Raw genomic sequence first — 69,945 nt, forward strand, 5'->3', positions numbered from 1 at the left:
GAGGGCAGGCAGGAAACAGTGTGGTGGGGGGGGGCATAAAATAATGTTGCAGCCCCTGGGTCGCAGGTTAGGCAACCTGTGCTATGCACCGGTGGTTATTCTCAGCAAATATGCATGGGACTGAGTGGTCTGTATAGATGTGGCCTTGCAAAACCTGTTTCTCTGGAGAGGACAGTGGGGCAAAAGATGCAATAGCTTTGTGAAATATACTCGGAGTCGAGAGTGGATTTCATGCTCTTTATTCAGCTCATAGTGGTGAGGAGGAATGAATGTTTCCCCAAAATATCTGCTTTATATTCATTATTTACACAATGGGCCCCACGTGATTGGCTAATTCCGGGATTCTCCTGTAGGCCAATCAGGTTTCGGATTCACTTCACCTGGAGATGGATTGGGTGGCTCCTGCGGACCAATCATACTGCTGCATTGTTCTAGGACCTTGTTCATAACTGTATATATAAACCACATGTCTGAAACCCCACCGATTAAGTCCTGAACAAAGTGACCTCAAATATTTCTCTGCAAGGTCAAAGTGGGAAACCTCCCCATTCTCTCTTTCCTCACAAATCCTGTCCTCACAAATCCTGTCTTAAGGGCACATTCAGGATATGAACAGGGTGTGAGCCTGTGACCTGTGACCTAGATTCAGGAATTAAGTAGTTATAGTAACAAAAGAGTGGCCAAAACCCAGATAATGCAATCAGATAACTTGCCGGACAGGATATAAACAACGCACTCAGATTTCTGTTGTAGACCGCCTTTTCTGTGGTGTGTGTATGATGTTTCTGGGGGTGGTCTTGGACTCCAGGGCGGGCAATTTAAAATGTCTATATAAGGGCGGGAACACCTTGGTTCTGGGTTGTCCTCCTCTCTCCTGTGTGTGGGGGAGCACCCTGTTGCAACCATTACTAAAGATCAGGCTTACAAACTGCTTTGCTTCTCAATATTCTCTGGTTGGCCTCTGTTATTTTCTCCTACCGATAGAGAACCTACAAAAGGACTCTATATGGGCTCTTGGGTACCCCATAAGGGAAAAGGAGCAGTTTCTTTACTTATATCAACGTCAAATAAGCATAAGGTAGCCTTGCACGCATTCTCATTCCTTGCACCGCACATCCCGCCTGAGATTTGCAGGATGGGCTGGGGAGACTGCGGAGGCTTAGCTGGATCCAACCAACCAGAAATGGGATTTTCCCTGTTGAAGTGGGTTGGGTGGAGGAGAGGACCTTTTCCTTTGCCCTCTCTGCTGACCAGCTTCTGCGTTGCCTAGGGTTTCTAAGCAGGAAAAAGTCAGAGCATACCTTAGATCCTATCTTGCATGCACTCACGTGCATATCTGCCACGGCCCAGCTGGAAAAGTTATTTAAAGACAACTCAGGAGTTTCTTTCTTTTTTTCTTTTTTTGAATTTGCATTTTATTTACCATATTTTTCGCTCTATAGGACGCACTTTTCCCCCTTCAAAAATGAAGGGGAAATGTTTGTGCGTCCTATGGAGCAAAGACGCCATAGCCCCGCGACCCTCTCCCGGCTGGGGAGGTGACGCGCGGCTATGGCAGGAGCCTCTCCGCTGCTCCCTGACCTGCTCTTTGGGGCTGGTGGTGGGCTTCCCCCCGCCAGCCCCAAAGAGCAGGTCGAAAGGAACCTGAAGCCTGGAGAGCGAGAGGGGTCAGTGCACACCGACCCCTCTCGCTCTCCAGGCTTCCAAGGTAGCCGCCTGAACGCACCTTAAACGGCACCTTGTTTTAGAGCGGGAAAACAAGAGGGGGAAAGTTCTCCCCCTCTCTGTGCAGCGCCTCCTGCCACTTCGCTGAAGGGGCGCTGGGCAGAGAGGGGGAGAATTTTTTTTTCTTCTTCTCCCCCCTCTAAAACAAAGTGCGTCCTATTGTCCGGTGCGTCCTATGGTGCGAAAAATACGGTATTTGTTAACATTCTTATATTACATCGGTAAACGTTGTCATATTACATTACAGGACTTACTATAATATAATTTCTAACATGTATACAAAAATTATATACAAATTTTATATACCTAGAAAGAAAATGAAACAAAAAAAAGAACAAAGAGAAAAAAACAAAAAGAATTTCCCCCCAAAATCATATACATACCAACACACTAGACTTCCTGTCTTTCCCATTGTATATTCCTTTTTTACAAATGAATGTCCTCTTATTATTGTATTTTTCTTTACATATTATCTAATGCATTCCTATATCAATATGTGCTCTTAGTCTTATTTCTCAACTCAGTCTCACTCAAATGCTCAGTCAATCAAATGCTAGCGTAGATAGCGAACCTTTATTGTATTTTTGAACATACGTTTTATATCTATCCCACTTTTCCATATTTTTTTGTTTTGAATTGCCTCTCAGGGTATTTGTTAACTGCGCCATTTCAGCAAATTCTTGTAGCTTGTTATGCCAATCCGTTATTGTCGGGGATTCTTGTTCCTTCCACCCCTTTGCCACCAAAGTCCGAGCTGCAACCGTTGCATATAAGAACAGCTCCCGAAAGGCCTTTGGGATGTCCCTGCCAACAAAGCTTAACAGAAATGCCTCTGGTCTTTTTAAAAAAGTTATTTCAAACTTTTTTTTGAACTCGGGAGTTTCCAAAGGCAGAGCAACTTGGACCTTCTTCATAATAACAGCACTGCAGGCACCCACAAAGAGAAAAAATGGCATCCGACCTCGCTGACTTGGAGCATTTGAGAGCGTCAGACTGGCAGTCCACCATCGCCCTACGGCCAACATCCTTTGTTTGAGGCTTAGGGGACACAGAGTTGGCCATTGACACAGCTCTGTCCTCCAACACTTCGGCCTGTTGCTCCGTTTCCCCCCCCACACACACCCGAGTCGGTGGTGCCTTGACAGTTGCTTGCCTCTGCCTAAGGACAGGGTCGTCCCATTCAACGTTTCTGAGCTGGAATCTGAACCCTATACAGTGGTACCTTGGTTCTCAAACGCCTTGATGCTCAAACAACTTGGAACCCAAACACTGCAAACCCGGAAGTAGATGCAGTGGCGTAGCGTGGGGGGTGCAGGGGGGGTTGGACGCACCGGGTGCAACATCTGGGGGGGCGTGCTCGCACTCGCAGCTCTCTACCCGAGTGCTAAAATCCATGGGTTGGGGGTGCAAATTACTTGCCTTGCCCCGGGTGCTGACAACCCATGCTACGCCACTGAGTAGATGTTCTGGTTTGCAAACTTTTTTCAGAAGCCGAACGTGCTCCGTTTTGAGTGCCACATTTCCGATCTGAGTGCCACACTTCCGTTTTGAGCATTACGCTGAGGTCTGTCTGTTTTTGCTATTTGTTTCGTGTTTTTGTGGCTCTTTTTTGTTTTGTTTTTGTGACTGTGGGGAACCCAGTTCAGCTACTGATTGATTGATTGTGTGACTGCAGTACATTGTTTATTGCTTTCATCTTATGGATCAATGGTCTTGTTAGATAGTCAAATTCATGTTAAATTGCTGTTTTAAGGGTTGTGCTGTGGGTTAAACGTGGTGAGCTCCTGTTGCTCAGTCCCTGCTCCTGCCAACCTAGCAGGTCAAAAGCACATCAAAGTGCAAGTAGATAAATAGGTACCGCTCTGGCGGGAAGGTAAACGGTGTTTCCGTGCGCTGCTCTGGTTCGCCAGAAGCGGCTTAGTCATGCTGGCCACATGACCTGGAAGCTGTACACTGGCTGCCTCAGCCAATAAAGTGAGATGAGCGCCACAACTCCAGAGTCAGCCACGACTGGACCTAATGGTCAGGGGTCCTTTATAAAAGTCTGGAACGAGGTAATCCGTTTTGCATCACTTTCTACGGGAAAGCGTGCCTTGGTTTTTGGAAAGCTTTGGTTTTGGAACGGACTTCCAGAACAGATTAAGGTTGAGAACCGAGGTACCACTGTATCGGGACAGCTTCCGAATGTGCTCCCAGGCTGCATGTAGAATCACAGAACTGTAGAGATGGAAGGGACGAGGGTCATCGATTCCAACTCTCTGAAATGCAGGAATCTTCTTGCCCGAAGTGGGATTCAAACTCATGCCCCGGAGATTAATAGCCAGTCGTGCTCTACTGTCTGAGCTAGGCTGGTGAACCCACAGCCCCTTTTGTTGTCTCACTGTCCTTTCCCCCTCCCGCTCCCAGCCGTTCCTCCCGCTGATCAGCCTCAATTAAACTCGGGCTTCAGCAAATGTACATTAGCAAGCTGTACCCGAGTGTAACGTACAGGCTGCACATAGCTTATCAATGAATCACTTTTTCCTGATGTACGTTTCCAAGGAAGCCACTTGGGAGAGGGTGAACGGGGAAGGAGCGGGGCTGTGTGTGTGTGTGTGTGTGTGTGTGTGTGTAGTGCAGGGACTGCCTTGGCCCAAGTCCAGCGAGCTTGCGAATGACGGCAAGAGGCGGCACGGTTTGTCCCGTCCACGCAACAGGTTGTTAAATAACAGTAATAATAAAGGTGAAATGCCTCCTTTTTGTCCCAATGCGGAGAGGGACTGGTTCCAGCTGGCAGAGCTGCAAACCCAGGATTGAACAAGATGTATCTACACAAACACACACACACAGACAGACAGACACACTTGCTTTCCTCCTGCCCTCTTCCTCGCTCTTGTTATCTCTGTTTGGAAATCACACACACACTGTTACCCCAGAAGCTTATTTGCAATGGAAACTTTAAAAGGGATTGAGAGGACAAGGGGAAACCCTTTATGAGAAAGGGGGGCTGTCTCAGGTTGCCACTATTTAGGGGTGGCAGTGGCGTAGCGTGGGTTGTCAGCACCCGGGGCAAGGCAAGTAATTTGCGCCCCCTAACCCGTGGATTTGCGCCCCCTAACCCTAACCACCCTAACCCCCAGATGTTGCGCCCAGTGCGGCCAGCCCCCCCTGCACCCCCCACGCTACGCCACTGAGGGGTGGCACAATTGTAGTCCGTTGGCAGGTCTAATGCAGCAAACCCGTTTCCCCAAAGATCATATTTTTTTCTTTTTGTGTGTGTGTGATAAGGAAACTGATATAACTGTCACCTCACCTCCCTGAAAACAATCCCCCATCTGCACTGTAGGTTTAAAGCAGTATCATACCACTTTAAGATCACTGCAGATGGTGACAGCAGTCACGAAATGAAAAGACGCCTGCTTCTTGGGTGAAAAGCAATGACAAACCTAGACAGCATCTTAAAAAGCAGAGACATCACCTTGCCAACAAAGGTCCGTATAATTAAAGCTATTGTTTTCCCAGTAGTGATGTATGGAAGTGAAAGCTGGACCATCAAGAAGGCTGATCGCCGAAGAATTGATGCTTTTGAATTATGGTGCTGGAGGAGACTCTTGAGAGTCCCGTGGACTGCAAGAAGATCAAACCTTTCCATTCTGAAGGAAATCAGCCCTGAGTGCTCACTGGAAGGACAGATCCTGAAGCTGGGGCTCCAATACTTTGGCCACCTCATGAGAAGAGAAGACTCCCTGGAAAAGACCCTGATGTTGGGAAAGATGGAGGGCACAAGGAGAAGGGGACGACAGAGGACGAGATGTTTGGATACTGTTCTCGAAGGTACCAGCATGAGTTTGACCAAACTGGAGGAGGCAGTGGAAGACAGAAGTGCCTGGCATGCTCTGGTCCAGGGGGTCACAAAGAGTCGAACATGACTAAACAACTAAACAACAACAACCACTTTAAACACCTGTGGCTTACCCCAAAGAATCCTGGGATCTGTAGTTCGTTAAGAGTGCTGAGATCTGTTAGGAGACCCTCTGTCCCCCACAGAGCTACAGTTCTCACAGTGGTTTAGCAATAAATCCCTCCTCCCAGGGAACTCTGGGAATTGTGGCTCTGTGAAGGGAGCGGGGGTCTCCTAACAACTGTCGGCACCCCTCACAAACTACATTTCCCAGGATTCTTTGGGGGGAAATTGATTGCTTAAAGTGGTATGACACTACTTTTAAAAAGTACAGTGGTACCTCAGGTTAAGTACTTAATTCGTTCCAAAGGTCTGTTCTTAACCTGAAACTGTTCTTAACCTGAAGCACCACTTTAGCTAATGGGGCCTCCTGCTGCCACCGCGCCACCAGAGCACAATTTCTGTTCTCATCCTGAAGCAAAGTTCTTAACCCGAGGCAATATTTCTGGGTTAGCGGAGTCTGTAACCTGAAGCGTATGTAACCTGAAGCGTATGTAACCCGAGGTACCACTGTATAGTGCGGGTGAGGCCTGTGTGAATTCTCATTCAATCGCCAGCACGGTCTGAACTCCCTGAAAAAGAAATCGGGATGAATAGTCAATATACACCTCCCACCTCCAAGCCCTGGAGATGGAGGTTAATTGGGAGGAGGGAAGCAGAGAACAAACCCCTACAGAGTCTATGGAGTAATTTGCAACTGGCTTGTGCCAGGCTGAAGCTTGCAAGCTGCAAGCACAGTCTTCAGAATAATGTTATTAAGATTATTATCATTACTGCCGGCACTCCAGCCCCCCGGGAAATTCAAGCTCTCCCCCTGCCACCTGGGGGGAGCCAGGCAAACCTGGGGCTTCAGGTCAGCCCTGGAGGTCTGGCAATCCCTCAGGGAATCTACCAGGAGTGGATTCTGTTGCACGGAAAAGCTCTGTCAGAAACACTGCTCAGAGATTGTGCCCATGACACAACACACACAGCTGCGCTGGAGGCTGGAACTGGTGAAAACCACAGTTCCCTTTTCCAAAGGAAACTGAGAAATTTTCGGAGAGGCTGAAACTAGGGACTTTTAACCAGAACTTCTCAGCATCTCGGGTGATGCTTCTTACTGGCATGGAGTTGAAGTTGCAGGGTCTCCTTCGTGCCTGTTTGTCAGGCTTCTGTTAAATGCATAGGCACAGAGAGATGAAAAATAGTTGGCAGTTTTAATCCTGTAAAGGAACAGCTTTAATTGAGAGAGTTCTCGTCAAACTGTCCCCGGCCTCTCCAGACAATTTATTTTATCTACTGTACTGTTTTTCCCCTCTTGTAAGTTTACTCCAAATCCTGTAGCGTTGAAGGTAGTTCAGAACATAAAAGTTGTAATCCGGCTGAAATAGCTAGTTACAGATTCCTGATCAAAGAACTTGAGATAGCTTTATAGCTTGAAAGTTATGCCTGTTTACTTAGAAGGGTGCTTCCAGACAAGGGCTCCACATTGCTAACAGCTTTTTCAGATATTGCACGTTTTTTGGTGTTTCTTTTAAAACTTTTTGGATTTTCTGCAAAAAGTGTAAATCAGATTAAATGTGCAAAAAAAGATGGGCTGGTATTTTGATGCCAGTGATGTCAGATGCTGCAAAAACAAACAAACAAACAAGAACAAAACAAACCAATTTATGTGCATGAGAAGCATTGAACCTAGGGTAAACACGGAGTTCATTACGCCAAGTAGGAATGTGTACATACCCACATTTTCTCTGCATCCTATGTGCTCCTCTTGATGGTTTAGGTAACTGTGTACTCACAAGACGTTAGACACAATCCAGAACTATCCTGCAGCTTCTTGTGAAATGCTGCGTTTTGATACATCCTCCGCCCCCAAACCAGCTTTGATCTGAATTGGTAAAGGTAGAAGGGACCCCTGACCATTAGGTCCAGTCGTGGCCGACTCTGGGGTTGCGGTGCTCATCTTGCTTTATTGGCCAAGGGAGCTGGTGTACAGCTTCTGGGTCATGTGGCCAGCATGACTAAGCTGCTTCTGGCGAACCAGAGCAGCGCACGGAAACGCCGTTTACCTTCCCGCCAGAGCGGTACCTATTTATCTACTTGCACTTTGACGTGCTTTCGAACTGCTAGGTTGGCAAGAGCAGGGACTGAGCAATGGAAGCTCACCCCGTGGCGGGGATTCGAACCACCAACCTTCTGATCGGCAAGTCCTAAGACACTGTTGTGGACAAACGGCAGGGGACTTAGATACACATCCGACAGTGCTGATGTATACAACATCGTTGATGTCCTGTTTTCATTGATTTAAGCAGTAAAATGTACATTTTTAAAAACGTGTATGGCAACTTGCAAAACACAGCAAAAACAACCACCACCTCATGGTGTTTTAAGCCCGTAATGTTTGCAAGCCTAAGCGCAGAGAGTATCTTAGTGAGGTCAGACAGTTGGCAAGTTAACCAGGGTGGCCTTTGGATAAAGGTGCGCACTCTAACCCTATGAAGCATCCTTCTGGCACTATTCAGATGTTTAGGACTACAAGGGAGTTGCCATCCACAACATCTGGAAGGTGGCAGACTAGGGAAGGGCCCTGTGAAGTTTCACGTTCCATTTCAAGCAGAGTAACTCCTTTGGTAAGGGACGCGGGTGGCACTCTGGGTTAAACCACAGAGCCTAGGGCTGCCGATCAGGTTGGCTGTTCGAATCCCCGTCACGGGGTGAGCTCCCGTTGCTTGGTCCCTGCTCCTGCCAACCTAGCAGTTTGAAAGCATGTCAAAGTGCAAGTAGATAAATAGGTACCGCTCCGGCGGGAAGGTAAACACCGTTTCCATGTGCTGCTCTGGTTCGCCAGAAGCGGCTTAGTCATACTAGCCACATGACTCGGAAGCTGTACGCCAGCTCCCTCGGCCAATAAAGCGAGATGAGCGCCACAACCCCAGAGTCAGTCACGACTGGACCTAATGGTCAGGGGTCCCTTTACCTTTAATTCCTTTGGTAGTGGGGTTCTCTGCCAATGTGCATAGTCCCCTTGATAAAAAGAAAACTGTCATTCCCAGTTCTGTGTTTGAACACTGCATGTTTGTGCTGCGCAAGCATGATTAACCTTCCCTCCTCGCACAGGTTCCTCGATGCAAATTGCCCCCCCGAGCTGCAATTAGCCACGGAAGGGGAAAACATATCGGCACCATACAGGAAGGAGCCTGTACGTTTCTCTCTCCTCGCTTTATAGGAACTGGTGTGTGTGGTTTGAATCACGAGAGTCAGCACTGGGAGAGAGAGATTTCTGGTTTGTTAATTTTTAAGCTGCGCTAAGGCGGCCTGGCCGGATCCAATCCGCAGGGCCTGAGGCTGCTGTTGACGCAGGCATCTCCAACAACACATCCAGTTCCGTCCTCCTTGGTACTGGGGCCAGATTCAGAATCCAGAGATTCACATTGAAAGAAAAAGGTTTATGTCCATGCAGCGAAACCTGAAAATGTATGCTGGTATAATCTTGAAAGGCTGAATTGGCCAGGTCTTCCATGTGCTATGTGTGTAAATGGGTGCAAGAGAAGACCTCTGCTTGTATCCCTAGAGATGAAATTATGCAGGGTAAACTGAAATACAGATATATATATATACATGCTTAAAAATATTTTATGCAGGCCCCAGATATGTGGGCTACCTCAAAGCAGGTGTCTGTTTGTTTTTAAGCACAAAAGAGACAACAGGTTTGCCTTAAGCTTTTGAGGTAAGGTAAAGGTAAAGGGACCCCTGACCATTAGATCCAGTCATGACCAACTCTGGGGTTGCGATGCTCATCTCACTTTATTGGCCGAGGGAGCCGGTGTACAGCTTCCGGGTCATGTGGCCAGCATGACTAAGCCGCTTCTGGCGAACCAGAGCAGTGCACGGAAACGCCATTCACCTTCCCGCCGGAGTGGTACCTATTTATCTACTTGCACTTTGACGTGCTTTCGAACTGCTAGGTTGGCAGGAGCAGGGACCGAGCAACGGGAGCTCACCCCGTCACGAGGATTCGAACCGCCAACCTTCTGATCGGCAAGCCCTAGGCTCAGTGGTTTAACCCACAGCACCACCCGCGGTGATCTTTATTTCCTGCTATACGGAATCATAGAAGGGGCCACTAGGGTCATTTAGTCCAACCCCTGCAATGCAGGAATCTTTTGCCCAATGTGAGGCTTGAACCCACGACACTGAGATTATGAGACTCCTGATCGACCAACAGAGCTACCAACATAGCCTGGCTCAGCCTGGGCAAAAGGCAGGTAAAGTCAGCCACCAAAAAAACCCAGCTTTCTAGTTAACTGGTCCCTGGTTAACTGGCCAATGCTGTGCGTATTTTCCTAGGAAGAAGCCCCCGTGTTTGGGCTTCTGTTCCTAGTAAACGGGCCTAGGCAAAGGCCTATCACTCTGAGGCTTATGTGTGCTTGGTAGGAAAAGCCCCATCACAGAAGGGGTAGATGATATCAACTACAACTCCCAGGACAGTGCCAGCAGGGACTGATGGGAATCATAGTCCAAAAATACCCGGAGGGCAGCAGGTTGGCTCAATTCAGCAAACTGTGAAAAAAACCCCAATGATTTTGTTAAAAACAACAAATTTGTGTTTTTAATCCTTTTTTAAAAAATGAATAAAAATTATATAAGCATAACCACGGGGGAAAAACCAAAGCACTACCCTATGCCTGTTTACACAGAAGCAAGTCCCACCAAGTTATATGACACTTGCTCTCAAGTAAAATCCGTATATGGGCTCATGAACAAGAATTACCATCTACCCAAAATGCTTGTTAACTCTCTGATAGGCTCTCCACTTGGATGCTGGCTCTGGCTGAAACCAGTAAAACTTACTCCCGAGTAAACTCGATGCAACTCAGCAGAAAATGGTGGTGGTGGTGGTGGTGGGATTTTGTAGGTACATCTACTTATAACTCTCCCCGCCCCCTCCAACTCCCCTTCTGCGATCCCGTGCAAACGCTGCGTTTTACTCGAAAGTAAACCCCGCGAGAGCTGAGCACACCCAACCCGCGCGCAGCTTTGCAGCCACTCAGCAACTCCGGCCGAGGCGCGCACGTGCAGCCACACGCACACGCAGCGGGCGCCTTTCCCCAGTTCACGTGTGAATCCGCACACGGCAGCAGCAGCAGCGAGCAGCAGAAGCAGGCGCCGCTCCACCAATCCGGGCGCTTTTTTCCCGGGGAAAAAAAGGGAGGGAGGCGACTGGGCAGCTCGTCTCCTCCTCCTCCCTGGCGCTGGGTTAGACCTGGGAAGGAAGGAAGGAGGGCGGGCGGGCAGGCCGGGAGGAAGCGGCGTGTGGGCTGGGAGCGGGCCGGGCTCCGGCTCGCTGTCTCTGGCTGAGGCTCCCTTGTCACCGCCTGCGTCAGAGCGCAGGAGTTTTCCACTGACGAAAAAGGGCAGCGCAGCAGCTGAGCCGGGAAGGAGGAGGAGCGACGGCGGCGGCGGCAGAGCAGTCCAGCGCCAGGCGCAGCCAGCCAGCCAGTCTCTCCGCAGCCTCGGACGCAGCAGCAGCCGCCAGTCTCGACGGCGATGCAAGCCTGAGCGGCGCCGTCTCGCCCTCCTCCTCCTCCAGCCGAGCCTCCTTCCTCCCAAGCCGGCTTGCCTGCCTTCCCCGCCGCCGTCCGAGGAGCCCCCAGCGGCGCCGGTGAGTGTCTGCGCCCGCTCGGCTCGCCGTCGGGGCCCGCGCTGCGCTGCGCTCTCGGGGCTTAAAGCGCTGGCGGTGGGGTGCGGGGGACGCGGCGCCCTGAAGAAGGGTTGGGGGGGCGTGTTCCCGCGGGGTACTAACTTAGGGTACGAGGGGCCATAGCGAGACCGGCCACTGCCCCCACCCCGGCGGCTGCAGTTGTTGGATAAAGGGAGAGGGGGCGCTAGAGAGGCGGGAGTTGGGGATGGTCCGGGTTGGATTGCGGGCGCGGAGGGCTTCGGTTCAGAGAGCCCGGCAGGGGGCGCCCTGGAGACGGGGGGTAAGAGAGGGGCAGATTCATAACGCGACGGCCGGGACTTTCCGTTGGGGCTGGCTCGGGACCTCTGACTGTGATGTATGGGAGCAGTTCACGGCCCGGGTAGAAAATGAGGTTGATTCGAAGTGAAACGGAGTTAAGTCGGGGTTGGAAAAGCGGAGCGGGCGGAGGAGCGAGGGTCGTGGGGGAGGCGATTGCCCACCCTCTAGGGGGCGCTGTAGAGCGGACAAAAGAGGCAGCTGGAGGAGTTCCGACGGTCGGAAGGGGGCGCGCAGTGTCCAAATGGTGCGCCGAGGCGCGGAGCTGGGTCTGGGGGACGGGAAAGTGGCTCGTTTCTGGCTGTCACACTTCTGATCGTGTTAAGTGGGCTCTTCCGGAGGCATTTTGACTCCTTAGGAGTGGAAACATTGAGAAGATTCCGGACTCCTGCCGTGCTCACGTCGAGGGTCCTCGCCGTCGAGGCGCTGACTTCCCCCGGCTGGGGATCTGGGGAGCGCCTCTCCTTCCTTTCCCTTGTTGTCTAGCGGCAGCCTGGATCGTATCCTGATTCCCACCCCCACCCCCGCCACAATCTTACTCCTCGCTTTCTCGTTTCCCTCCTTGCACCTGATCTCTGCCGAGGCGCCTGCGGTTTCGATTCCCGCCGCTCACGTTGATCTGGCCACCGTGTGTTTATTATAACCTGGATTCTTGCGAGCATCTGTTTAGGGAGCCAACCCCGCGCTTTCTTCCTACCATTCGCCCCCCCCCCCCGCCCTTTAAGGTCCTGGAGTGATGGGTTGTAAAACAGTTCAAAAGAAGTTAATTGAGTTGCCCAAATTCTCCAGCCCTGGGAGATAATGATATTTGGCTCCTCGCTGGGCTATCTCTTAAGGGACTGGCAAGATCTCTCCCTGGGGCGATCTTAGCAAAGAATGTGAGGCAAATTGTGTTCAGCAGCAACAACCCAAAACAAGAATGCCGGATACTATATTATAAAATGTGTTGTTTCTTGGTCTCAGCCTTCCTGGAACCAGAGAGAGAGACTCCACCATTGTGGGGAAAAAACACCCCACTTTTGGAAAATGTAACTAGTTTTGGAATTTTTGTTTTCCATGTTCTCAGGATTTTCTTTCTTACAGTTCCCCCCCACCCCACCCAGGTTTGTTGTCATCAGTCCTTCCTCCTCCTCCTCATGTGTCATAGTTACGCTGGGGAAATACTGTGCTTTAGAAGGAGTTTGATGGCAGGGATGTGAGTCACACACAAGGCAGCTTAAATATAGGTTCTTCGGGTTTTCTTTGAAACATCACAGTTGCTTGTCAATGGCATTGCATCAACGGCAGCCTGTCTGGTTTGCATCACTGAATAACGTCGTTGGAATTCAAAGCCGTGTCATAGCAGCGTTGTCCAAATGTCTCGCAATGGAGGCATGCACTCCCCCACCTCCCTCAAAGTAAAACTGGACGCTCTGTGCCCATGAACACACTCGGAAGCTGAATCTTGTTCCCATGTAACCCCCACCCCCCTTGCTGTTCAGCACAAGCCGCTCCAGGGAATGTCTCTTGGCTCCAGGGCAAGCTCAGAACAGGCACTCCTCCAGAGACACAGCAGGCAGCCTCCTTCTGGGGACTTGTGGCCAATTCTACTACGCCTCTGTGTTGGGAGTGATTGAACGGTGTGAATGCACACAGTGCAGAGCCACAGTAGCATTTCTCCCCACCCCCATCAGAGGCAAGGTCAGAACAGGGCATCATTCAGCGATGCGGCGGGCAGACTCTTTTTTTGTGGGTGGCAAACCATATCCCTGCATTGCGGGGGGTTGGACTAGATGACCCCGGGGTCCCTTCCAATTCTACAATCATGTGAAAATTAACATTTCTTTTGCAGTGTATTAGTACGGTTCAGCAGATAGTAGGATTACGTGCATCGGGTTCATATCCCCTGGCCAGAGTTGTTTCTTATGCATTTGTGACAAAAGGGTAATTAACTTCATATTTGTTGTTGCAGCAAGGGAAAAAACTCGCACTTGAGCTGCGCATGGTTGCTTTTCAGCTTCTAAGCAGATCATGCAGAAGTTAAAATATAGTTGCAAATGCACGATCTTAGTTTTGCCGTTGGTGCTGCTGCGACGGGGGCTGTTTTCCTTCGCTCTTCTCCTTTTGTGGTCGCTTGCAGAGTTTAGAGTTTGAGGCTGCGTACTTGCAAGGGCCCAAGTCCATTGCACTTGGAATAATAATGTCATGATATGCATTGGGCTGGGCTGCCCAGCTGTCCTGAGGTATGCACTCCTTTTCTACTACAGTACAGCCTTTTGTGATGTGCTGAGTGACTCATTTATGACACCCGTAAAGCTTTCCTGCATCTCTTGAGGACACGTGACTCTTCCTGCCTGTCAGGTCTCTGCTCAGCCTGGAAGTTTGCACCCTTGGATGGGAGCAGAACCAGACAAAGAAGGCTGCCTTTCCTTCTTTTTGCATTTCTCGCTCTCCTAGACCAAGAAAGCAATAGCAGTTTCTGTTCCGGTTGCTGTTTGATGAAGGAGCCACAGGGAAGCTGCTTTTGCATTCTCTTGCAGCCACAGCAACACCTACTGGTGCAATGGCAGGACTGATCAGGAGGAGTTTTCTTGGTGAAACTCCTGTGGGTGGGAGAGAGAGACTTGAGACCAGAGAAGGATGCAGGCTCGTGTTTTTACTTGCCTTCTCAAAGCCTTTAATAATAATAAAAAAGCCGTTCTGACAGTCCTGGAGGCCAAAAGTTGATATGGATGGCATTTCGTGGTTTCTCTTGCAGGGATGTGGGGAGGGGGGGGGCTTACCTGTGGAAGCCCCTGCTTCTGCCCCACTGCCAATTTTGCTGCACTGTAACTCTCAAAATCCCTAACCATGGTTAAAGGTAAAGGACACCTGGATGGTTAAGTGCAGTTAAAGGTAACTGTGGGGTGCAGTGCTCATCTTGCTTTCAGGCCGAGGGAGCTGGCGTTTGTCCGCAGACAGCTTTCCAGGTCATGTGGCCAGCATGACTAAGCCGCTTCTGGCGAACCAGAGCAGCGCACGGAAACGCCGTTTGCCTTCCCGCCTGAGTGGTACCTATTTATCTACTTGCACTGGTGTGCTTTCGAACTACTAGGTTGGCAGGAGCTGGGACAGAGCAGCGGGAGCTCACCCTGTTTGCATGGATTCGAACTGCCGACTTTCCGATCGGTAAGCCCAAGAGGCTCAGTGGTTTAGACCATGAACAACATTTGGAGTGTCTATAGGCTCCTGTTTCTCTTTCTCAGTCTTTTTATTTTTGCATGTATACCCCGCCTGTCGTCCAAGGCCCTCAAGGTTAGCTTGCACAGTTCTTCTGCCCATTTTATCCTCATAGCAACCCTGTGAGGTAGCCTAGTCTTAAGAGACCGTGACTGGTCTCACCCAGTGAGCTTTGTGGCTGAGTGGAGATTCGAACCCTGGTGATCTCCAACACTCTAACTCAGTGGTTCCCAAACTTTTCCCCCTCTGGGTCGCAGTTTCAGATTAACTATTTGCTTGCACCACACCAGATATTTTTATTGATAAGGCATTGGAAAACAAAGTAGGATTGTCCTGGATATCACTTGATTCTTTTGCTCACCACACCCTTTGAGAACCACTGCTCTAACTGCTACACCACACTGTCTTTGTATTCTGAAACAACAGGAGCAGCCTGTGCAATGACTTGGTCTCCATCAGCTCTGCCTCTTTTGCTTGTTTTCAGTCCTAGTCATTGCTTTAGTGTGGAAGCATTAATGGAAGCATTAATTTGCAATTATAAGGGGGGATTATTATTATTATTATTTTAAAGCAAGCTTTTTTTCCCCAAGTGCCCTCATCGCCCTCCCTATCGAGGAATATAATACGCTGGAGGGAAGAACGGTTAACACGGTTCCCTCTCGAGTTACGAACGGACACCCTTTTGGCATCTGTTGCTGCAGAAAACAGATGTCTGTGTCGGGACGAAGCCATTGTCCGTTTGGCTGAGGGTTCCCCAATGGTGCCTACAGAGGGGGGGCAGGGGGGACTTAAGTTGGAGCAGCAAGCAGGAGATATTGATTATGTCTATCAGGGAACGAATCATCTGTTGTCGTGTAGCTGAGTCAATTTGCAAAGCCGTTCACAAGTGTCTGCCCCTCACCGCTCTGCCCTGTGAGGTCTGTCCCCATTTTACAGGGAGCAAAATAGAGGCTGAGATTGGATGGTAAAAGTCTTGTAGACTGTCCACAGCGGAGGAGTGGACTCTCAAACCCAAGTCTGTCTCTGATCCAAGTTGCCCCCCTTCCCTGCAATCTTAGGGGACTCGCTATTTCTCTTGACGTGGTTGTTGGTGTGGTGGTTTAGAGCACGATTGGAATGTTGCTATTCCAGATCTCAACCCAGCAATCAGAAGGGACCTTGAGGGTCATCTAGGAACCTCAGCTAAAGCATCCGTGTCAGATGGCCACCCGACCTCTACTTAAAAACCCTCCAGGGTCCACAACCACCTGAGGGAGCCTGTTCCATTGTCAGATAGCTCTTACTGTCACAAAATTCTTCCTGATGTTTAGTTGGAATCTCCTTTAAACCACTGGTTCGAGTCCTATCCTCCAGAGCAGGAGAAAACAAGCTTTCTCCATCTTCCATGTGACAACCCTTGAGATATTTGAAGATGGCCATTAATTCTCCTCTCAGTCACCTCTTTTCCAGGCTAAAGATGCCCAGATTCCTCAACAGTTCCTCATAAGGCTTGGTTTCCAGACCCTTGGATCATTTTGGTTGCCCTCCTCTGCACACATTCCATCTTGTCAACACCCTTCTTAAATTGGGGTGCCCAGAACTGGACACAGTAGTCCAGGTGTGGTCTGTCCAAGGCAGAATAGAGCGAAACTATTACTTCCCTTGATCTGGACGCTATACTTCTGTTGATGCAGCCCAGAAGAGCATTAGTGTTTTTGCTGCCGCATCACACTGTTGTCTCATGTTAAGCTTGTGGTCCACCAAGACCCCTAGATCCTTTTCACCTGTAATACTTGCAAGCCAGGTGACTCCCAGGTGACTTTCTTACTTACAACCAATCAGGGGGTGGTTCTGCCTGCCTTTGGCTCTGGTTCCACCTCCTGTGGGTCTCTGTGCATTCTGCCCTACCAGGCCCAAATGGGCTAGCATTGGCATTGAAGTATTCAAAGCACCTCATTTGTGTTATCTCGCCAACACAACAACCCTGTGAGTTGGGCCAGTAGTAAGTGACATACCCCCTCAAGTGAATTCGTTGTTGTTTCACTGCTATACCGCTTTATATTTTAAAGAACAAATCTCAAAGCGGTTTACAACCCATTGAACACCAAATAAAACAGTCCAGAACAAAACATATTCAAGCTTCAAGGAAAATCTTTCAGATCCTTCTCCAAGTCACCTGACACCCAGAGATCATCATGTGGTCACAACTGGACCCGTGGCTGGTGCCTGGCTGATGTTTAACACTGCTTCCCGGGTTCTTGACTCAATTTCTTCAGCACGCCCCCGTTGTAGCTTTCCTGTTCTACTTCGTGCATAAAAGTGTAGCTCACCAGAAAAGAAATTCAGACCCAGTAGAAATGTCCATTGCCTTTTTCTGTAAATCTGCAGGGATTGCTTGCATGTATCTTCTGATGCATGTATCTTCCTTGCATGTATCTTGCATGCTTGCATGTATCTTCCAACGCAGATTCTCTTCCTTATATTCCACCTGCCCGATTTCTTTTCAGATCTCTTTTTCTGGAAGGAAAGTAGCGAATCTCATTCACATTCAGGGACTTCATTGTGGCATGCAGCAAGTAGACTGTTAGACCCCCCCCCCAGTCCTTCCTGCATTATTAAGAGCAGGAGACCGACGCGTCAGAGGTAAAACAGAGTGTACCCACCAGAGGACAAACAAGGTAACCGGCTTTGCATTATTCATCAGGTGTAATCAAATAGAGGATTTGCCTAGACACTGAGGGCAGTTTGTATCTTTTGTCTTCCGTCCCCACTTGAATTTGATTTAAAAGAATTAACAACCAAGTCACTTGCTTCTGCTGCCGGCATCTTTTAACACGGCCGTTCGCCTTTACCAATAATGTTGAGGGTTGAATCGGGCAGGAGCCTGCAAACCACCGCCACGCCTTTCTCTGTGTAAACAGAAGCCTCTGGGTGACTGTAGTGGCTCACGGGAGTTGCTGCAGCCACGCACCTTGCTTCATAAATCCAGTGCAGGTGGAGAGATGAGTAGACGCTGGGGAAACTGCAGAGAGGGGTGGAGGGAGCCTGTCAGGTTAGAACCAGGGGCTGTTCTAGGTGTGAGCACCCTGGGGTGCCCGCGGACCGGCTCAGGAAATGGAAAGAGTGATTCCTGCTAAAATGCGGGCAGATCAAACTGTAGCCTGGGGGCTTTGCAGCAAGGTAAAGACACAAGCAGGCACTCACTAGGTTTTGCAAAACATCTAGCTCTGTGTCGCCTGAAGGGCTTCATTTGGGAACTTATGGTCCCGTCCCCCCTGCAGGGAAAACGGAGGTGTCTCCATTGCTGCAGCCATGAGTACCTGTTGCAGGTGGCGGTTCTGCTGTTAAGCTGGATGCCTCTTAAGTCCTGCAGCAAGAAAAGCTGGATCCTGTGACCTGAATGAATTATGGAAATGAAAGCAAATTAGCATCGACACTCTTTGCATAATGCATTCTGCTCCAGTGATTCAAGAGGAGGGGTGGAGTGTTAAAGAGAGTGAACCCTGCCGGCCAGAAATTCCTGAATAAAAACCCTTTCCTTTCTGAGATTTCACCAGGTATTGCTAGAAACTTCATTTCCTGTTTCGATGAGAGCTGGGGTTCCCAGGAACTTGAATTCTGATAAACCAAAACCCCAGGCTTCCTTGCATAGGTCTATAGGGCCCCGAAGTGTGTTCTCAGGTTTGTTTGTTTTTGCCGGATTTGGAAAGAGGGAGATTTAGCCTAGTGCCTGCGGCTGGTTGCAGAGAAAGCTTTGAGGTCTTGTAGAAAGTTGTGCTGAGTGTGCCCGATGCAGAGAGCAAGTTTTAAAATGGCATTTATGGCATCTTAAGCTTGTTCTATGGTTGTACGAACGTTTCAGGGGCCCTCCCTCCTTATTTTTGCATTGGCACAGCCTTCATCCAAGGTGCAGGAGTTCCAAGAGAAAGAAGCAGTACGTTCCTTTGCTACGTTGCAAATCTTGTTTACTGGTCACCTGGAAGTTTTCCATCCTCGCCACAGGCAACCAGAAGTCCAGTTTGTTGCTTCCACCTTTTTCTCTTTTTTGCAAAACTAGATAAGCAATTCCTGCCTTTTAAAAAACGACAGCAAATTTGTGCACCCATACAGCGTAATATTTATACGCCACCCTTCCTGCAATGAGAGCATGATGGGTATATGTCTAAGGCAGGGGTAGGCAACCTAAGGTCCGGATGCGGCCCAATCGCCTTCTCCATCAGGCCCGTGGACTGTGGGAATCAGTGTGGTTTTTATATGAGTAGAATGTGTCCTTTTATTTAAACTGCATCTCTTCCTATGTGGGGCATAGGAATTCGTCCATTCCCCCCCCCCAAAAAAAAATAGTCCAGCCCACCACATGGTCTAAGGGACGGTGGACCGGCCCATGGCTGAAAAAGGTTGCTGACCCCTGGTCTAAGGGCTACTTCAGGTTACTTCCTCAAGAGCCCTGAGAGTAAGGTGGATGAGCTGAGTGTGTAACTGGTGAGGATTTGAACTTAACTCTTATTTGTTAAATTTATACCCCACTTTTTCTCCTGGGGGGTCAAAGTGGCCTACAACTCTTCCCACTCCCCAGTCTAACCTGACAATAATCCCGTGGCGTAGGCTTAAGCTAAGAGCGAGTGACTGGCTCAAGGCGACCCAGTGACTTTCATGGCCGAGTGGGAATACGGACCCTGCTCTCTCAGGTCCTACTCTGGCACTCTAACCACTACACCACACTGCTTCTCCTGCGCCTAAACAGTGAGAGCTGTTCAGTGATGGAACGGACTCCCTTGGAATGTGGTGGACTTTTCTTCCTTGGGGGTTTTTAAGCAGAGGTTGGGTGGCCATCCGTCATGGATGCTTTGGCTGAGATTCCTGCCTTGCAGGGGGTTGGACTGGATGACCCCTGGGGGTCCCTTCCAACTCTACAATTCTTTGATTCTGTGAAATCTAGCACCTGGACCGCAACAGCACTCTGTCTCCCTTGCCTAGCCCTAACTGGGCACTTGCCATCTTTATTTGTTCTAACGATGCTCAGATGATCGTCGCGCCCCTTCCAAGTCGCCTGGCCTGGCCGTGTGACTCCCATTCGTCTCTGCGAGGATTGCGCCCTGTGTGACTGGGGCATGCGGCTGAATTACGCGCATGAGCTGTTTTCTCTCGTGGTGCGTGTTCCCATCGTGGCTTCCTCAGCGCTCAGTCAGTCTCCTCGGACAAAACGCTGCCTGCATTTTCTGGCGGGTGGAGTTTGGTTGCCTCACCAGTCTCTGCTTGCAACTGATTCATGCTTTTTTATTCTGGGATGTGAAACGTACGTGTGCTTTCTAGCCTTTGCTGTCCCGACTCTATTTTTAGCAGCAGGGAGAGATTATGAAACCTTATAGTCGGCTTAAGTTAACCAAAAAAAAAAAGGAACTGCTTGAAGGAGCGGGAATCCCAATTTACTGTTCCTTGAAATAAGGTTGCCGAGTCCCTTTCTGTACGCAAAGGGGACTTCTTGAATCTAGCCTCTTCTGTGCGGTCGTTTCTGGTGGTTTCCCAATGTGGTATCTACATGGGAAATCGCAGGGTGAAGGTAGGAAAAAACTTTACTGCTGTGGAAATCCCCCCCCCCTTTCCACTTTTCCCAGCACACACACATATATGCAAACTATTGTATGAAGTAGCTTGGAATATTTTTAAAGGAAAGCACCAGAATTATTCCGTCTCTCTCTCCTTTTCATGTGTGGCTCCAGTGTGTATTTCAGGCCTGGAAAGAATATCTTAACATTCACGGTCACCAGCGTCACATTTCTAGGTGTGCAAGCAGTCGGAGAACGTTAAAAAAAACCCAAATACTAACATGACACACACACTGAATCATTGGTCTGTAAATGTGACAAGAGAAGCTTTTTAGTATACAGTGGTGCCCCGCAAGACGGAAAACTCGCTAGACGAAAGAGTTTTCCGTTTTGGAGGTGCTTCGCAAAACGAATCTCCTATGGGCTTGCTTCGCAAGACGAAAATGTCTTGCAAGTTCCTGCGGGGGTTTTTTTCCTCCTCCCCCCTTTTCTAAGCCGCTAAGCCGCTTATCAGCTGATCCGATAAGCCGATAAACTGCTAAAAGCCGCTAATAGCGCTAATCCGTCAATGGGCTTGCTTCGCAAGACGAAAAAACCGCTAGACGAAGAGAATCACAGAATGGATTCTTTTCGTCTTGCGAGGCACCACTGTCACCTCCCCCCTGCTCACCTATGGTGAGTCGGTAGTACCTCCAGGTAACCAGGAAGGGAACTTGTTTCTTTCTTTCTAATTGGAAAAAGGTGGCCTTTTTTGTGTGGGATAAATTGCAAGGTTGGCAAAGATGGTTGCTGGAAGCTTTCCAGTGCCTGCCTAGTTTGGTTTTGGAAAATGAGATTTGGGGAACCAGCACCCTAACTTCCCTCCCCATAGAGGCCCAGATGTACAGCTTTGCATGTAGGGTTGCCTCAGGTGCTACCTCAACTTGGACTGCCAGGGCTCTCCAGTGGCCAATCCCCAACGCCTAGTATATTTCCAGAGCCAGTTGACCAGAGCGGGCGGGTTGAATTCTGTCCTGACCCCAAAGGGAACATATGAGGCCAGACTATTGCTTCAGCTCCCCCAGTGCTGTCTAGAACTGGCATGTAGAGAGAGGTCTGCCCCATCCTGTGTCCACATCCAGGGTTTGAACTTTTTGCATGCATGGTCTGGCCTCTCGTACACAGACCTCACAAGCCAGGGCCCGGTGTTTGAAATCAGCCAGGAGCATTTTTGCATCCGACTACCGACGCAGGTGGCGCTGCGGGTTAAACCACTGAGCCTAGGACTTGCTGATCAGAAGGTTGGTGGTTCGAATCCCCGCGACGGGGTGAGCTCCCGTTGCTCGGTCCCTGCTCCTGCCAACCTAGCAGTTCGAAAGCACGTCAAAGTGCAAGTAGATAAATAGGTACCGCTCCAGCGGGAAGGTAAATGGCGTTTCCGTGCACTGCTCTGGTTTGCCAGAAGCGGCTTAGTCATGCTGGCCACATGACCCGGAAAAACTGTCTGCGGACAAACACCGGCTCCCTTGGCCAGTAAAGCGAGATGAGCACCGCAACCCCAGAGTCGTTCGCAACTGGACTTAACTGTCAGGGGTCCTTTACCTTTACCTACCCAAAGATGGCAACTAGGAATTCTGTTTTGGCAACTGCAACCTCGGTTTAACCATTTGGTTCCTAGCTTATATACAGTGGTACCTCGGGTTACATACGCTTCAGGTTACAGACTCCGCTAACCCAGAAATAGTACCTCGGGTTAAGAACTTTGCTTCAGGAGGAGAACAGAAATCGTGCTCCGGTGGCGCAGCAGCAGCGGGAGGCCCCATTAGCTAAAGTGGTGCTTCAGGTTAAGAACAGACCTCCGGAACGAATTAAGTACGTAACCAGAGGTACCACTGTATCAGCTTCTACCATTGCAAGCCGTCCGCCCTCGAGAGAAAATTCTCTTAATCCTCTGAACGCTTTCTTCGAGTGTGTTCTTGAAAGTGGTTCTCCCCCCGCCCCACTTCAGGAAACTGAGTGCTGTTATTTATGGCACCAGGCTCTGAAAATAACTCCCATGTAGGTGGGTGTTAACAGCCCAGAAGACTGGGGAGATGCGGGCGGTTGTTTTGGTGCCATCGACTCTGAGATCGCTTGTTTTCTCAGAGTAGCACTCCACTGTAAATCATCTCTCTCTCTCTCTCTCTCTCTCTCTCTCTCTGTGCCCAATCTAAGCACCCACACACTTGGCACCAGCTCTGCAGACGTGAAGCCAGCTTTTTGGAGAAGGCTGCAGCAGTCTTGGCGGCTTGGTTGCAAAGGTTGCTCTGTAGTGTTTTGGCTCTCCTTTGTAAACACCGGTGCCCAGAGTCCCCTGGCCAAATGTCCTTGGCTTCACTTTTGGCAAACAATGACCTTTACCAAATCCAGGCTGCCAGGCCTGGCAGGAGCTGACCTCGAGAGGTGGGCAAGCAGTAACCTGGAGCGCAGGTGTTCTCTGGGGAGGGAGGTGGGCTGTGGTTGCCCTATGGTGAGGGGAAAGGCACTCTGCACGTGCCTCAGAGGCACCATTTTCCAGCGTGCTGCGGAAGCCGAGCCCTTTCGTGTTGAAAAGGGTTTGGGGTTACGTGAGCTTAAAACTGATCTCCGTTGACGAAGCGCTCTTTAGAACGGTGTTAGAAACTCAAATAAATGAGCTAATTGCCAGGTGGCACCTTAAAGCGGGGTTGCAGTCGCCACAATGGAAAGTCTAGATGTTGTGTTTCTTTTTGCAATGGAAGTTGTTGTTGTTTCTGTAGCACTTTATATTTAAAGGGGGGAAATCTCAAAGTGGTGTGCAGTACATTAAAACAAATCCAGAATAAAATGTGTTCAAGGAAGATAGTTCAGATCCTTCTCTATGTTGCCTTCTCCATATTTATTTACCTACTTAATTTATATAGCTGCCCCATAGGAAGCCAATGTGGGGTAGTGGCCAGAGTGTCAGACTAGGACCTGGGAGGTCGGGGTTCAAATCCCCACTCAGTCAGGAAACCCAAGGCCTCTTAGCCTATTTCACAGGGTCAAGCTGGACCTTTGGCCTGATCCAGTGTGCAATGGGTTTACGTTCGTCCCCCACCCCACAAGAAGCAACCTGAGCACAAGCTTCTTTACAGCTTTTCTCAGCCTGGTTGCTTGGAGAAGGCCATAACTCGCCATAGGCGAACAGCTGCTGATGCGGTTTGTTCTGCAAGCTGCAGGATTCTGCTCCTCTCTGACAGAATTGGAATTCACCTCTGGGGAAGCTTTCTGTTCCCTAATCCTGCAGAAGGTGGCTTTGCTGAAATATTCTTGAGAACCGAGGGGCAAGGTGTGTGTTCAGGCAGGTGGTATTGTTGTGTTTTTGTGGCCTCAGGCTCCCCTGTGAAACTTTTATATCCTGTGTTCTAGGGTACCTCTGCCTTCTGAGTGGCTTAAATGAATCAGAATCTTCCTTAGAGCTATCTTACTCCAAAGTAACGTTGTTGTCACCCCTCGGAGGAGGTTAGAAAGCTTGCCTCTCCCCTTTTAGCCCCATCTCTCCCCCCCCCCCATTCCTTCCTGCACGCTTCAGAGATTTCCAGGAGAGCTGGCGGTTTCTGCTCAGTGCCTCCCCCCCCCCCCAAAAAAAACTTTCCTTTTGTGCTCCACGACCTCCACCCCTCTTTTTTGAAAGCTGGATGTTCAGATCGGAGTGGAATGCACATCTGGGCTGAATATTTGTTAGAAAGTATTCCCAGGATAACGCCAAGTTGGCTGTGCCAAAGAGGAATTCCTGCGGGTTTGATCCGCTCCATGATGTACTTTTTGTTAACGGGAAGGAAAAAAATGGGTTGTGGAGTGTCTCTTTTTGGTCAAAGAGATGAGTAGTGGAGCTGGAGCCCAGAACAAAATGTCAGTTTTGGCAATTTAGCAAGGGGAAATGAAATGCAAAAATCTGTTTCTATACAATACCATGCTCAGCCTTTTCCACCCCAGCCCTACCCTTTTCTACATGTTTTTTTTTTAAAAAAAGACCAATTTTTTAATAACTGAAGAAACTTTTAGTTTGCTCTGAATTAAGATTGAAGGTCCTCGTGCGGTGATATCAAGCCGCATCCTGCTCCTAGGTGGCCCATTGAAATTGATGGACAGGCACATCTGTTTGTGGGTCTTCTCTGAATAACGATTAATGTTGCGCATCACTGTTAGGCTCCCAAATTTTAGAGTACCTAAAAAAGGGCCAGTAGTTTGTTTTGGTATGAGCAGCTGTTCTAGGTGTTTCTTCGGGTCCAATAGGGTCATACTCTCACCTGTTGCAGTTGGAGGGAGGCAGAATCGCTGCCCCCACTCCGAGCCGAGGCTGATATGAAGGCCAGAGTAGTGGATCACGCAGAGTGGCGACGGGCCACCTCCCCTAGAGATGTGGTGCTTGTATAAAAACCCATTTCTGATCTCCTTTCTGAGAGCGGAAAGTAGGAAATCCTAGATTTGGAAGGGATACCTCGGGTCATCTAGTCCAACCCCCTGGAATGAAGGAATCTGAGAGACCCTGAGAGAGTAGTAGCAGCTGTTGTTACATGGTTTTATTCTTAAACCTACCTTCATGGCCTGCGTAGAAATCTGGATCTTAGGCATTAGCTGCAGTGCCCTTTTTGGGTAATAATAATAATAATAATAATAATAATAATAATAATAATATATATTATTTGTACCCCGCCCATCTGGCTGGGTTTCCCCAGCCACTCTGGGCGGCTTCCATAGAAACCAAAAAACACTAAAATATCATACATTAAAAACTTCCCTGAACAGGGCTGCCTTAAGATGTCTTCTGAATGTCGGGTAGTTGTTTATCGTTTTGACATCTGATGGGAGGGTGTTCCACAGGGCGGGCGCCACTACCGAAAAGGCCCTCTGCCTGGTTCCCTGTAGCTTTGCTTCTCGCAGTGAGGGAACCGCCAGAAGGCCCTTGGCGCTGGACCTCGGTGCCAGGGCAGAACGATGGGGGTGGAGACGCTCCTTCAGGTATACTGGGCCGAGGCCGTTTAGGGCTTTAAAGGTCAGCACCAACACTTTGAATTGTGCTCGGAAACGTACTGGGAGCCAATGTAGGTCTTTCAAGACCGGTGTTATGTGGTCTCGGCGGCCGCCCCCAGTCACCAGTCTAGCTGCCGCATTCTGGATTAGTTGTAGTTTCCGAGTCACCTTCAAAGGTAGCCCCACGTAGAGCGCATTGCAGTAGTCCAAGCGGGTATCAGTTGCCTCACACGTTTTGGTGCCCAAATGATTCAGGAGCCCTCGAAGCTTTCAGGAGGGAATTTGGTTTGCTCCGATCTGGTTATTCCGGTTCAAATCTGACGCAACTGGTGCCTCGGGCCGATACATGCTCTGTTGTTTGCCCTCCTCTGGATTCTGCACCTGGTAGTCCTTTCTCCTTTCCCTGAACGTCCAAAGCAATTCATATGTGCTTTGCTGTGAGCGCTACCTGGTGAACTCCTCCTGGCTGAGGGGAGTCCGCTCCTATTTTAGCCCTGGACTAGGAATAGTCTTGTTGGACTTCAGCTCCCCCCACTGGCCCTTCTGGCTGAGATTAATAGGGGTTGTGTGGCCCAGGAAGATCTGGAAGGGGCCCAGGGACCAAGGATGGGGAGGGGGCAGCTAAACTGCACATCCTTTCACGTAATGTGTGAAGTTGCCCTCTGGAAACTTTACCTGGGCACCGTTCCAGTTCAAACTAATAAAAGCAGGGGCTGGCGGGTGGGGGGGAGAGACAATGGGATTGATGTCTTTGGGGGGGGGGAGCAGGGGAGAAAAATCTCCCTAAAAGCCTTTTCCACATTAATTACGAATAAAGCATTGCCTGATCTGCGCATACTGTATCGACGGTGCAATAAAATTGTGGAGATCGCTTTTGGCCCTGCTGTAGGGGCTCCTTTCCCTCTTAATCTACTCATTCCCTTTGGAGAGGGGGTGTTTAAAAACTCTTCTCTCCATCTGTTTTAAAAAAGCAATATTTCTAGCCTGGGCTCACGTACAGATGGCCCTGGGCCGCCTGGAGGGATCTGTCTGACCATGTGCAGAGTGCCCGTCCCCGTAGCCTTAGTTCAGCATCATAGTTCTGAATTAATAATAATAATAATAATAATAATAATAATAATTTATTTATATCCTGCCCTCCCCAGCCGAAGCTGGGCTCAGAGCAGCTAACAACAGTAAAATAATACAGCATTCTAAAATCAATTCATTATCAAATCAGAATGAAAGGGCATAGATTGTAAGTATGGCTTGAGTAAAATAAACTATTGTATTCTTAAAGCCTGCCTTTATATGAGGAAAGCCGGGCAAAGCAATTGACAGCCTGCTTCCCCATCTAGGATTCGCACAATTGATCTGCCCAAGTAACTCTTTCTGGTAGCCCAATCGGGCCTTTGGTGAAACAGGGATAGCTAATATATTTAACCCTTTAAATGCTATGGGTACCCAAGGCCAGTGCCCTTTGGTTGAGGGCTTTTGAAGGCTTGAGTGGAGCAGTTCTCCCTCGGGAGGTTGTGGACTCCCCTTCCTTGGATGTTTTTAAGCAGAGGTTGGGTGGCCATCTGTCATGGAGTTTTCCTGCTTGGCAGGGGGTTGGACTAGATGACCCTGCGGGCCCCTTCCAACTCTAAGGTCCTCTGATTCTATGTATTGCATTGGTGTGTGTGTGTGTGTGTGTGTGTGTGTGTGTGTGATGTTTCTGCAGGGCTCGACTGCAGGTGGGTTTGGGAGGCATCTTTCCCCTATACAACACACACACGCAATTCCTTGCAAGTAGAAAAGCAAGCAAGGATTCGAACCCGCCTCCTTGCTCTGCCAGATCTTCATTTCCACACACCCCGATAAATTTAAATAAAATGTTAGCACCTTCTCACCCTCCTGCTTTTGCAATTTGTTGTTATCTACTTGTGGTTTTATTTTGGTGCCTGGTGTGGACGAACCGGTGCGTTCAGCAGCCCTGCTTCTGATTCACCGGGTGAGTAATATACCCTAGCTGTGATGCCTCGTTTTGCTCTCCCGTCTGGGCTCAGGGTAAACAAGCGGGTTCAGCGGAGTTTGGGTGTTTTGAAGGGCTTGCGTGAAGAGGAGGGACGCTGGGGGAAGTCTTGTTAAGGCTCGAGGGCTTGCTCACCCAGAAATCCTCACCCAAAATGTGCCTGGGTTCCTCTGCACACACCAGCAGGCGGCCAAGGCTTGTCGAGTGGCATTCCTGCAGCCATCGAAGGAAGCACTTCCGCTCAAGGCTAGCCAGAGGCGTTCGGTGTTTTGTAAGGTGCTCAGTTAGAGCTGTGAGGTTGCGTGAGGTCCGGCTGATAATGGCCACCAAGCAAATGCAAAATAGGTCTCAGCCGTAATGCTGCTCAGTGCGCCGAATACTCAAAAGTTGTGAAGTGTCATTCGTGGGTGGAGCTTGCCCTCAAAGTGGGTGGGGGCAAACTGCGGCATGGAGACAGGCTGCCCCACCTTCCTGGTGAACATTGGCCTCTTGTCTTGCCTTTCAACTAGTTTAGTGGACTTCAACTCCCATCATCCATGACCATCAGGCTGTGGGTGATGGGAGTTGTAGTTCAGCAGTATCAAAGGAAAGCCAAGGTTGAAGAAACTCTGGGAAATAAAGTGGGGGAAATAAAATGAGGGTTTCTATTTAATATCCTGCCTGTTTAGGGTTCAAACCTTTGCGGCCAAAATTCACCAGGCACATTTTGCATTTGGTGGTGCTGTGGGTTAAACCACAGAGCGTAGGACTTGCTGATCAGAAGGTCGGCGGTTCAAATCCCTGCTACGGGGTGAGCTCCCTTCTCCTGTCAACCTAGCAGTTTGAAAGCATGTCAAAGTGCAAGTAGATAAATAGGTACCACTCTGGTGTGAAGGAAAACAGCGTTTCCGTGCGCTGCTCTGGTTCGCCAGAAGCAATTTAGACATGCTGGCCACATGACCCGGAAGCTGTAAGCCGGCTCCCTCGGCCAATAAAGCGAGATGAGCGCCGCAACCCCAGAGTCGGCCACGACTGGACCTAATGGTCAGGGGTACCTTTACCTTTATCAACCATTTGCGACCAAGTGAAGATGCCCTGGTGCCAGGATGGGGCTTAATGTCTCCTCCATCTGCATGCCTGGGGGTTCTTGGGTCTTGGACCGTTTTCACACACCAGCAACACACCCTGTAGAATTCTATCTGTTATATTTTATTTGCACAATCGGAACGAATTTCAAGAACCAAAAAGTTGTAACGAAACTAGGCATTCCATTTTGGTGACTGTTTAGGTGACCCTGGTTTAAGGAGCCATTTAGCTTTATATACCTGACTTACTAACATTGGCCTGCGCAATTGGGTGGCACGTTCCATTGCCCAGAAGTAAGGCTTTCATAGGTGTGGGGTGAATAGGCCTGGCTTCAGAAGGTGCCCACTTTGGACGTAAAATAGGGCTAAGTCAACGTGGTGCCCCCTATCCAGATGGATAGCCAACCTTGCAGATGGATAGCACCTTGCAGATGGATGATAAACAGGTTTCTTTTCCTTTCCTGACTCTAACGGATAGCAGTACCAGTGACATGTCTAGGAAATGCAGTTGCAAACTTTGCTCATTTACCTTGTGAACCGTGAAAGATTAGAGAAAAGTGTGTGCCGCAAGGGGCCGGGTCAGAGCACTCTGGGGGCCGGATGTCACCTGTGGGCTGCGCCTGCAGCAGACACCTTTGCGGAGGTGGCTGGAGATTACATGCTTGCAAATTGCACGGGGAGCTGGGGAGGGGATGTTTTGAGCCAGAGATTGGGGCTGGGCTTTTGCTTTGGGTGACAAATAAGCATTGATTCCTTGTGCGAGTCGTCCCCCCTCCCCCTTTCCCTTTCCCTTTCCCCTGTTTCTGTTGAGCTGGTGAGATTTGCACAGGAACACTCTGTCTCCTCGGTTGGCGGAACTTGTTCCAAAGGAGCTACAGGCCAGAAATCTCCAAAGGGGTTGTGGGTTTTTGTTTGTTTGGACAGTTGGGAAAGAACGAAGAAAATGCAGCAATCCAAACACCGCCGGCGGTTGACTTTCGGGGGCATTCGCCCTGTTGTTCCAACGCTGCTTTTCCCCAACCGGGCGCCCTTCAGATGCTCTGCGCTACGGCGCCCGTTGTATGGGAGTTGTAGTCCAGCGGATATGAAGGGCGCCCGGTTGGGGAAAACTGTTCTGATGGGAAGTAAATAGGGTTTATAATCCAGAGTGGATCCGTGGCAAACGTTCCCACCCCCTGCATTTTCTGCCGTGGTCTGTTGCCGCGCCTGGGTGTTTTGTGTTTTTCCAGCGCACGAGAAGGCTGCGTTTTCCCACCAGGGACCTGCTCCTGGCTGCCTTCCCTGCAGAGTGGCTTTGTTTAATTAGCATGAGCTAATGCAGCGAGGGGCTTGCATTAAAGGCACAGGCCCCCCTTGCAGGCGAGGTGTCGGGCTCCCTTACGGAGGAGGAACATGTTGTGCTCTGGCTTTGTTCACCCCCCCCCTCCTCTCGACTTTTGCAAGCCTCATCTTCGGCTACAGGAACACTCAGCTTGTCGACAGCAATTAGATGGGAGCCAGTTTGGCTGGTTCCATGCGCTACAAGGGGGGGGGGTGCTTTCTGCTTTATTGAACGTCTGTTTCCCCCCCCCCCTCCGTACCCTAGTCGCGTGGCCATTTTGAAACCATAGTCCAGGCCTCAAAATTAACTTAGAAGGTGTGTCCTTTGGGCCACACACAAACCTAGCGGACCAGCCCTCTGGATCCTGGCTCCCACTGGTGCCTTCCACGCAGAACGGCTATGTTTTTGTAGAATCGCAGTCGCAAGGGACCCCAAAGGTCATCCAGTCCAACCCCAGCACTTACCTCCACAGGGAAAGGGGTCCAGCAATCTGCATTAGGCAGCCTATCCCTAAAGCATGTTGTGGACATGGTTCGCCACCCCAAGGGTAGAAATGGCTTCTGTTCACTTGGGCTGGGCCATATCTGGTTTTCAACATTGCGATGTGTCACCGGATAAACATCACGATATACCAACATATCACAATGTCTGGAGGAAAGATGGAGCTTGGTAGAGGCGTTGGCTGGCTTCACGGTTTTCCCCGCGTCGTGATTTTTGCCGGCGCCTGCTCTTGGGATTCCCAACCCGCCGGCAGGAGGCCTGGAGGGGAGAGCTGAGCTGGTAGAGTTAACAGGGTTTTCAGGAATCGAGAGATTCCAGCCACTGGTATACTGTACAGTGGTACCTCGGGTTACAGACGCTTCAGGTTACAGACTCCGCTAACCCAGAAATAGTACCTCAGGTTAAGAACTTTACCTTAGGATCGGAACAGAAATTGCGCGGCGGCAGCGGGAGGCCCCATTAGCTAAAGTGGTACCTCAGGTTAAGAGCAGTTTCAGGTTAAGAACGGACCTCTGGAACGAATTAAGTTCTTAACCCGAGGTACCACTGCATGCTGCCTCCCGACAGTGGAGTGACCACCTAGCCATCGTGGCTAGTAGCCACACAGAGCCTAATTCTCAACTAGGTTTGTCTAATCCTCTTTCAAAGCCGCCTAGGTTGGTGGCCATCACTTCATGGGATGATGATGATGAAAGTTGGGAGTCCAGCCACGTTTGGCAGGCAGTACAGTCATACCTCGGGTTACAGGCACTTCAGGTTGTGTTTTTTTGGGTTGCGGACCGCCGAAACCCGGAAGTACCGGAACGGGTTACTTCCGGGTTTCGGCGGTCGCACATGCGCAGAAGCACTAAATCGCAACCCGCGCATGCGCAGACGCGGGTTGCAAACGTGCATCCTGCACAGATCACGTTCGCAACCTGCACCTCCACTGTTGTTGAAGGAAGTTGTTCTGATTAGCTGTAGCGCCGTTTAAAAGGCTGCGTGGCTCGCAGCAAACAGCAAGGCAGATTTCTGTCTGTCTCTCCTTTTCACGCCGGGTTTTATTGCAAAGCCTCACCCCCAGTGTGACCCAAAAGATTGCTCAGTCATTTTCCCTTTCTTCCTCTGCTTTCTCTTCAGTTATATGAAAACCTCTCGCTAACCATGACGGGGGTGCTAAAAAGAAAATACAATGAACTGGAAGACGACGCCCCCTACTTCTCCTCATCTTCCTGCTCGCCTTTCTCTTCCTCCTCGTCGGCGTCTTCAGGCTGGGACTCGGACGAGGAAAACTCACGAGGAGGAGGAGGAGGCATCAAGCCCAGCTTGGCCTTGAGCTCCGATTTCACCCGTAAGTATATTCACTTCTTACGTTACGCCTTCTCCTCCAAGGAGGTCGCGGCAGCCAAACGCAGTTCTGCTGCCCCGTTTTTGGCCGCACAACGATGCTGCGAGGTAGGTTAGGCTGTGCGAATGAATCGTAGAGCTCAAAGGGGACCACAAGGGTCATCTAGTCCAACCCCCTTGGCAATGCGGGAATCTTTCGTCCAACGTGGGACTCGAACACACGCCTCTTGAGGTTAAGATGGAGTGTGCGAACGTCTGAGCTGCCCAAAGCCATCCACTGAGCTTTGTGGCTAAAGTGGGGTTTGAACGTGGGGTCTCCGTGTTTCTTACTGATCACTCTACCCACTACTCCACACTGCCTCTCTCTAATGTGGACTTTGCATTGGCCCAAAGTTTTTTGCTTCTCTTCTGGAGTCTGCCTATTCTTGCCGGTTTGGGAGCTCGCAATATGTTTGCAGAAACCTTCTTCGTGATAGACATGGGAATTACCTTACGAGTTGCCTGTTTACATGCGTGAAACGGAAATAGTTGAAGTGATGGTGTCAGGCAGGTATGGAGGAGGAGGGGAGGGGGCAGAAAGTCAGCGTGAGAAGTCCTGGAAGAGCTTTGGAAGTATTTGTCTGCCGCTCTTCATAGCAACACATTGCAGGGCAGTTCCCTACCCAAAGGGAAGGAAAATTGAGTTTGCAGTGGGTGAGAAGAATCCTGCATTTTGAGAAATGCTTCTCATGCTTCTCAAAGCATGTTAATTCAAGTTAAGTGATTATTTTTTTTAATGTTAAAACGAGCAATTAAATGTTGACAAATTAGCTTTGGGCGTACACTTAAAAAAAAAAATAAAGAATTAACTAGCTCATTGAATACAAGTGGAATTCAGTTACGGGCATTCCAGTTTATTCAGCAAAATATCCAGTGTGCTAAATTAACATTTTCTGGCTGTCCTCGGCGGAGGCTTGCAGCATCCTTCCCCCTCCTGACATTAATAATGGCTTCCAGTTTTGCATTTTTCACTCAACCTCTCCACGGACTGCACCTAACATCCTGCAGAGATGCTCTCCGCTGCCCTTCCAGTGAAACGCAATAGTTTTAATCGGTAAATCTTGTACCAGACTGCTGGGACTGTTTTGCTTCTGAGGTCCACTTAGGCGACGCTTGCGAACCGGCTGCCGTCTCCAAATGCCTTGGAAGTCTTGTAACAACAAAGAGGCTTTCTTTTTGTGTTCTGGCTTTTGTGCGGCAACAATGAACTTTCTGTGTTCTCCTCCTGGCTTGTTTGGAGGGTGGGGAAGTGGGGGGGGGGGAAGCATTGCAAACCATTCGAGGGATGACTGCAAATGCTGAAGTCTGATATTAACAAATATTTAACTTTATTTCTCTCTCTCGGTAATATGTGTTTATATATTTTGACATTGCTGAGCAGAACCGAGAGAGACGTGCCAACTGGCTGGCAGGGGGAGAAACCTTTGGATAGTCTTGCAGAAATCAAAGCGAGCTCTCTGGTGCATCACTCCCAACGGCTGGCTCATATGTTTTGACTCTTAATGGGCCACTAGATGTGCAGATGCTTCAGTGTGCCTGTGTTGGTCACTGTCTGTAACAGCTATCACCGGTATCTGCAATGGAGAGCCCTCTTCTGGCTTTCATTCTTGCTCACCATTGTTGGACAAGAAGTGCTTAGAGCAAAAGAAAAATCGTCCACGTCTGAACTGAGTCCCAAAGCCATTTTCTTGAACATTTTGGGTGTGGTTTTTTTTGTAACTTTTCACAGGACTTGTGAAAGTATCTTGCTTGCAGTGTTTAAATGCATGCATACATAAAAAGGTAAAGGGACCCCTGACCATTAAGTCCAGTCGCAGAGAACTCTGGGGTTGTGGCGCTCATCTCGCTTTATTGGCCGAGGGAGCCGGCGTACAGCTTCCGGGTCATGTGGCCAGCATGACTAAGCCGCTTCTGGCGAACCAGAGCAGCGCACGGAAACGCCGTTTACCTTCCCACCAGAGCGGTACTTATTTATCTACTCGCACTTTGACGTGCTTTCGAACTGCTAGGTTGGCAGCAGCAGGGACCGAGCAACGGAAACTCACCCAGTCGCAGGGATTCAAACCGCCGACCTTGTGATCGGCAAGCCCCAAGCTCTGTGATTTAGACTGCCGCGCCACCCACGTCCCTACATGCATACATACATTTAAAAAACCATCTTGGTTTTAAGTTGCATTTTAAAAAAATACATTTGGGGGTTGCAAAACTAGACGTAGTTTAAATCGTGCAGGCATTGCGCATCATCTCAGCTTCAGGAAGATCGCGGACACCTTGACTTTTTTTGCAAGTAGGATCAAGGTTACAGTACCTTAAATGATGACCAGCATGCTTTCTCTCCCTAGCAAAGCACGCTTGGTGGGGAGGGAGCAGGCGAGCTGAAAACTGGTCACTATAGATACTACATTTTTAATCCTCTGCCTGCAGATTCCTGAGCAGCTGTTGAGCTTCATTCCTCTCCCCCGAGAGGCCTGGGAGCCTCATTATTTAATATAAGGAAGAGTTGTGCCAGTTTTTAAGTAAATGGATTCCAGATCGATCTGGCTAAGCCAGCACAGACGTGTCTCACAGATGCACTTAGATTGGTTTGACCCCTGCGTATCTCCATTTAATTGAATTCAGTAAATTGCCATCTTAAGCTAAACTGCTCCAAGCTAAGCATTGCGACATTATTCATAGCGGACGGAGAGCCATGTTTGCGTGTGTTTTATTTATAGCAAAAAAAAAAAACCCGCAAAAAAGCGAGCGAGCCTCTTTCTCTGCGATTGGAGACGGAGTCCACCTGGAGAAATCAGTGCAGGGTATTCCTTCAAGTTGGCTGTGTTGGAAAGGAGTAGCTCAAAACCGGGACAGGAGTGTGAAGTTGTTGAATCTGCAGCCCATCTGCATAATTTGGCATCGCTGGGTGGATTTGCATGCTATTTGTGGAGCCACAGCAGGTGCCAGGCCACAGCTGGTGGCGACGCAGGGCTTCCTTTGCGATTGTCCTGGAATTCGCAGCCCCGGAGATCCCAAAATGGCCAGCATGAGGTCTTACAGATGACGGGTGATGGAGTTGGCAGCCCCTTCCCACGTGGTTTTTGAGTCTAGGATAATGTGGGGTGCGGGTCGTATCCTGCCGTGGCATTTGGGGGGTGGGAGGGCAGGATGGGACATGGCAAAGACGATGTAAAACTTGCGGTTCCCAAACTTTGTATTAAATTTTTACAGGTTATTTTTTTAAAAAAAAATAATCATTTAAAACAGCGAGAGGGCGAACTGAGGCATATGCTAGCAGTTCGCCGAAAGGGTGATCCCACATTTAGTTTTTAACTTTATTAAATATATATCCCGCCTTTCCTCCAGGAAGCTCAAGGCAGAATACAGTGGTACCTCAGGTTAAGTACTTAATTCGTAACCTGAAACTGTTCTTAACCCGAAGCACCACTTTAGCTAATGGGGCCTCCTGCTGCCGCCGCGCCGCCGAAACACGATTTCTGTTCTCATCCTGAAGCAAAGCTCTTAACCCGAGGTAATATTGCTGGGTTAGCGGAGTCTGTAACCTGAAGCGTATGTAACCCGAGGTACTACTGCTTCCTATTTAATCCCCACAAAAACCCTGTGAAGGAGGTTAGGCTGAGAGACAGCAACCGGTCCGAGGTCACTCAGCGAACTTTGCGGCTGAGTGGGGATTCAAACCCTGGGATCCCAGCTCCTAGGCCGACACGCTAACCACTACACCACACTGATTTTCAAGCACTGGCTCTGTGGTGCTCTTACCCAGAAGAGGGGTGTGTGTGTTTGTGTGTGTGTGGCTCAGTGGCTTGCTGAGTGCAAGTTTAAGGGGGAGGTGAGATTTGAACCCAGGACACACAGCTGGTGGCAGCGCTTTCTTTATTTCTGCAAGAGCCTCTGACTCGGTTGAGCTTTGCAACCGCTTGCCACCCCCTGTGAGATTCTGCAGGCTGCAATTCTGCATTTCCTGCGGGGTTTTCCTCGCTGCTGACACACTTACGTGTTTGTGTGTCTTGGTGGCATAGCTGTCAATGTTTTCCTTTTTTTAAGGGAAATTCCCTTATTCCGAATAGCAAGAAAAGGGAAAATTTGACAGCTATGCTTGGTGGGTTTTTTGTTTTGCTTTAAGCCTCTTTTTCATTTGAATTTGCATTAGGCAGAAGTACCTGATTGCACCGGTAAGGTTAAACATTAAAAAAAGCCTCCCCCCAAAATATATATATATATATATATATATATATATATATATATATATATATATATATATAAAATATATATATATAAAACGCATCGTGCAGGTGCTTTAAGATAAACCAGGCACTTGAGCTAGCCATGTTTACATTGGGATCACCTGCCTGTGAAGAGAAATGGCATTGCAGCTGCTTTTAAATTAGCCCCTGGAGATTAGGCTTGTAGATTTACAGTTCCTCCCAGAGGGCGGCGAAGGAAATGTCCTCAAAGCAGCTGTTTTGATGATCTTGTGTTCTCTCTCTCTCTCTCCGCCCCTCGCAAGAAGCTTCACCAACAAAACTGTTTGGGTGTCTGTTTCCTTTTTAAGTAAAGTGGGCGGGAGGGTGGGGGGGGAGAAATCTGGTCTGCAAAAAAAAAAAGCCCCCCCCCCGACTCCCTTGGCTTGACAGCGCGCAGATGGTGCGCTTAGACGGCCGGAGTAACGTGCAGTGAATATTTCATGTCCCTGGTTGCTGTCGGGGAAAACACGTTTCCTTGAGAAAACTGTCACGAGCCCAGGAACGCGGCTGCGTCTTGCGGAATCTGCTGGCTGGCAGGACGGCATCTGGGGTGTGTGTGTGTGTGTGTGTGTGTGTGTGTGTGGTGTGATGGCGCAAGTCTCTCCGCCGAAATGAGAGCCAGCACAAACGTGCAGCAGCGTATAGTACAGACTGTGGGGTGGGGGGAGAGGGACACATGTAATATTTCCACATGTGCCTGGGTCGGAGGCAAAAATTGGTCCAGATTGCATTTAAAAGCTGAACCTGCCGGATTTTGCACTTTCTGAAATATTATTATTATTATTATTATTATTATTATTATTATTATTATTTATTAATAATTAATAATTAATAATTATAATTAATAACAATATTTATACCCCACACTCCCCAGCCAAAGCCTGGCTCTGGGCAGCTAACACCAATAAAATTTCAGTAAAAACATAGTTACAGATAGGTAGCCATGTTGGTCTGCCATAGTCAAAATAAAAAAATTCCTTCCAGTAGCACCTTAAAGACCAACTAAGTTAGTTCTTGGTATGAGCTTTCGTGTGCATGCACACTTCTTCAGATACACTGAAACAGAAGTTGCCAGATCCTTCTATATAGTGAGAAGGTGGGGAGGGGTATTACTCAGAAGGGTGGTGGGAATGGGAGATTGGCAGATAGCTGAGATGAGCCTGTTGACGACTCTTAACGACTGCAATAGGTCTTACAGGAAAAGGCAAGGGGTGAGAAGGTGAGAAATGGCTTAGTCATGTATAATGAGATAAGAATCCAATGTCTTTGTTCAGGCCAGGTCTCTCCATGGTTTTAAGTTTGGTAATGAGTTGCAATTCAGCAGCTTCTCTTTCCAGTCTATTTCTGAAATTCCTTTGTAGTAAAACAGCTACTTTGAGATCTTGTATGGAATGTCCTGGGAGACTGAAGTGTTCTCCTACTGGTTTCTCTGTTTTGTGATTTGTAAAAACATAATAAAAGAAAAAGAAAAAAAATTAAAATACAGTGGTACCTCAGGTTAAGAACTCAATTCGTTCTGGAGGTCTGTTCTTAACCTGAAACTGTTCTTAACTTGAAGACCACTTTAGCTAATGAGGAAAATGCACACCTTCATAAATTTACATATATCACACGGGATAGCAAAACAAAAAGGCACTGTGCTTTTGCAAAAATGTGTGTGCAAGTTGGGATGATAAAATACGGGTGGGTTTTCATGAGAACTTGTTCGTTTTGAGGAAAAACTGTAAGTGTGAGTGTGGAGAACTGAGCTTGAGGTGGGAAAACGAGAAAGTGATTGATAGCTCTGCCCTTCCTTGCCTAGTTGCAGTGGGGGCTGCTGCCCCTAGAGGTGGGTAGAGGAATTGCAGTCCAGACTCTCTGCAGAGATGCCTTCTTTGTGTGACTTGCAGACCCGGTGATGGTAACGCTGATCTATCTTGCAAGGTTGTTGTCAGGGAGATGGAGAGCAGGCATATGAAAGGCATCGGACCCTCAAAAGGCCGAGTAAGGGCGTCAAGAGGATGAAAAAATAACATCATGAATGCCTGCTCTAGATGAGCTGTCTTTTCCCCTGTTTTACTTTTATGCATGGGTCTTTCAAGGTGGTTGGTTAGCTCTCTTTAAAAAAGCCGCTTTGAGAAATTTAGAAAAAAAAAAAAAGGAAAGCAAAAAACCCAGCACTTCCATTTTTAATAAGAGGCAGTATGGTTTAGTGGTTAGAGTTTTGGACTAACCGCAGCCAAACCTAGGTTTGAATCCTTATTGTAAGGAAAACAGTCCCCTCCCCTTCTGTTATCGCCATCAGAAACTCTTTACCTTCAACCCTCAACACTTGCACCACTGTGTCTAATTGCAGTGATAATATAATATTCCTGAGCAGCTAGATTTCTGCTTGTGGGAAAATGGTTCCTTCTCGCACCCCCAATCTGTCTGTTTTTGGAGTCTTGTATTCATATTTATTATTCATATTTATTGGATTTATATACCGCCTTATGCTCAGAGGTCTCAGGGCAGTTCACAGAATGATTTCAAAATAAAAAACCAAAAAAATACATAATCAAAATAAAAACAACAACCGATACCCCCCCCCAAAAAAAACATTTTAAAAGGGCGTAGGATGTCAATCAAATCAACCAAAGGCCTGGTTAAAAAGGAACGCTTTTGCCTGGTGCCTAAAGGTGTATAATGAAGGCACCAAGCGAACTTTCCTGGGGAGAGCATTCCACAGATGGGGAGCCACTGCAGAAAAGGCCCCGTTCTCGTGTTGCCACCCTCTGGACCTCTCAAGGAAGAGGCACACAAAGAGGCCTCAGAAGATGATTGTGTCAATTAGTACTTTTACTATGTAAATAACTTGGTCTTTTTTATTATTATTTCTTTGTTACTTCTTTATTTTTCCTTTTTTCCTTTATAAATTTTCTATTTTATATAATTTTCTTTTTTCTACCTGTTAAGAGATAGTACATAATGTTTGTATAGACATGCAAATTTTTTAATGAATAAAGAAATATTTTTTTAGAAAAAAAAGATGATTTCAGGGTCCGGGTAGGTTCATATGGAAAGAGGCAGTCCTTGAGGTATTGCGGTCATGGTGACCTTTTGTTAAAAGACACTTCAGTGTTGTAAACTGTTTTCCCCTCTTGGTTTTCGAAAAAGCAGGTTTCTAGCCCTCAATGGTACAGATAGGAGATGGAAACAGTAAAGACTCCTTCACTTTCAATACCCTATTCTCAGCCATTGATTATGCACTTTAAATGACCCACTGCAGCAAGCGCTCACCTCGCTTCTCCTCTCTCTCTCTCCCAGCAACCTCCATCCTGAAGAAAAGCAAGCGGTTGAAGCGCAACAATGTGGAGTTTGACCGGGTCACCGTCTTCTACTTCCCGCGCTGCCAGGGCTTCACCAGCGTGCCCAGCCGCGGGGGCTGCACCCTGGGCATGGTCAGCCATCACGACTTCTCCCGGGAGTTCACGCTGGCCGAGTTTTCCAAGGAACAAGAGGCCGTCCGGCGGGAGAAGCTCAAGGAGCGGTTGAAAGAGGAGAAGCTGGAAGCCCTGAAGTGGAAAGTAAGTGGTGGGACACCGGGTGGGCGTGCAGAAGGCTGCTTTGGGTTTAGCACACAGAGGGCGCCTCTAGGTGTAAAAGACAGCTTATATCCAATCCTTTATCTTAAGAAATAGAACTTGAAGCGCTCACAGAGACAGCGTCCAGGAGATCCAAACTCCCTCAAGGGCTATTCCATCCAGTGCCCCCACCCCCTCCTTCTTTTCGAAATCAGGGGTGGTTTGTGGGCAGCTGCGGATGAGACTGCATCTTCCCTTCCACCGGGAAGAAACCCAGGAGGCTGATTACTCCCATCTCAGCCCCTTAATTACCGTATTTTTTGCTCCATAACACTCACTTTTTTCCTCCTAGAAAGTAAGGGGAAATGTCTGTGTGTGTTATGGAGCAAATGCCTACGGGTGGCGGAGGGGATCTGCTGCAGTCGTGAGCAGAGGATCCATGGTTCCCCTTCCTTCCCTCCTCCGTGGCTCGCTTTGCTCGCTTTGAAACAGCAAAGCGGGAGAAGAGCCACTGAGTGGGGAGAAGAGAGGGACAGAGAGCCTGGTTACAAAGCACGGATCCACATAGATCCTCAGGATTTTTGCACTGGGTCACCCCAAATTCACCATCAGATCACATAGCATGTCCATGGCTACAGCTTGCACCAAAAAAACCACGCACCCACTGTTGCCTGGGGCCGCTGTGGTGCAAAAACGTGGTTACAAAGCATGGATCCTCAGGATTTTTGCATTGGGCTACCCCAAACTCACCGTCAGATCACATGTCTGTGGCCACAGCATGAACCACAAAAATCATACATCCACTGTTTCGTTTAGAATATTTTTTTTCTTCTTTTCCTCCTCTAAAAACTATGTGCGTGTTATGGTCGGGTGCGTGTTATAGAGCGAAAAATACGGTACCTTGTGTGAGCTGGAGAGATGGTATTGTCGGCCATCTTCCGTGGCGCCCCTAGCTTCTGCTTCTTACACGAGTTTCCTCTGCGTTTCTCCAAACAGCTCACCATGAACGGTACGAAGGAGTCGGAGGAAGCCAACCAGCTGACCACAGAAGACATCTCTGACGATGACATCGACGCCAGTGCCACCGAGCTGGAAGACGGCTTCTTCCTCCAGCCGTACCCGGCCAAGAAGAGGCGAGCTCTGCTCAAAGCCATGGGCGTCAAGAAGATCGACAAAGAGGAGAAACGGGAGCTGCAGAGCATCCGCCTCTCCCGGGAAGACTGCGGCTGCGACTGCCAGGAGTTCTGCGACCCCGAGACGTGTAGCTGCAGCCTGGCGGGCATTAAATGTCAGGTGTGTGTGAGCAGGGGCCTTCATGGCCGGGTTTCTTGCAGGGAAGAGGGCTTATGGGACCCAGTGTGGGGAAAGCGGAGATTGCCCTGGGAGAAGCTGATCTTCCACTGCTTCTAGTATGTTGGGCCTGAGAAGGAATGATAATAATAATTTATTACTTATACCCCGCCCATCTGGCTGGGTTTCCCCAGCCACTCTGGGCGGCTCCCAACAGAATATTAAAAACACAATAAAACATCAAAACATTCAAAACTTCCCTATACAGGACTGCTTTCAGATGTCTTCTAAAAGTCTTTTTTTTTTTTAATGATATTTTATTAAAGTTTCCAAATTATAACAAAACAAATGAAAAAAGAAAAAAAAAAACATCGAAAATAGAAACAGTTAAAAACACATTAATTTTCGTAACATATCTTCATACACTTATTTCCCCAGACCTCCTCATCCCTCCCTTTTTTGTATTCCAGTTCAATTTGTTAGTTCAGCAAATCCTTACCATCAAGTTTTTACCCAATTCTAATCTTTCATTACATTACCTTACTCTATTCTCCTCATTGTCTTATAAAAGACCTTAACCTAAATTTTGTTTTTGATAACTTCTCTTAACCGTTATATTCTTTCCTAATCCCTTAAACTTTTATACCAGAGCCAAGCAATTTCATTTCATGCATCCTTCTAATATTCATCAATTATATAAAATTATCCTAGTAACAAAAGATAAAAGTCTTCATCCAACGTCCCTTCCCCCAGGTCCCGGGTTTGTCAGTCCATTTATCCCATTAAGCTGGCACATTAACCTGGTGATCTTATATCCGAGGCTCAGATGTCTTCTAAAAGTCAGATATTTCCTTGACATCCGGTGGGAGGGTGTTGTACAGGGCTGTAGCCACTACCAAGAAGGCCCTCTGCCTGGTTCCCTGTAACCTCACTTCTCACAGGGAGGGAACGGCCAGAAGGCCCTCAGAGCTGGACCTCAGTGTCCAGGCTGAATGATAGGGGTGGAGACGCTCCTTCAGGTATATAGGGTCGAGGTCAGAAGCACCAAGACGAGGAAAAAACCTTGGAGGATGCTGGGGTGAACAGCTGCTTTTGCCCAGGGGGCAGATGAGAGACGGCAGTTCTCCCACCAAACAGATATTGGCCAGGCTTTCCACACTGTTTTTGTTTATCCATCAATTTATTTAATTAATAAACCACCCTTTACCAGGGCAGTGTACAACATTAAGGACACATCGTGCCAAGCGTAAAAATGAAAGCAGCATAATAAAATAACACAGTCCCCACCATTTCAGCTTTAACAGGCCGTAGATTATTTAATGGCCAAAAAGCATGGGCAATGAGGGATGTTTTTGCCTGGCACCTAAAGACATGCAATGATGGCATCAGGCGAGCCTCTCTGGGGAGAGCATTCCATAGACAGGGAGCCACCACAAAAAGGGCACTGTCTCGTGTTGCTACCCTCCCGGCAAGTGTAGACACAGAGAAGTTTGCAGCTCCACCTTGTTCCTCTGTGCCGAGCTGGGCATAGGTGCAAAAGAAGCCGCCTTCTACTCTGTCAGGCCAATTTGGCCATCCAGCCCAGTGTTGTCTACACTGACTTGAACGTGACTGACACCAGGTGGGGGCACCTTCAGTCTTCTCTCTTTGACACCTGCTTAAAATGTTACTGCTTAGGTGAGCCTCTCCAGACAGGTAGAAGTCACAGGTGTGTTGGCAGCTGTATTAAAACACAGGGAGTGTTTTTGGTGTTGCTTTAATTACTTATTTGTGTTTTTATCTTGTATGGTTTTTATCATACCTGTGATTTTTTGCTGAAGGGAAGTGTAGAATTGTTGCTGTTCTTATATTTATACCTTGCCTATCTGGCTGGGTTTCCCCAGCCACTCTGGGCAACTTTCAGTACATATGAAAACATAACAAAACATTAAACACTATCCAATACAGGCTGCCTTCAGATGTCTTCTAAAAGTTATGTAGTTCTTCATTTCCTTGATATCTAGAGCATTCCACAGGGCAGGTGCCACTACCGAGAAGGCCCTGTGCCTGGTTCCCTGTAACCTCACTTCTCGCAGTGAGGGAACCGCCAGAAAAATAGCAGCCCAGCACTATTAAAATTTTCTTAATTTTTTGTTGTTGAATAAAACGGGGAAAAATGCATGTGTCAGACTTGACAGGCTAAAAGCAAGCAGTTGAACCAGTTATGAGCAGGTTCTTGTTGGGTGTTTTTTTTTTTAAATAAAAAGGCTTAAAGATAGATGCCATGTGACTAACATCTAGTCCCTCTGCTCCCCAGATGGACCACACGTCGTTTCCCTGCGGCTGCACCAAGGACGGCTGCGGCAACACAGAGGGCCGAATCGAGTTCAACCAAGCCCGGGTGCAGACACATTTCATCCATACCATCATGAAACTGGAGCTGGAGAAGAACCACCCCAGCCCGGAGCGGAGCCCGGAGCCCGAACCTATCTTCCGGGACCGGCTGCTCCCCTTCGGGTGCCCCATGGGCAAGGCGGCGTTTGAGGAGAGGACAGTGCCGCTGGCGCCCTCCTTCCAGTTCAGCACGGACCTGGAGGCCATTGGCGAGAACAGCTGCAGCAGCGACATGACCGACTCCTCCGTGTCGTCCAACCAGAGCGAGGACCTGGAGGAGCCGTACGAGGCCGTCCCCTCCGAGAAGTCGCAGTCGGACGTGGACGACGACGGCCTGGCCCGCATTCTCCACTTCAACGACTCCGACACGGAGGACGACAGCAGCGCCGCCAGCAACTGCCAGGACAACCTGAGCTCCTTCCACCCGACCGGCTTCTTCAGCGTGGACGTGGAGAACCAGTGCGCCACCGACAAGTTTGGCTCTGGCCACCCCCTGAACCATTCGTCGAACATCACGGGGTGTTTGGACGAGAACGCCAACCAGGGGGTGAGCTGTTTTCTTGAGGATACCTTGCCTAGGGCTGCCCAGGCTGCGGGCGTTCCTTCCTGTGCCCCCTCTTCTTCCTCCTCCTCCTCCGCCATCGCCGCCTCAATGGAGCAAGGCTCCAGAAGCTACATGGATCTTAGCCTCTCCTCGGACTCTCTGGATTTCTTCCAGTCCTTCTCGGACTACAACCTTGGACCCCTTTATAATTCGTTGAAGGAGTACGAGAACCTGGACAACTTTTCGGCGCTGCAGCTCCAGTTGCCGAATTTCCCCAGCTTGCCCCAGCCTGGGGATCAGAGCCCGTGCTTTCTGGAGTCCCTCATTGGCCTGTCCGAATCTGTCCCAGAAACCCCTGCGCCTTTTACAGACAATCAGCTCCTAGAAGATGCCATTAAGTCCTCTCTCATGGAAACAGTGAAGGTTTAAATGCTTTTGTTTTTTGGGAAAAGCCGAGGAGGGGGGAAACCCCCTCAAGAAACTGCCAACCCCTTCCCGGAAGAGAAGGAAACGCTACGTCATATTTTGTTCCTTTTTTAAGATACTTTGGAGGAAGGCAAAACAAACTCTGCAGCCGCAATCGGTTTTCTTGCTGTTTGTGCAAAAAACTCTCGGCGTTGGGGGTGGGGAGGGGGTGGAAGACAATTTTTTGCTAAACACAATTTACCTGCATTTTGTATTTGGGGGTAGGGGCACGTAAGGGTGGGGGTGGGGAAAGACCTCGTGAGAAATTCGTTGCTCGTCCGCAAAGCACCTTCTGTGAACGTCTTCAAATGTTTGCAGACAATTTTCTCAAGCTACTTTGGGAAGTCTAAGTATATATAATTATATTTATTGTGGGTGGGGGGGGAGTGATTTGCTGAAGAGTTTGCTCTTGCTTAAATGGGAAGAGGTTTACAAGGAAGCAGAATAAATGACACAACACACACTATTATATACATAATTCCCCCATGCTCTCTATTTATTGCAAACCCCCACAGTTTTCAAGTAGCCTTCGAAGCTTGAACTGAGCGCCGAATCTTATTTAAATTAGTCATACCTCGGATGTATTATGTGCACAATCATATTTTTTTTTGCATAATATATCTGTATTTATTTATTTCGTGTTCATGCCTGGGTAGGACTGTGGTTTATCAAGGACCTTCAAATAGCCCAAGCCTGCCTCAATGGGTCACTTTGTTCGGGTGCCCCATTTCCCCCTCTTGGTTAAAACACTGAGGAGTTGTTATATTTTCAAGGCCGTAAAAGACAATCCCCCATCCCCTGTCTTTTGCACAAGCCCCATATCCACACTACAAAACCATTCTGGGCTTCTAAATGGAACTTCTCAGAACTTTAGTCATCTTAGGAGAGAGTTGAGAAGACTCCTTGAGAGATTCTCCAGCCCCTCTTCTTGGATCGGAGAGATTGTGGACCTCCTGGGTGTTGCCAGACTAGAACTCCCATCCTTGCTGGCTTGGGCGTGATGGGAGCCAGGGAAGCTTCAAGAGTTATGGGGCTCCATTTCTTCCTTAGTGGACCAACAGAGGTTACTATTAGGAGGTTGGTTTTTAAATCTGTGCAGTAGCTTTGCAGTGCAGATATGAATGCGGAAATGGGGAGTGTCGTTGCCACAAACGGTGCAAGTGAAAGGGCCTCTCTCTGGGTCACACACCTGTGGTGTAGGAGAGCCTTTGAATTTCTGAGCATGCGGCACATTGGCTGCTGCAGCTGAGCATGAAAGACACTCTCCATGCAGTGCTGTGTGGCTCAGGACTCAAGCGCTGTATCACAAGGTTGTATGTCGCTATAACCATTTGAAAAATGAAATCACAGTTCCGTTCTTTTGTGTGTGATGTCCATAATCCTGCCAGGGGCAATTATAAGGAGGCCGGGAACTATGAAGAGAGAGGGAATAGAATGAACTATTTAAAGAAGAGAGAGGAAAGGTTAAAATGGTGTGGTAAATTATTTTGTAATTTATTTAATGTCCTTAAGGATTTGGCCATGAGATTTTTTTGATAGAACCAATCTGATCTATTACTATGCTGCCTGAATATATAGAGAAACCAATTCTGGAGCTGCCAAGGTTGCAATTTTTTAGAGGAATGGAAAGAGCAAAAATTGCAAAGGGGGGGGTCTGCTCGCAAGCCTCAGGGTGCTTTGGGATATCTTTCGGGGTCTTAACCCACAATCTTTAGCCACTGCAGTTTCAGTACTGACTGTCCATGGCGCTATTAGCAGGGAGAGGCAGAACCATCCAGATAAATTGCGCACCTTTTCTTTCAAAGATTATTCTCTAGTGAACTAGAGATCCCACTTACGGCAACAGGTCAAAGATGGTTTTCAGTAGAATTCCCTTAGGCCATGAAAAGTTGACATTTTAGGATTTTGTTGGTTAACCTGATGGTTGGGCCTAGTGGCTGTGCTTTGGGTTTTGTTTTTTTTAAAAAAAGTGGCCAAAGCTTCGTTAATGGAAATAGATGGAATTCTTGCCTCTCCTGAGATTGGAAGACCTGCACTTTGACCTCCCAGAGATGTACAAAGCACCCGGAATTCCTTCCACATGGGAACCTTTTGGTTGGAAAGACTTTGCCCCATGTGGTCTATGCAAAGAGGGATTCCCCCCCCCCTTTAACAAACCTGCGTGGTAAAGAGAAAATGTCTACAGAATAATCTGGCATCTATCTAGTGCAAAGGGGTTATCCCACTGTGAGAAAACTTTAAACATCTGCTTAACTTTTTAAACTATACATACGTATATATACACCGTTTTTTATTTAATTTGTGGGAGTCTTTTAAAATAATAATAATAAAAAAACCTCAGCCTACTTTTTAAAAAAAAAAATGCTTTGGCACATTTGGGGGGGTGTTTTTTTGGTACTGCTTTTTCTATTTTTGTTTTCATTCTTTGGCACTAAAGCAACAATTTTTAGAACATTCCTGCGTTCCTTTGCATACGTCATTTTAAAATGAATGTTGGGAGATTGAGGGTGTTAGAAAACCCTCCTGCCTTCATGACCCCCCCCCTCTAATTTATTCATTTCTTTGTTTCGTTTTCTTGGTGCCAACTTCCTGCTCCTACTCACCCCAGGGTGCACTGATTTGTAAATAGATATATATTTTCCCCTTTCTGTACCTTGTATAAAATGTTGCCTGTTCAAACTGTCTTCTTTTTAAAAAAAAGAAAAAGAGAGAGAGAGAAACCTGAAAAACAAAATTGGGTATTTATTGACACAATCTGTAATTATCTAATGTATTGATTGAAACTCTTTGGTTTCAACAGCTTTATGTTTGCTTTCTCTCAGTGTGTGTGAGTGTGTGTGTGATTATATATATATATATATATATATATATATATATAGTGCTTAACGGTGCAAATTTTCATTTGTAAAACAAAAAAAAACAAAAAAAGCATCTTTTGCCTACAAGCTGCTGTCTCTCATTTCATACAAGCAATATGAAGAAAATTTCATTACACTTTCAATAAAACAAACTCTTTTTTTTGGTTTGGAATATTTGGTGCGTGTACTCCTTCTCGACATACGGGGGGTTGGTGGGAGAAGTGGATTAGTGGAAATCTAATCTCTGCCCGGCAAAAGGCCCGGCAGTGGTCGCTTTCACAACTTGCCATTCAGGGCTGCCGATTTCTGGGTTGTGTGTGGGCAGAATGGGGGTGAAGGGTTCTGTCAGGGAACTGACATCGGAGCTAGAGGCGGAGGGAAGGCTCTCAAATGATGCTGGAGAAGGGCCTAGCAGGGAGAGAGGCAGCTCTGCAGATGGGGAAGCAAATCAGCGCAACACCAGGGATAAAGGGGGGCAGATGGGGGAATCGGCGAGAGGGCTCCAGGACTCTTCACCGGACAGCAGCGGGGAGAGCACGGGTCCTCCGCTATCCACGCCCACCCTGCGCAGAAGACTTCCGCGCAGAGAGAGTAGGAGGAGACTGGGTGTCAAACAACTTTTATGTTGGAAAAGATTTAAGAAACGCCCACTGACGAATTCTGCTAGCGACTGAGGCAGCCACGAAGTGAAGGGCTGCCCAGACTGAAAGGTTTAGCAAGGCAACAAAGCCTGGAGAGGCGGCAACTTACGCACAAGCAACCCATACACATTACAGGTTCTTTGTTCCTAGGTGCTCTAAGAAAAAACTGCTCCTTTATCCCTTGCCGATTGGAAGGTCGGCGGTTCGAATCCCCGCGACGGGGTGAGCTCCCGTTGCTCAGTCCCTGCTCCTGCCAACCTAGCAGTTCGAAAGCACGTCAAAGTGCAAGTAGATAAATAGGTACCACTCTGGCGGGAAGGTAAATGGTGTTTCCGTGCGCTGCTCTGGTTCTCCAGAAGCGGCTTAGTCATGCTGGGCACAGGATCCGGAAGCTGTACGCTGGCTCCCATGGCCAATAAAGCGAGATGAGCGCCGCAATCCTAGAGTCGGTCATCCTAATAGTCAGGGGTCCCTTTACCTTTAAAACCACACAATCTCTATGTGGAGTAGGTCGATCAACAGTGATTAGCCATGACTGATAAGAGAGCCAGGGTTCAAATCCCCGTTTGGCCGTGAAGCTCATTGGGTGGTCTTGGTCCAGTCGCTGCCTCTTGGCCTAACTTACCTCACAGGGTTGTTGCTGGTCTCCTTGGAGGAAAAGGTGGGGTATCAATTTAAATACGTAAACAAAGGAAACCCCCCTGTTGAGACACAACATTATCTCCGTATACCAGGTGCTGGAGACAGTGAGAGAGGATAATCCAGCTGTGCACTGTTGGAAACAGGATGCTAGACTAGACAGATCTTTGGGACTGTGCTCCAAAGAGTCTAGCCATAATCTCATTTGTGAGGGTGCCGTCGCCTAACAGAGAAGTAGCTGGATTTGTTAAGCTCCTGTTCTCTTCCCCTCGCAGCATTTTGTTCTGACAAGGAGGTCGAAGCTTCTTGAAAACAATCCAGCGGCTGAAATCATTTCTGGGTGGCCAGGCTTGGGGAACAAGCGTTACTGTTAACAGAGTCCTCCCCTCTCTCCTTCCCGCCCCCCCCTTTATATAACGTATTAAACTTGCTGGCGCCTTCTGACAATTCACAGAATGCAGCATTCAGGTCTCTGCAGATTGATGCCATGCAGCAAACAGTAGGTGGCCAGGGGAAAAGAGAGCGTCAGAGAGAGTTCACCCCCCACTTGGTGCCAGGAGAAAAGAGGAGGAAAAAGAAGACACGCCTGCCCCACGATTAAATGCATGCTTTTCCAAGCACAATCTTGCAATCATAGAACTTTAGAGTTAGAAGGCACGCTCCCAAGAGTCATCTAGTCTAACCGTCTGCAAAGCAGGAATATATTAAGGGACGTGTTTGAGTAAAGTAATGGAACACTTTATGTATTGATAGTGTATCAGTAATGTGTGTTGTACAGTGGTACCTCGGGTTAAGTACTTAATTCATTCCGGAGGTCCGTTCTTAACTTGAAACTGTTCTTAACCTGAAGCACCACTTTAGCTAATGGGGCCTCCCACCGCCACACGATTTCTGTTCTCATCCTGAAGCAAAGTTCTTAACCTGAAGCACTATTTCTGGGTTAGCGGAGTCTGTAACCTGAAGCATATGTAACCTGAGGCAATCACAAAACAGAGAAACCAGTAGGAGAACACTTCAATCTCCCAGGACATTCTATACAAGATCTCAAAGTAGCTGTTTTACTACAAAGGAATTTCAGAAATAGACTGGAAAGAGAAGCTGCTGAATTGCAACTCATTACCAAACTTAAAACCATGGAGAGACCTGGTTTGAACAAAGACATTGGATTCTTATCTCATTATACATGACTAAGCCATTTCTCACCTTCTCACCCCTTGCCTTTTCCTGTAAGACCTATTGCAGTCGTTAAGAGTCGTCAACAGGCTCATCTCAGCTATCTGCCAATCACCCATTCCCACCACCCTTCTGAGTAATACCCCTCCCCACCTTCTCACTATATAGAAGGATCTGGCAACTTCTGTTTCAGTGTATCTGAAGAAGTGTGCATGCACACGAAAGCTCATACCAAGAACTAACTTAGTTGGTCTTTAAGGTGCTACTGGAAGGAATTTTTTTATTTTGACTATGGCAGACCAACACAGCTACCTATCTGTAACTGAGGCACCACTGTATCTGAATGTGCTTCCTAGGTAGGGAAAGGTGAACCTGTCAATTTTGGTTTCTCTGTGTTTCATATTTTTCATTTTTTTGAAGTTTAGTTCTCCAGCAGTTTGTGATTTGTTTTTTTAAAAAGAAGTCCTCATGGAAATTCATTTTAGTGCAAATTTCTCCCAATATACAGTTTTGCAAAGCAGATTTCCTTAATCTAACGCTTTTCTTCTTCTTTTTGCATGTTGTCTTCATTGATATATTGGCTTTTATGCGTACTTTGGGTACCTGTTGCTTGGCTAGAAAACTGCATTGCAAAATTATGAAAAAGTGCAGATTTCAAAGGATGGCTATGCTTCAGTGCATGTGTTATTATAGAAAGAGCAAATTAGGGAAGTTCCCCTTAAAATATGAACTGAACTCATCTCCTCCTCCCTCCCTCTTCCAAGACTGGGTTACATTCTGTATGCCCCTCTCCAAGCAAAATTCCGCTGTCAAGATAACGCAGTTCTGCACTTCAGAATGCACCCTGCAAGTTAGCACTCTGGTTCATTTGAATAATTATTTCTGGCTGCATGATTTGATTGGCCTTTCAGCCTGCTTTGTGTTAAAGCCTCTGTAGGGATGGTTGTATGCGAGCCACTTTTTCCCAACTTGAGTTTCAGAAAACAAGCGGGCAAATTTCCTTGCTTTTTCTAGCAGGGTCTGAAGTGGATTTTCCTTATCTATCTGGACAAAATTGCTAGTGGCAATGTATGTTGTTGTTTTAAAGAAATAAATCTTCATTGCCACTCGTTCCAAAGGCGTTCCTAGGGTGTTTGTTACCTAAGGAACTGAATTTGAGTCCTGTGGGTGCCTGATTTCTACACATCACCTTAGGTGCGTTCATCGTGTATCAGAGCCAAATAAAAGTGACAAGTAGTCTTCTCTCAATAAGGGGTTTATATAAAGCAAGGGCTGGCAGAGTAGGGATGGGACTGTGATCTGGCTCAGAGAAGGAGGACTCAGGGGCCTGGTTCATACCTGCATGTAGATATATACTAGATCACAGCATGCTCAAAATTATCCTTTTCTAATGATACGTTGTGGAGGGGCTGTATTCATTGCACTTGAGCCCTTCATAGCAGCCGGTGCTTTGCTCTCACTCTGAACTGCCTTTGTGCCACCGTGACGTGTTCAGATCTGAATGGCTGTGTGGCCCTGGAACATCATATCTGTAATGCAATTCCTGATCCGCTGCAGCAGTGAACAGGCCTCCAATAAAGGTCTACACAAGAGTAAGTGCCTGTGAGTTACCGGTAAGTGGGTGTAGGATTCTAGCCTTAATTTACATACAGTCATACCTTGGATTTCGTACAGTGTGTATGCAAATGCGTACAGTGGTGCCCCGCAAGACGAATGCTTCGCAAGATGGAAAACCCGCTAGACGAAAGGGTTTTCCGTTTTGGAGGTGCTTCGCAAAACGAATTTCCTATGGGCTTGCTTTGCAAGACGACAATGCCTTGCGAGTTCCTGCTGGTTTTTTTTCCTCCCCCCCCCCTTTTTCTAAGCCGCTAAGCTGCTTATCAGCTGATCCGATCAGCAGATAAGCCGCTAAAAGCCGCTAATAGCGCTAATCCGCTAATCCGTCAATGGGCTTGCTTCGCAAGACGAAAAAACCGCTAGACGAAGAGAATCACAGAACGGATTCTTTTTGTCTTGCGAGGCACCACTGTACCTTGGATCTCAAACGCCTTGGCTCCCGAACAAATCGGCTTCCAAATGATGGAAACCCGGAAGGGAGTGTCCCAGTTTTTGAACGATTTCTGGAAGCCGAACATCCGGCGCAGCTCCTGATTGGCTGCAGGATGGACTCCCGGAACGCATTCTGTTCGAGAACCAAGGTACGGTTGTACTGTGTTATTTTATTAGACTGAGCAATATTAAGCAAGCACTGAAGCCAACACAAATTCAGCTCATTTTGTGGGGTTGTTTTGGTAGAATGTAACTTAACTTTGGGAGTTTCCATATATTTGGGATTGATGTTTCGTGGTGTCTGAGTTCCCCTCATCCTGATCACACTGTCTCCAGTCTCTACTGACTCTGAGGCTGAGATTCAACAGGTGTGCAGATAGCTTTCCTTTCCTTGGCTTCTACAGATAAGGGGAAGCTGTCAAACTCTGGAGCTTCAAAAGGCACTACTAGCCTCATCTGCTCCCCAAGGCAACCATCCAACTCGGTTGAGAGAGCTGCAGGTATTTTTGCCATCCTTGCATCAGCTATGCGCCTCTTTGCTTGAAGTAACCATAGGAACCATTTATATTTGCTTCAGCGTTGCCATGGTGATACACTGGGCAACTCCCAGCTACACGCCCAACCTTCTGTAGCAGGGATTGTTAAAAAGTCCTGCTCCTCCCGCAAACCATGAAGAAATCCATTTACCAATAACAGATGTCTGTCTCCCCACATCCACCCCCCCTCTCTCAAGAACAAAGGAGGAAGGAAGAGCACGTCTTGTCCAACAGCGGATTAAATGTACAGGAGTAATACATTTAAATAATAGTAGTAATTTAGGGATCTTCAGTGGCCTCTAACGGCCACAATAATGAAGCACATTGTGCTCTAGTATAAATAATATTAATTGCCAAAGAGCAACCAAGATCCTTATGCCGGGGTCAAAAAGTAAGGGTGCCTCCATGTGGATAATTCAGATGTCACAACTGGGGGATTCAAAAGCGGTTTTTAATTTAGCAGGTTTTTTCATTGAAATGGTAAATCCATATTATTATTACTTTTGATTTTTAAATGGTTTAATATGGTAAATCCATACAGGGCGGGGGATACAGACTGTCATTTTGTTGCGGATGTCGCTGTGCTGATAGTGCAAAAGACTTGCATACCTGAAGAGCGCCAATTGCACCATGCGCAGCTGCCCGGCCTCTCCCCAGCAACTCCTCCTGTTCTCTGGTCAAACAGCCGCGTTTGCCTCTGGTCCTCCCAACTGCTGGCACACAGGCCCTGGTAAGTTCCCCACTGCTAAATGTGACCAAGGGGCCGGAAAATGCTCATTCCTGGCTTAAAATATTCAAGGTGCTTCTGAAACCTTTGAGATGGGTTTACCCTCTAAAACTGCTGGACCACAACCGTCTGTTTGCTAGGGCACTAAGCAATGATTTTAATCTCCACCCCCATCGTTCTGCCCGGACGCTGAGGTCCAGCGGCAAGGGCCTTCTGGCGGTTCCCTCATTGCGAGAAGCAAAGCTACAGGGAACCAGGCAGAGGGCCTTCTCGGTAGTGGTGCCTGCCCTGTGGAACGCCCTCCCATCAGATGTCAAAGAGAAGAACAACTACCTGACATTCAGAAGACATCATAAGGCAGCCCTGTTCAGGGAAGTTTTTAATGTGTGACATTTTAGTGTATTTTTGGTCTCTGTGGAAGCTGCCCAGAGTGGCTGGGGAAGCCCAGCCAGATGGGCGGGCTACAAATAATAAATTATTATTATTATTATTATTATTATTATTATTATTATTATTAATTATATTTTATTTATTTATTTATTTATTATTTTATTTTATTTTATTTTATTTTATTTTATTTTATTATAAATCTCTAGGCACATTCACTAGAGTTCAAGCCCTCCTGCGATCAGGAGGTTCTTTAGGTCAGGAGGGGTGCAGGCAGGAGCTCCCATTGATTCCTTCCCATTTTAAAAAGGTGGATTTGAGGATGTCCAGTAGACATCCTCTTAAACCATTTTGAACTGACCGGTTACAAATTAGGTTTGGGAGAGTCCACCTTTCACCAAATATTATCAGTCCTGGGATAATATTTGGAAGCAAGGCAATGAATCCTCATTAATTCATTTCCCCGTCATTCCCAAACACACAGCAGTGGAGTAAAGTATAACTCAGTGTGGCACCTGCATATATCATTCAGTGCTGATGTTTCTATTTTATGTTAAGATTTAAGGTGTACCTTTGTGTAGTGACATCTCCACCTACTGGCATGCGTTGGAAATGACACCCTTTTCTCACGCTACGCAGACATTTGGGCATAACATCTTTGAAGCAATTTTAGTGGGTTAAAATAAAATAGAAAAAATGTTTTGAGGTGTTCAGTCCTCTCCCCAACTGCTCTCTTCCCACTTCAAACTGCCCTCAAGTGGTTTTAGCTCCTGTGATGAGCTTTAAAGTGTGTACTTGCCCTCGCAAGCACATTTCTTTCTCTCCCTGCCCCCCGCCTGACACACGGCTACTTCCCAAAGCAGGTTTCTGAGTTTAAAGAGACACTGGGGTACTGCATGTGGTTTGGCATTGTGAAAGCCTTAAACTGTAAAGCATGGGTAGGCAAACTAAGGCCTGGGGGCTGGATCCGGCCCAATAGCCTTCTAAATCCGGCCCGTGGATGGTGTAGCAGGAACTCCCCCCCCCATCATTCAGTTTGTACAAACTTCACACACACTCACACACTACATACGCTACGCTTCTGTTATAAATTCATAGAAAATCAACCGTACATCGGATTTGCACTGTTCCACTTTTATTTTACTCCATGAAGGAAGGACTACAAAATGGGGAAGGTTTGATACAGGCCAGCCATAATCCCTTGAACATCCCAGCACATCCACAGGAGCCCTGCCCAGTTGCTATGCCAACCCTGATGGTCCTAGACAGAAGACATAATCAAGATCACAAAGAACTTCCATATGGGAGTGGATTCAGCATGGACTGGAACAAAGGACAATGATCAGATCTTCCCTCAGGGGGCAGGAAACTGCAACTACCTTTTGTCTTCTGAAAATGACTCATGGGGAGGGGGAGAAGGGAACCAGCCAGGTGACAGGACACTCAGGTTACCACCACAACTCCTCCCTCAACCCCTCCTTTCTGTAATGTATGCATGTTTCTGGGGGTGGGCTTGACCTACAGGATGGGAATTTCAAAAGTTTTTATAAGGTCTTGCACACCATTTTTCTGTGTCTTTCCTCTCTCCTGCAAGTGAGGGGAACACCCTGTTGCAACAGTTCAATAAAGGCGAAGCCTACAGGCTGCTGTTTTGCTCCAAGTTATCCTGGTTGGTGTCTTTGTTTTTGTCCAAGGGAGCCCTCAGATTTTTCTGGTAACACCGGGAATCAGCATGTTTTTACATGAGCAGAATGTGTCCTTTTTATAAAATGCATCTCTGGGTTATTTGTGGGGCCTGCCTGATGTTTTTAAATGAGTAGAATGTGTGCTTTTATTTAAAATGCATCCCTGGGTTATTTGTGGGGCATTCATTCATTCCCCCCCCCCAAATATAGTCCGGCCCCCCCACAAGGTCTGAGGGACAATGGACCAGCCCCCTGCTGTAAAGGTTCTGCAACTGGGATAAATGAAACCACTCAGACAAATGTGCAAAATGTTATCATGTTTGCATAATTTGTTGGGGTACATATTTTATTGTGCTATCTAGAATTTGATTCAGAAGGAAATCTCTGACTTCCTGAATGGCAGGCTGGGCAACAGATCTAGGGGAAGAAAAGAAATGGAAAAGGACTGGGACCTATGCTAACGCACAAACTTTTGCGTGCTTACTTAGAAGTAAGGTACCTCAAGGCAAATCTACTTTTTAAAAAGCAGGTTCACTTTATGCAGTTTAGAAAGTTGGGGAAATGCACTGAAAACTGTGGAATGAATTAATCATTAATTTGCTTGGCTGGTAAGGCTATTCCACTAAGATTTTGTAACTGTCCACCTAAACATCTGAATGTGATTAACAGGTGTCTGAAAATGCATGTATCCTACAGGTATGTTCACTGAAGAGATGGGATTGGCCACAGCCTCCTGTATTCTTCTTGGCAAACATCAGTTGTTGTAGTGTACTGTGTAGAAGGGCCTTTGGTATGCTTGGACAAGTGAATTTTTCTGATTTCCAAAAGGCGCCAGTGCTCAATTCTTAAAGGCAGACAGACAGAAAGAAAAACAGCAAGAAAGCGAAGTTTAATTTAAGGGCTGAGGGCCTCCCACTGCAGGCTTCCAATGGCATTGCCTCAGGGTTTGGGGATCTGTAATCCCCTTTTATGTACAAACAACAATCTCTTGCAGCTTTGGGCCCCTAAAGCTGCCATCTGATTTCCTTTTGAACAGATGAAGAGAGGATTGCTCGGGCTGAAAATGAAGTTGAATGGCCACACTTAATATCAGTCATGACAAGTTTGAAAGCCAGGATCCAGTGCCTAAGCATTTGTCCTAAACAGTGATGGTTATAATGTCAAGTATCAATTCTTGGACACTCTAGGAATCATCTAGACCAGGTTAAGCACTTTTACATCCTGCCTATTTTAATCAGAAACCTTAACTTTCTGAAGCTAACAGCAGTTGGAACTAAAAACACGTTCATTTCCCCCCTTCTTTTTCATAGCTCGTTTCAACACTATTCATAAATGGAAAAGTGGTCTGGTGAAGGGAGATTTAAATTTGAAGGATATCCATTCAAATTCAGGGCAAGTGGCGGGACTTTATAAAACCCCCCCCCAAATGGTTTAGCCCTCTTCACACTGCACCACCTTAGCACCTGTTCCTAGGATTCTTCAGGTCATGTGCTTTAAATGTCATGTGCTTTAAATGTAAGGTGTGTATGGAGCATCCTTTCTCAACCTTGGATCCCCAGCTGTTATTGGACTACAGCTCCCATCATCCATAGCTAGCAGGACCAGTGGTCATGGATGATGGGAGTTGTAGTCCAACAACATCTGGGGACCCAAGGCTGAGAAACACTGGATGGAGCATCAGCCAGCTTGACAGGCAAAAGGCAAGGCACTCTGCCATGGTCAGGGGACCAAGGCAGCCCATTCAAACAAAAGTCACGGTTTGAATCCTAATTGGATAGGCTTATTTAGCAATCGTAGCGAAAGCCAATTTCCTTCCCAGTAAGCTACTTTGGCAAAGGGCTACTGCAGCTTGTAATACTACCAGTTAAGCTGCTTTAAACTGCACAAGACAACTTTATTGGAAATTATGGTGTTATGTTCAAACGCCACTGACAGAGTTTTAGATAGCGCAGGAGTGATATAATCAACACTCTAAGGTTTAATTGCTGTTTGAGCCTTTTCCAAAATTTCTTCTCTAATTTTTGGATATTCTGGGCATGCCTTCAGAACCTTTAACAAACAAGAAATTAATGATTAGCTTTTTAAAAAATGTTGTAAATAAATATCTTAACACATTTTAAAAACTCTCTTAATGTTAATCAACCACAATTTGGCAGCTATCAAACTCTGCATCTGATCCAGGCTAATCTCCATGAAATCAATGGAGCAAGTTAGTCCTGACTTAAGTCTCACTGATATCAATGACAACTAAGTGCAACTTACGATAGATCCAGCCTTGTGTTCCTAGGAACAAAGAAGCTTGCCATTTTTCTCAAAAAGATCAGGAAAGGCAGACTAGCTTCATTGAAAGTCAGTTTTTAGCAGCTATGTGAAACTGCAAGAAAGTGTTGGACATACCCTTGTGCTGGGCGGAGGGGTTCCAGAGCAAAATCATAGTGGGCTGCATGACTGCAAAATCAAGGGCAATAGGGTGCCCTGAGAGTAAAAACTGAAAATGCTGGTCTATAGCAAGCACTGTTTACAGATTTATGTTTGGAGAACTTACATCATGGCACACGTCTATTGCTTCCACGTATCTCTTATCTTTTAGATAGTTGAAAGCAAGTTTAAATCCTACAGCAGGAGAGGAAAAGGTTAGTGTTCTGCTTAATATCAATTGGTAACTAAAAACAAAATAGTAAATGATGGACACGGTGAAAAGATTTTGTGGGAAGGGCAGTTAATGTCTTCAGTGCTTTTTAAAAATAATCTGAAGATAATTGCCATGCATAACATCAGAAACCTATACAATGACTAGTTAATGTTGCAATCCTTTACACAGATGGGAGCTGGGCTTTACTTCTACCTAGATATACACAGGATTGCACTGTAAGAATCATAAACCTGGCAAATTAAACAAGCAGAAACTAGATCAAAATGATATTTTATTAAACTGGAGAGTTATAAAATGTACTGTTCAATATGTATGGTGGTAACTGGTATAAGAAATAATATTACTGATAACAGGAATAATATTACAGTGGTGCCTCGCAAGACGAAATGAATTCGTTCCGCGAGTTTTGTCGTCTTGCGATTTTTTTCGTCTTGCGAAGCACGGTGTCAGGAAAGTTTTGCAAAAGCTTCAAAAATCACCAAAGTCTTAAAAAACCTCAAAAAAGGCTACCACACCGTGTTCTATGAGTTGCTCCTCGAAGTCAAGTCGCAACTGTATTAACGGTGTTAAGAAAAAGGAAACAAACTGGCAAGACGTTTCCGTCTTGCGAAGCAAGCCCATAGGGAAAATCGTCTTGCGAAGCAACTCAAAAAACCAAAAACCCTTTCGTCTAGCGAGTTTTTTGTCTTGCGAGGCATTCATCTTGCGAGGTACCACTGTACTGTTTTAGTATTTTGCACGTGTACTTCTGTTTCTGCTAGACTCTCAATTTTCCACAACTGGTTGAGAGCAATTTCACTGTTTTCACTATCCTAATTGCCTCGGCCCATAGAGATATAGAACCAAAGCAATAACTTTTTTACTTACCAACAGTAGGATTTGCTTGGTGACTATGTTTCCAAGCTAATTCATAATTGGCTGCAGCATCTTTGTAGGCCTTTTCCTTTTCTGCGATATATCCCAAGCATTCATAAGCTTTAGAGCACGACTTAAAAGAAAAAAAATTATAGTGCAAAAACAAATCACTCCTGGACTGTTAGTATTTTAAGCATTTTTTTTCTCTAAGAGCACAATCCAGAGGGAAGTGCTTCTGCCACTATAATAGACTCCCAGCCTCTTACCTTATTGTGCCGCAAGCAGCGCTTCACTAGCTCAATTGCACAGTCAAACTTCCCACATGCAGTGTAGCTGTCTGCCAACAAAATCCAACACTTCTCTAAGTCATCAGCTTCTGTCAAATTCCATTTTGCTTTCATCAAGCGCTTCAGCTGGTTCCTGGCTTTGAGTGGCTGCTTAAGAAGCATGTATGCTTGAGACACTGCTAAAACGGCTGAAACGCTGTCCCTCTGATTTAGATATATAAAAGACAAGTATTGTTTTTAAAATGAACAATTCAGCGAACTGTCATCACTTTTCTTTTATAATCACAGATCATTTTGCATATGAAATCTATGAAGTAAGAGAACACCAGTGTCTTGGCCTTCTAACAGTGAGGAGCCTACCAGACTAAGGGTAGCAACAGATTATGCATCCCGTCTGAATAAACTGAAGATTTAGGTGCATTACGTAAATGGGCATAAAGTAGTGGTGTGAAGAAAATATACCGTATTTTCCGGTGTATAAGACGACTGGGCATATAAGATGACCCCCCCAACTTTTCCAGTTAAAATACAGAGTTTGGGATATACTTGCCGTATAAGACTACCCCTCTTCCAATGCACACCAAATAAAAATTTAAAAAACCAATCTCCAGTCCGGCTCAGAAATCCACTCCACTTCCCAGTGGCTGGGGGCTTCTGGGGCCATTTTTCAAGCATATTTTTGCTTCATCTAGAGAGTTTGGTGTCCTCTGATTTAATTTGCTGTCGTTTTATCCTTTGGTGGGGAGCTGCTGCAGGAACTGCTGCTGTAGCCGGCGTATAAGACGACCCCTGACTTTTGAGAAGATTTTCCTGGGTTAAAAAGTAGTCTTATACGCCAGAAAATACAGTATGTGCGGAAAAAATAAAATGTTGCTACCTCACGCAAAAGAAACTGCATGGTGTAGCTTGTCATTATACAGAAGCCTTCCCCAACCTGAGGCCCTCCAGTTTTAGACTACAACTCCCATAATCCCTAAGGAGTCTCATCTATGAGATAGCAATATACTACAGTTTCTGGTGTCAAACATCCATAGGAATATCCAGTGCTTTTTTTACTGTTAGCCAGCAGCCACTACCATGAATATAAATGTCCTCTCCAAGCTGCTTACCACTCATGGAAGAAACTATCTTTACCTCATTTTGGCACATTTCAGTAAATACTTTCAGGGCCTTCTCCACATTATGTGTCTCTCTCGTGGCCATTAAGCAGTAGCTCTGTAACATCTCTACTTGATTCTGCCCTTCTTGTGAGTGAGGATAAAACTCTTTGAGAAGCTTCTCGGCTGTACGTATGCCATGCTGTTCAGATTCTTTCTTTTCCTTCAGATTACTAGCAAGAAGAAAACAGTTTCTGTTTCCAGGGCTATCAAAGACCTTCTCTTAACTCTATAAGAATAATATGACCATTATTTGATTTAGATTAAAGCATTTACATACACCTATATCCTAATCTAGGGAACTGCTGAGTTCAGCAGAAGGCTACATAAAAGTTGCTTCCTCCCTCTCCCGATACCTCGGGCTAAGTACTTAATTCGTTCCAGAGGTCCGTCCTTAACCTGAAACTGTTCTTAACCTGAAGCACCACTTTAGCTAATGGGGCCTCCTGCTGCTGCCGCGCTGCCAGAGCACAATTTCTGTTCTCATCCTGAAGCAAAGTTCTTAACCTGAAGCACTATTTCTGGAAGGCGGAGGAAGCCCCAAAGAGGCCGGAGGTGCAATGGGCTTTGTTTAAGCTGCTCAGCATCCCCACCTAACAGTTAGTTGCAGGGTAGCACAACAGCAACAGTCGCTTTCCCATGCAGCCTCCAGCTGGCCCCAGCAGAGGCGAAGGAAGGGGAGTGCGGTGGGTGCAGCCGCCCCAGGTGTCATGACTGAGTGGGGTAACAAAATGGCAGGCTAATGGGCAGTACACCTCATGCCTGGCGGCAGCAGCTCTTCTAACCCAGCGGCAGAGAGCAACCCTCCTCAGCCGTGGTCACAGCAGCTCCGTTGTTGGGTCATATCTGACCTGGCTGCGGAGAGCAGGAGGGGAGTAATAATAATAATAATAATAATAATAATAATAATAATAATAATTTGTTGTTTAGTTGTGTCTGACTCTTCATGACCCCATGGACCAGAGCACACCAGGCACTCCTGTTCTCCACTGCCTCCCGCAGTTTGGTCAAACACATGCCAGTAGCTTCAACACTGTCCAACCATCTCGTCCTCTGTCACCCCCTTCTCCTTGTGCCCTCCATCTTTCCCAACATCAGGGTCTTTCCAGGGAGTCTTCTCATGAGGTGACCAAAGTATTGGAGCCTCAGCTTCATGATCTGTTCTTTCCAGTGAGCACTCAGGGCTGATTTCCTTCAAAATGGATAGGTTTGATCTTCTTGCAGTCCATGGGACTCTCAAGAGTCTCCTCCAGCACCATAATTCAAAAGCATCCATTCTTTGGCGATCAGCCTTCTTTATGGCCCAGCTCTCACTTCCATATAACACTACTGGGAAAACCATAGCTTTAACTATACGGACCTTTGTTGGCAAGGTGATGTCTCTGCTATAATAATAATAATAATAATAATAATAATAATAATAATTTATTATTTGTGCCCCGCCCATCTGGCTGGGTTTCCCCAGCCACTCTGGGTGGCTTCCAACAAAGACTAAAAACACACTAAGAGTGAGCAACAGTAACCCAACCACTCTCTTACCCTGAACTCTGGGGCATGGGGGGGGGTGCCTGCCCTGGGCAGCGTGGGGTAATGCTCCACCACTGGGCCCCCGAGTTTCAATTCTAGTTTTGGATATTTTTGAATACACTATTTTTGGCATGGATTGAAGAGGGAGCGGCAGAGAGGGCTTTTAAAGGGTGTTAAAGGGTGCTCCCTACTTTACGTGATTTCACTTAAGTGCACAGGGGTCCAAAATGGAATCCCTGTGTAAAGGAGGGAATGCCTGTACTTCAAGTTGACTTTAAGAATGTGATTTTCATATTCTGTTACAGGACTTTTCCTTACCTAGTATCCATGGTATTCTGGTTTCCTAAAGTCTCTCTGCCTATTATGTCATTGTCAGGATTTAGGCATATCTGAATCATATGGCCAAGGGCTTTCTGGCCCCAGTCACTATCCTTACGTGCTTTGTTGAAGAACTTCAGCGCCTGATTGGGCTGCATCATGTGCCTGTTTGTGGGGAGAAAGTATTGAAGACCTAGGTGAAATGTGAGACCCTTAAAATATCAGTCTTGTTAACAAGCATATATCCACATATTCTTCTTCCCTGCCAAATCCAATCTAAGGGTTTAGTGCAAGGTGACGGCCTCAATTCAATAAAGAGGAAAGTGTGCTTAAGCTGCAAGCAATCATAGGACTCAGATGCACTTAATTCTGTGTTGAACTGGTCAGAAGCGGCGAGAAATTTCCTATTGCAGGACCATGAGAAAAAAAAGGAGATAGACTTTATTTAAGCCAAAGGAAATTCTAGGTACAACAAATCCAGTGTGTGCAATTGAAAAGTGTGTAAAAGTAAGAGCGGTCAAATTCTCAAGCATACTTCCAAGTGGGGAAACAAAGTAGCTCACTAGTTTGAAAAAACAAAAAGGATACATTTATTAAGGAGACTGTACAACAAGTTTCCTTGGTTTATTTGTGCAGGGCTATTGCACAGGATTTAAGGACCGTATCAGATGAGGCACAAGAGATTCATGGTTAGGAACTTTCACAATAGGAACATTAACAAAAACATAGCACCTGCAAGGACCTGGAACTGGAACCACAGCACAACTTTTTAGAAAACAAAACACCTTTCCACCTGTACTATTTTTTCTGATGCAAACCACCCCTCCCAGCTCACAGGTAAGGATATTTCTAGACTGGTTTGAGGGCTTGGCAATACTTGAGCATGCAATTTTTTCAGAGCTTCCACAAGATAGCCATTGGGCCTCAAAACACTGGCCATTCTTCCCATTTAATCCAGATTTATCCATTAAGTTTTTTATTTATTTAACCAAACTTGTTGCCAACTACCCATTTGCGAAATCATGACTCATTCGCATTCTTAAGCCCATGTCTGGAAGCAACCTATGTTTTCACTCACAGAAAGAGGACAAATAGCAACTTGGAGATGGAGAGTACTTGCAGTGAAGAACAGCACAGGAAGAGCCACTAAATTGTCTCCCACAGTGCTATGGTTATATTCCAAACTCCCTTCTCCCCAGTAGCTTCTAAGCAGCAATAGATCTTTATCATGGATCACCCTCATCATTTCTGGTTGGGCCTTTGGTCTGTGACTCCCATTAGTACTGGTTTCTATGATTTACCAGCAATAAAGTCCCATGCAGTAGTTATAACCGGGATCCAAAGCTGTTCGAGATGATTTTCTCTTGGCCAGTTCAAAAAAGTGTGTTGCTTCATCAAGTTTACCACTTCTTCTCAGTAAATCAATCAAATTCTCCATGACCAAGAAGTTATCTAAAAGAACACAATTTTTAAAATATGTATTTCCAACTTATTTCACAGATAATTTGTTCACATATAAGAGTCTGAAAGAAGAAACACTCTTCTGTTGAAAAATGAAGAAGCAAACAAATCTGCATTTTGCCATGCACCCATCCAGACACACAGACACCCTTTCATCAAAATGCTCATGTTTACTGTATTTATCTCATGAGATGCTTTAGAGGCCCTTTTTATGCCCCCCCCAAAACCCTCCAGTATATAAATGCTACAAAATACCTGGAGATTTCTCCAGAACATTCCGGTACAGACTTATAGCTTCTTCGTATGCCTCTTTTCTGAACATAAGGTTGGCCATCATCTAGAAAAGGAACAGCTATTTCACACTCAGACCAAATGGTATCAAAGCTTCAGAAAGGGCCAGATTTTTGACTTTTCACAAGTCATAGATGCGTTTATGAAAATCCAGCCTTCCAGGATGGAGATGGAACAATGAGGACTCTTAATCTTAGCCCTGTGTTAGTATCAGGGTGATTCAAGGGATTGAGGGATGATTCAAATGTGATCAATTTCTTACACGGACAACACTTCTTGACTGTAAAACAAGTGAAAACCATACACATTCACGTGTGACAGCTTATACACATATTTCACTGCTTATACACATAGTATGCATGCACGACATACCCAGGAAAACATGAATGTTGTCACAAAACATGAAATAGCTCAGTTGGTTAGAGCACAGTGCTCAAAATGCCAAGGTTGCAGGTTCTGTCCAACATTCGGTTGGACTACATGATACGCAGGGTCCCTTCCAATTCTACAAGTCTATGATTCCATGTGGTTTGTATTTTCCCCCCCAACACATATGCTATCAAAGTACAGTAGTTCATCGTGTTTACAAAGGCCCTATGTTCCCATGCATATGTGTGGCAGACTTGACCATGTTCATTTATGCTTGTCTGTATGTATTAATTTCTTCCTCCCCTCTCATCGCCCTTATGATCTGAAAGTGTATTTCCATAATTCTATCTGCAATCCCCACCCTTAGCTGCTGATTGACAACCCACCAATAAGTCTTCTCTGACCCACCATTTTCATGCATGAGGGACAATACAAAATCAAATTAAATATCTCTTTGGGCAGCAATTTTCTTCAGTAGTGGTTCCCCTGCACTGTTAAAGGCCTTTCCCAAAGCATAAAATAGCTCCTTCTGCTCTTTAAAACACCTGTAATAGATGCATGAGGTGCAGTATCCAGGAAGGGGAAGCACTATTTGGTATCTGAAAGACATTACTATGTTTGAGCATGCTCTGTGTCACTAATATGTTAGTCAAAATTGTGTAGTTTAAGACTGATGTGAATCCTCCTATCCCTTCCACACAGTTGCATAGGTGTGTAGAAACAGTTGGGCTTTACTTCAGAAGCTTTTCAAAACCCCTCCTACCTGGTGGCTCATAAAGATATACAGTACACCAGCAAAGCTTAAGTTTAGTGGAAGAAAGAATAACAGTGTTTACCATTGTTCCAATTTCATTGCTCTCGTCATCTTGAAGCAGGAGCGTACAGTAATGCTCACACTGCTCTGTATCTTCTTGCATCAAATACAGCTGAGCTAATTCCAACATTATCTGAAAATAAAATGGAAAAGTATTTTAAGCAGCAATGGATCTTTGGTAATGATCATTTTGGTAATGATAATTGTGGCAGATGTTTGTAGTCCTCATTCCATAGAACTCACTCCCTGTCTATAAAATGGGTTTTTTAAATAAAAAAATTAAGGACAGATAACTGGTGATCGGCATCAGTGGGCCTCAGCATGCCAGTATCAGCCCATTTGCCAATGCCCCCAACATCTGACACTCTCTGGGTGGTCACTGGAGAGACTGGACTAGACTGCAGGGCCCTGGACTTGGGTCTGAAGGCTTAGGCCTCACTGTTTAGAATTTGCACCTTCAGTCCTACGTAATCCATTTTCCCTGTTTGATCCACTAACATGTTTTGAATACACACACTAGGACTTTGTTGTAAATTGCTTTGAGTTGCCTTTGGCAAGAAAAAGCAACCAATACATTTAATAAATAACAAGATGAATCCTAGTCTCTTTGAAAGTTGAGGCATAGATAAGCCGTGTTAAATGATCTGGAGCATGCAGAATGAAATGAATCAAACATTTGTTTATTGCAATAATCCCAACAACCAGAAAGGCTGGGTAGGGAACATTTTACTCAACCTTAGTACAGACATTCCTTTGCATTCCTTTCAGTTGGAGACTGAAGATCATGTTTACCTTACTATCAGTTGGAACGCAGGATAGAGCTTCCGTGTAGTACTTCAAAGCTTTTTCATATTCCTTCTCTGCTTGGTAGAACTTGGCAAACTGTACACAGATCATTAACAACACCTGTTTCTGGGAAGGAATCAATTCAGGCTGCTCTACGCGGACACGCTTCAGTATCCTTTGCTGGATGTCATATGCCTTAAAAATGAACAAATATACCAAGTGAAGGCATTGTGGGGTGTACCCATCCTAGCATCTTTATTAGATATTGTATACAAGAATGAGGACTGCTGAATAAGCATTCTATTTAGTGCTTTGTACTACTTCCTTCCAGTTGGTCTACTTCTGTATCTGAAGTATACTGTAAGTTACACAGTCTTTAAACTGTATTAGAATTAGTTAATTAGTATAAAAAGTTTCTACTTAATTCAAACTTGGGTTAAAAACCCAAGTCTATTTATTATTTATATTTATTTCAGAAACCACTTTAGAATCATCCCCAGGAGTACATGAGGCTTATACAACATTGGTTTTCTACCATGTTCAGAGTATCCAGAACAACTTCTCCTCTTTTAGTTGTCTCACAAATCTTTGCTAGTAACATCAGGTTCCTAACATCCTTCTTCATTGATGGCAGATCGTCAACTGCAAAATTAAACAAAGCAATCATTATTTTATACCAGTATGGTGTTTCGACCATCAGTAAAACACTGGCTATGATTTTCTGAAGTGCAAAAGTTTAATGACCAACAATACTCCTAGGTAAAAGACGCGGGTGGCGCTGTGGGTAAAACCTCAGCTCCTAGGACTTGCTGATCGCATGGTCAGCAGTTCGAATCCCCGCAGCGGGGTGAGCTCCCGTCGTTCGGTCCCAGCTCCTGCCCACCTAGCAGTTCGAAAGCACAGTTAAGTGCAAGTAGATAAATAGGTACCGCTTTCTAGCGGGAAGATGAACGGCGTTCCGTGTGCTGCGCTGGTGCTGGCTCGCCAGAGCAGCTTCGTCACGCTGGCTACGTGACCCGGAAGTGTCTGCGGACAGCGCTGGCTTCCGGCCTCTAGAGTGAGATGAGTGCACAACCCTAGTCTGTCAAGACTGGCCCATACGGGCAGGGGTACCTTTACCTTTACCTTACTCCTAGGTAGTAGCTAGAAAGAAAAACATTTTACTAGAATTGTTATGGTTTAAGGGCTGGACAAGTAATTTTGTACATATGTGCTGAAAGAACTGGTGAGAACTTAGGAAGCTGAACTGATATTGCCTTGGAACATAGGAGCCAACTCCTAGGGGCTGAAGAGTCTTTGCCCCCCCATAAAATATTTGAGGGGGCTGCCCCCACAAAGTTGATGGGCATTGCCATTCAAATGGTGTGTTCTCTCTAGAGGATACTTGCATCATTAGCATTTGACTGGTGTCAGGCATACCCAAAAAGGAGTAATACGACACACAGTGACATGAATTATTATTCATCCCTTGTGGAACAAGTGTCAACACACTGCTCTGCAAACAGTAGGATTGCTTAATATCTGGTCATAAACAAGTGGCCAATCAGGATCTTTCAATGTGACAGCACTAGGGTGTCATTTCGCTGGGGCTGTTCCTCTCCAAATGTCTAGGCATGCAGAAAATATGTTTATGCTTTAAGTCAAGATGAAAGCTCCAGTGGAAGATTCCAAAAAAAGAGAGAGACGTTACCAGGGTCATGATCTAGTGCTTGGTTTAGAACTTTCTCTGCTTTGCCAAATTTTTTGAGCTTCAACAGGAGATCGGCAAGATCATGGCACAAGAAGTCCTGCTCACTCATTTTTAGAGCAACTTCATAGTAATTGACAGCCTGAAATAAATTAGTACATGTGAACAGATTAACTTCAGCTATGAGTTACAAATGAAACACATATTTTGTGATATTTGCAAGTGTTAGAGCTGTGCTGCTTATACTGGTTTGTTACATTCTGCTGCAGATTTAATGTTCTCCAATGTAAGAAAAACTTCGTGCATGGGGGAAAAAATATTATCAGGGAGAGGGCTAGGTTAAAATACATCTCCCTGATAGGATTTTTAAAATGGGGAAGCATTCAAACACACAGCCACCAACCACTAGCCTGATGTGACAAAGCCCAGTAAGAGCTATACCAAATTCTTCTGTTTGTGTAGCTTAGATCTATTTTTTCTTTTCTTTTGAAACTGAGTAGACATCCCCAGTTGTCTCCTGGGATACACACACATAGTTGAATCAATGTATAAATTCCTTACTTGGCACCTTGGAACTCTGAAACCAAGCAGACTGATCCCAGGCCATGTCTCAAAATACACATCTGATTCTGAATACAGACTGCTCTAAAAACTCTATTCGTTAGACGGATCAAGAGAAGACACTAGGCTGCTTGCTTCCCTGGCTTGGACCTGAACATTTTTTAGCAAAAAGAACCATCTATTTCTCAACCTTGTTATACTGATGGGTGGACACGAAAGCTTTCCCAATTTTCCTTGCTACTGTTGCATCCAAAGGATTCTTCTTCTGAGCTGCTTCATAAACTTCCAAAGCTTTCTCAGGCTATAATAAGTGACAGAAAAATTGCAGTTATTTTTGTAATATTAATATAGTTATTTTTGGAGTTTTTTGTTTGGTGTTCTTCAGTGATGAGCAGATTGATCCTATGCATGTTTACTTGCAAGTCAGGCCTACTGAGTTCAACAGGTATAACTGTCAAGTAAAAATGCACAGGACTACAGTCTTAGTTTCAATTTCATTTAGGAGTTGGGGTAGCATTTTAGTTTTTTTAGGTATAAAATTTTCATTTTATCACTGTACACTAACCTCTTGAATATTCATGTAGGCATCCCCCAAGAGAAGGCTTGTATGAGGACTTGGCATATTTTCACACAACTCACTAGATTAAAAAATGGAATGTCATTTAAGAAATGACAAACAGACTGAGTATACACAAGATGATTTTAGAGCTTCACACTTTTAAATTGGCACAGCAGCCTTAACTGTAATAGTCCCTAAAATGGATACAGCTACAGATTATGAACCCCCAAACAACACCAGAATAAAGCCAGTGAATTACCCTTCAAACATAACCTGGTTTGCAGGATCAGATATATGCGAGGTCACTTTGTACCACATCCTGAGGAAGTGAGCAACTGGTGCTCCACTAGTACATTAAAGCCTCATTCATACATGCATATGCATAATTCCACTTCTCTACACCTGATGACTGTCTGCTGAATATGTGAACTGACTCTGGGGGAATGTGTTATCTTTAAAGTCATACAAAGGGCTGTAACACCTCCCCTTTGGGATGGTCCAACATTTGGGGTTTTGTAGTTTCGAGGGGGGGAAATGAAGCTGGGTATATGATAGAGGCACTGTACTCTTTTCAGCACCAGCTAAAAAACATTCTTGTTTTGAGAAGTCTACTCAGATGCTAACAAAGTTGAGGTGAATTTTAAACTGCTTTAGTGTTTTCACTTTTTATACATTTTAAGTATATTTTTCTTTATTTTATTGTTTTACCTTTTTGTGAACTGCTTTGCGTGTGTGTGTTTTTATTTACAATCAAGCAGTGTATAAAATTTATAAAATTAAATAAAAAATGATAGAGGGGTATAAAATTACACATGGTTTGGAGAAAGTAGGTAGAGATAATCTTTTCTTCCTCTTTAACAATACTAGAACCAGTGATCATCCAATAAAGTAAGATATAGTAAGAGTAAAAAAGCACATATTCCCGTTTCCCGAGTGCTAAGAGCTCCTAGAAATGGTGCTGAATCAGAAGAAGGCATCTTTGAAAGGTAAGCAGATGGGGACTTTCTTCCCCAATACAATGCCGTGTTAGGAATAGAGGTTTGCCTGAAGAACAGATAATGTTTTTCCTCTTCATCACACATACTCTCCAACATTTCTCTGCTGAAAACAGGGACGTCCCATTCCAGAATGATAATTTTACTATTTGTACCCAAACCATCTGACTGGGTTGCCCCAGCCACTCTGGGCAGCTTCCAACATATATAAAAACATAATAAAACATTTTTAAAAAACCGTCCCTATACAGGATTGCCTTCAGACGGCTTGAGGGTCAGATAACTCCATACCCTCCAACATTTCTCCAGTGAAAATAGGGGTGTTCTAAGGAAAAGCAGGACATTCTGGGATCAAATCAGAAACTGGGACGGCTTCTCTAAATCAGGATGTCTCTGGAAAATAGGGACACTTGGAGAGTCTGCATCACAGTGCTGTACTTGGTGCAGGAAAATCTGTCCTCCCAACACAGTGGTTTGATGGGGAAGAATCACCCCCTTCTACACTATTGTTTGAAAGAAGGATGAGGCTGTGGGGCTGTCTGAGTGAATGTGGTCCGTATGTGTGTTGTACACACAAGAAAGTGTGTATTAGCCATGCCCATCACTGGCATGTGATTCTCAGGGCAGTGACTAACTTTGCAGGCCTTGCGCTGCAAAGGTTAGGCACCTCTGTTCTAAAAGGTTCTGACAGTCTCTCAAATAATCCTTGCTCTAATGCTCTGGATTCATTCCTGCCCCTCAAGCAAAATATGAAAAAGAATACTTGCAAAAAGCAAAATTAACTTGAAACATTACCAATAGCATCCAATATACAGTCTCTTATCCTTTCGGACTTGAAGGTATATCTGAGCCATTT

At 46.5% G+C, this 69,945-nt stretch overlaps 2 protein-coding genes and 2 long non-coding RNA genes across 9 annotated transcripts in view; 3 read left to right on the forward strand and 1 right to left on the reverse strand.

Moving 5' to 3' along the window:
* Positions 1-10,919: 10,919 nt before the first annotated feature.
* CSRNP1 (cysteine and serine rich nuclear protein 1) lies at positions 10,920-47,104 on the forward strand. 2 transcript variants are annotated; one of them, XM_083466954.1, is made up of 5 exons: positions 10,920-11,306; positions 31,374-31,584; positions 39,146-39,405; positions 40,399-40,695; positions 42,989-47,104. In XM_083466954.1, exons 2-5 carry the CDS (start codon positions 31,398-31,400, stop codon positions 44,036-44,038), a joined length of 1,794 nt encoding a protein of 597 aa, XP_083323080.1. In that variant the 5' UTR covers positions 10,920-11,306; positions 31,374-31,397; the 3' UTR covers positions 44,039-47,104. The 2 variants fall into 2 exon arrangements, with proteins under 2 accessions (XP_083323080.1, XP_083323079.1); XM_083466953.1 differs by lacking the exon at positions 10,920-11,306 and adding an exon at positions 19,953-20,021.
* Positions 47,105-56,642: 9,538 nt separating this feature from the next.
* The window catches only part of TTC21A (tetratricopeptide repeat domain 21A), a 31,524-nt gene continuing 18,221 nt past the window's right edge, over positions 56,643-69,945 (reverse strand). For 2 of the 4 annotated variants that reach the window (XM_083466624.1, XM_083466621.1), the window contains exons 15-29: positions 69,885-69,945; positions 68,101-68,173; positions 67,726-67,836; positions 66,978-67,116; positions 65,823-65,929; positions 65,294-65,482; positions 64,524-64,634; positions 63,283-63,364; positions 62,868-63,018; positions 61,567-61,731; positions 59,699-59,894; positions 58,544-58,768; positions 58,290-58,410; positions 57,315-57,382; positions 56,643-56,818 (exon numbers count right to left, since the gene is read on the reverse strand). The exon at positions 69,885-69,945 is cut by the window's right edge and continues 178 nt beyond it. In XM_083466624.1, the coding sequence (XP_083322750.1) occupies positions 56,741-56,818; positions 57,315-57,382; positions 58,290-58,410; positions 58,544-58,768; positions 59,699-59,894; positions 61,567-61,731; positions 62,868-63,018; positions 63,283-63,364; positions 64,524-64,634; positions 65,294-65,482; positions 65,823-65,929; positions 66,978-67,116; positions 67,726-67,836; positions 68,101-68,173; positions 69,885-69,945 (1,877 nt within the window). In that variant the 3' untranslated portion in view covers positions 56,643-56,740. Of the gene's footprint in view, positions 57,144-57,314; positions 57,383-58,289; positions 58,411-58,543; positions 58,769-59,698; positions 59,895-61,566; positions 61,732-62,867; positions 63,019-63,282; positions 63,365-64,523; positions 64,635-65,293; positions 65,483-65,822; positions 65,930-66,977; positions 67,117-67,725; positions 67,837-68,100; positions 68,174-69,884 lie in introns of all 4 variants that reach the window. The other 2 variants (XM_083466622.1, XM_083466623.1) reach the window with 2 other exon arrangements.
* Positions 57,356-62,861, forward strand: LOC310689572. Of its 2 annotated transcripts, XR_014517512.1 has the most exons (3): positions 57,356-57,402; positions 58,853-58,979; positions 61,848-62,861. It is a non-coding gene; the product is annotated as an uncharacterized lncRNA (long non-coding RNA). The 2 variants fall into 2 exon arrangements; XR_014517513.1 differs by lacking the exon at positions 61,848-62,861 and having other exon boundaries at positions 58,853-58,987.
* Positions 65,908-66,591, forward strand: LOC310689553. The gene is made up of 2 exons (XR_014517482.1): positions 65,908-66,046; positions 66,424-66,591. It is a non-coding gene; the product is annotated as an uncharacterized lncRNA (long non-coding RNA).

Source organism: Podarcis liolepis, assembly GCF_965112155.1.
Source record: "Podarcis liolepis genome assembly, chromosome: 12".
In the NCBI taxonomy this organism is placed as follows: Eukaryota; Metazoa; Chordata; class Lepidosauria; order Squamata; family Lacertidae; genus Podarcis; species Podarcis liolepis.

Excerpts from the sequence above, each read along its gene's own strand:
- CSRNP1 (XM_083466953.1), top strand. The coding sequence starts at position 19,968 with ATGAGCTGTTTTCTCTCGTGGTGCGTGTTCCCATCGTGGCTTCCTCAG. Across the intron at positions 31,585-39,145 it reads CTTGAGCTCCGATTTCACCC|CAACCTCCATCCTGAAGAAA; the intron begins GTAAGTATATTC and ends TCTCTCTCCCAG. Across the intron at positions 40,696-42,988 it reads TGGCGGGCATTAAATGTCAG|ATGGACCACACGTCGTTTCC; the intron begins GTGTGTGTGAGC and ends TCTGCTCCCCAG.